At 32.4% G+C, this 61,799-nt stretch overlaps 2 long non-coding RNA genes across 2 annotated transcripts; both read right to left on the bottom strand.

Annotated features, from left to right (window-relative positions):
- Positions 1-16,461: 16,461 nt before the first annotated feature.
- LOC136988458 (uncharacterized) lies at positions 16,462-17,906 on the bottom strand. Its single transcript, XR_010882767.1, has 3 exons — positions 17,804-17,906; positions 17,613-17,717; positions 16,462-16,586 (listed from the first exon to the last, which is right to left on the bottom strand). It is a non-coding gene; the product is annotated as an uncharacterized lncRNA (long non-coding RNA).
- Positions 17,907-18,029: 123 nt separating this feature from the next.
- Positions 18,030-41,144, bottom strand: LOC136988451 (uncharacterized). The gene is made up of 3 exons (XR_010882765.1): positions 41,034-41,144; positions 38,626-38,769; positions 18,030-18,176 (listed from the first exon to the last, which is right to left on the bottom strand). It is a non-coding gene; the product is annotated as an uncharacterized lncRNA (long non-coding RNA).
- Between the last annotated feature and the right edge of the window lie 20,655 nt (positions 41,145-61,799).

Below are 61,799 nucleotides of genomic sequence, written 5' to 3'. Positions count from 1 at the left end.
TATAACGCGTATTTTTTCAGTTATTATTCCATTTTAAATTTATAAAGAAATATTCGATGTTCTTACGAATTCGAACACAATTTACCTGACGAAGGCTCATAAATAAAGCCAAAAACGTTTAGTAAAGAGATTTAAATACCCTACTGGAAAGGAGATTTTTATATTTAGTTAATTCTTTACATAGATCCTCGCCCTCTATCTGTAGTGAGTGCATAAAAACAGCTGTTTTACAGTTACACGCTTAGTGGATCCCTGAGCTACAAACACGCAATACTGCTGTATTTAATTAAAATGCGATCCATCACGTAAACACGTTATGACAATCAAACACGTCAGAAAGTGTTAAACAAAAGCTTTGTTTTCGGCTATTGAAAAATACGGAGCATCTGTTTGTCTGCTGTAGGTTCTATGAGACAGAATGAATAGTTAAAAAATTTTGTATTATACTAATAACTATAAGTGGATAATTTCTCAAATTTAAAAAAACAATCTAAATATATAAAATCACTTGTCCTGACTGACTGACTGAGTGAGTGATTGATTGATTCATCGTCGACCAGAGCAAACCGCTGAACCTAGAGGTGAAATCTGGTACGCAGTTAGGGTACGTCATGAAAATGCACACTAAGAAGGGATTTTTGGAAATTCTCCCGCGGGGGAGAGGAAAAGAATTAAGGCTTGACCTGAAGAACTGTTTCTACTGTACTACTTTAAATGTGATTTTTGTTTTTAACTACGTTTAGTCTTTATTAGGTTTTGTATTTATTGAGTTCTTAGGTGTATTAAATTGATAAAATTTCAGACATTGTTATAAACATTTTCAATATATTGTTTATTTTTTAACTAAAAATGTTCGAAATTTGTGTTTAAATTCGAATTTGTTATTGCATAATGGTTCGAGTTATTAGGACAGATTGTAAACGTGTTCCAGAAAATTGATCAGGTTAAATACGTTCGTTTTAAAGCAGTAAAATGATTTTCAGCAATAAGGTGTATATGTTATATAACAGAGGTGGGCAAGCAAGAGCTCAGTGGAGAGCCGAAATGTAGGTTTTGCAAAATGCATGGGGAGCCGCAGTTCTGTACTGTCGTGGCGGATAGTATTGGTTAGGCATGGGAAGAGATAGCACTTTCAGCAAGAGGCCGGCATGTAACTCAAAAAGAGCAGCATTTGCCCATGCCTGTTATATAACAATTGCTATGGTTGTCGAAGTTTACCGTTGATAGTAATAACTTAATTTTTCAACGTACAATATTTTACCAAATCATCCAAATTGTTGTCCAAGCAACGCCGGGCTCATTTGCTAGTTATAATAAACTAAGACCTAAATCTGAACAAAACACAAGAAAGAAAGAAAATTCTTCTTGATAACTGAGTGACAAATTTTCATTTAAATTGTTTAAAAACATCCACCAGAAATCGTTCTCTCTGAAAACACATCTTTAGAGGAGTTGATAGCCACGGAAAATATTTAAAAATGTACAGATATTTTATATCAGATTATTGGAAAACATATCCTTGAAGAAATTAAAGCTGAAACTGAAATTATATTAAACTTTTTTTATCTAGATTTTTTTTCTTCTAGAAATATTTAAGTACCAATAATTTTTATTCCTCAGTAAACAGTGGTTCGTCTTTCATTTTATATTTGGTAACACTTTATTTAAACTTAAGAGTAGCAGCTGTTTAATAAGACTAAAATGATGCAGGCTTACATGGTCCAATCAGCCGGAATTTTGTTTTATGTCCTAATTTATAACTGACTCTCATAGTAAAACTTAAATACAATTTATGATCGTATTTACTGTTTTAGTTTAAAATTTTATTTTGTGTTTTTTTATCTTTTATTTTTCTCCCTTTAATTAGTTTTAATTTTTAAATGTTCTTAAAAATAATTTTATTAAAAATTATTTCGTGTTTATACAAATGATCGAATGAGTGGCCTAGTAAAAAACCAGGCAATCTTCAAAAAATTCAATTATCCAGATATTAATATCATATTGAACGCTATATAATTATGTTCATCCCGTAAGCATCAAAACAAGACAAATCCAATATGTAGCACTGACATTCGACTTAAAAAACAACACTTAGAATCAAAATAAGTCATGTCCAGGTTGTTTTTTTTCAAGTCAGGCAGTTCCTCTTGACCAATCAGATTTGTTCACATGCTCTTCATGCAACTTTTATGAGTTCATTGCAGTAACTGATACAGTTTCCAGTTGTTTTATGATAATTAATATTTATTTTTGTTTATAACGTATCGAAGAAAATGAAAATCTAACACAAAAAACGCTAAAAAACCAAAATGAGTGGAAAAGGGTCAAGGAAAAGAGAATGAGGTAATCTATACAGATATCTTTCTCGTTTGACTATCAGATTCTTGTTTAATTTAGGTTGATGTTTATATTCATTAACTCTATGAAAGTTCCGAACTATCATACTAAATTTGAAGTGCCAGCAAATCTTTATTATTGTTGAAATCATTCAGTTTGTTTTTTTATGACTTTTACAATGTTATCTATTTTTGAAAGGAATTCCCAGCACAGACTACCAGAAAGGCACAGATGTGGACATAATACGAAAAAATTGACATGCAGTAAACTTACAATGTTTACGACTCCATAAAGCATTTCATTATTTTGTGATAAAATACATAAAGATAATTTACTTTTAAAAACGTAAACGTGGTTACATCAATTTACAGGCAGCCTGCAACTTGCGAAAGGTAACCAAAACAAATACGACCAAATATTTTGTTTGCCTTAAGAATACTAGAGGATTGTTCCTGTATGCAGATTATCATTTTATAACATTTTATGTTTAACAAAACATCGGATCAATGGAGATGCAAACAAACATATTTACACCGGCATAGGAGTATATGAAAGACGGGTAGAGATCGACATTCCATACAGTTTTATAAAAAGCAGATAAAGTGTGTTTATTTGTTATAAAATTAATACCAATTGACTCACGCTTATGGCAGGAAAAAAAAATCAACCAAAAATATTCAGAATCTGACTTAAACGTAACAACTCTGGAAAATGTGCAACAGTAGTGTCGCAATACAGCAAACAATAAAATTTTTAAAAAATTTCTAACACAAAGATTAACATCGAATTTGGCACATCCAGAACAGATGCCTGCTTGCCTTTCCTTCAGTTGTCTAAAAAGTCGAAAAAGAATACACAAAAATAGAAAGATTAAAAACTGAATTAAAAAAAAAACATCAACTGAGGGCAAAGAAACTCTTTTCATTATTGAAAGAAAGAAAAATAAACCACTGAGAAATGTTACGTGAAGTTTTGATCTATATCTGACTATCAAATATTATGCCTCTTCCAAAACTTCCGTGCCAGATAATGTATTATTCACGCCATTTGCATGCTTACAACTTTACAGTAGTTGTTGGGCAGTGGTGATATTCGAAATATTTAACAAAGGGTTCGCTAGCAGAAAATTTTTCCCTGACAATCACCGACAAACGAAACGGAAGTTTTGGCTAGAAATAAATACAATACCTTTAATTACGATATATCGCCATCGGACGAAAATTAACGAAATACAATACCTTTTCTTGCGATATATCTAATAATCAGTGGCGTATTTGGAACGTAACGAGCCCTGGGCGAAGACCAGGTAACAATAGTATATTAGTGCTGTCGACCTTTTTTTGTTTTAGGCAGAGAAATTTTTCATCCTGAGTGTCACTACTCATAGTAGACAGATGTCATCATCTCTCATAACACAATATCCTATTTTATTTCGCTGTCCATAGCCCGACACGTGTTCCACAGCCATCTTGTATTATCTCACGCACGTGGGATTGTGAGATCTCTCTTACGACTGGATCTAGTTTCAAGAACTCTCTTGAATCGATCGCGATTAAACCTCGTTTCGGTCGAGATTGAAACGTTCGAGAGAGATCGCACCAAGACATAGTCCCCGACCTTGCTCACAATCTAGATTGAAATGCTCGGTGCGAACGGGGTATAAGGCTCTAGTTTAGTAGTATTACAGCGTGTAATACGTATATTTTAATATATTTTTAAAAGAAACAAAACCACTGAGAAATGTTACGTGTGTTTAACAAGGTTCGGAAAACTGGAAATTTTAACAACGGGTTCGGCCGAACCTGTGCGAACCCGCTGAATATTACCACAACTTGTGGGGTATACAGTAGTTGAAGAGTCATCAGAATCAAAGCTGAATACTGGGAATATTATTGATATCATATTCAGTTATCTGGACTGAAGAAACATATTTCAAAAGTTTCAATGAAATATCTAATTGCATTGTTCGTTGCTTCTCTACAACAATTAACGTTGAAGGCAGTGGTACTCTGTGCTTGTTAGCAAATGGTTGTGAGGACTAAAACAAGATCACTGTCTCATTAGGAGTGTGGTCTAATTTTCTGCCCTGTAATGCTCTTTCATCAGTAAAATTAATTAAAATAATCTTTCCTGTAACAGGGCATTCCTTCCTGAACATGACGTAGAAAAAAAAAGAAATCATAGTTAATGCTCAAGAGTATTATGTCATTAAAATTGCAATAGTCAACATTGAAATTTTCGATCTGGAAGGCTGTGACTAAATTATTTTTCAGGTTCCTGGACAGTGGCATTTAGAATTTCATCAAACAAAAAGGTATGTTTTGCAACGCTGAAAACAATCAGTTTCTGTTACTGGTGAGTTAGCTTATAATTCTGATATTGCAAAAATTACCTTAAAAAGGGGGAAAGTTAATAGGATTACTCCAAATGTCATGAAATTCTGAGTACAATTAAAACAATTAAAATTACAATATTTAGTAGTGAAGCATTATGGAATGTTTCGGAAGGAGTTTACCGTAAGGAGTTAATATGTAACGTAAGGAACATATTCTTAAGAAGAACCTTTCTTAAAATATTATTGAATATTTAATAATATATCATCTTTGATATTATTAAAGATGATATATTATTGACATATCGTCTTTAAATTTAAACACTTCAAATCACGTGACTGAAGGTTAGTATATATTTAATCGGGGTGCCGGTCCCTAAATTTTTTGTATCTAGTCTTGATTTTATTGCTGTTTCCCCTGTACAACATACTTCTCCTCATAACAATGAAGTCATGCCTGTCATTCATCAAACTCTGCTGTGGAGAAAAATTTGAACTGAAATCACATGACTTCCGGCCCAGACCGGAATTTCATATATAGTTAATCTGAGCCTCCGGCTTATCAGTTTTTCATATGCAGTATTGATTTTAATCACCATTTCGTCCTGCTGCTGTCTGACTGTCTGCCGTTAATCGCGAGAATGGTGTTCTCGAAATTAACGACAGACAAACAAACAGATCCGTCAGATTGTTTGCAAACAAGGAAACTGCAGAAAACAATATTACAAATAAAAATCTTGTGGATACCGCTTCGGAACACAAAACTTATTCGAAACAGAAAGCAAACCAAGGATAACTCCTAAGAGAAAAATTTGACTATCGTTCAATCTGTCATAATTTTTTACATCTCAGATATTTCTGTTTGGATATCAATTGTTTTTTTTTTGGTTAATGACTGTAATATTACACTCATATCTAAGACGATAACATACTGTACAGTTAAATCGGACTGAGAGGTGAGCAGCCGACTGAATGCTTTCAATACGCCGTTAGTAAAATCGTTATAAAAAGTTTTAATTTGCATGAATTTCTGCTTTTGTTATTCTATATGACATTTTGAATGAAAGTCATTTGTTTCTATGCAATGTTATCCTTAAAACCGTAAAATTAAGCGAAAAAAGTAAAATAGTTCTAGGGGAATCCCTCGAACTTTGACCTATCCACCTGGAAGATTCGCCAGCACCTCCTTGAAAACGAGAAAGAGTTAAGTTCACAATTTGAGCTTTCTAGAACCAGTAATTTTTCTCTCTCTATGAGCGTCTGCAGTGCTAGAAGAAGAAAAAGGAGAGTACAACTTTTTTTATGATGCTTGCACTATTCGATGCTTATATTTTGGCAACCTCTTTATGAAATTTTGTACACTACCTAATAAAACAAGTATTTTTCAAACAAGAAACTTAGATCAAACACCAAACTCAGCATTTAAATAGTTAATAAACTATCAATACATCTTCTGTTGCTGAGAAATATTTTTTAAACAAAACACGATCGTTTTCAGCCTAATACAATAGGCCATCTTCAGCTGTGACTGAATTCGAAAGCCTTTTCAAAAATTTGACATTTTAACGACAGAACGTCCGAACATTTTACATTTAAAACGAAAATAAATTGACCAATAAATAATAAAATAATAAAACAAAATATATAAAATAAACTATACTCCCCTTTCTAAATACTCCTTTTCTAAATCATTAAATTATGAGTTCCTCTCTTCAGTGCCGCCATTAAAGTTTGTCATAAATTCGTTCCGGAAGACAAAAATTTTGGAGAATTTTTGTTGATATTTTATTATTTATTTGTTAAATTATTTTCGTTTTAAATTTAAATGTAAAATGTTCGGACGTTCCGTCGTTAAAATGTTAAATTTTTGAAAAGGCGTTTTGAATTCAGCTACATCTGAAGTTTGCCTATGGTATTAGAGTGAAAACGTTTGTTTTGTTTATCTGAGAGACAAAGAAATTCTATTTATATTCGGTTTATGGCGTCTGACTCGCCTTCTGACCACCAGCAACCCTCTACATCTCTCTTTATCCATACACAATTCCTCTTTAATTCCGTATTCACTACATGCTTACTTTACTCCGTACCAAGTTCGCCTGGGTCTTCCTCTCTTTTTCTTTTTTTGTGGAATGCATTCCATTGACATTTTCGGGAGTTTCTCATCACTCATTCTTTCACATGTTCAAACCAAATAAGTTGTTTTCTCTGTAATTCTTCCAAAACCGTCTCATTCAATCCCATTAGGTCTTTGGTCCTCTCATTAATTTTTATTTCTCTTTTCGAGATTCTGCACGATCTTCTCAATGCATCCATTTCAACTGTTCTTACATTTCTCTTTCCTGCTCCAGTCATTCTCCATGCCTCTGCTCCTTATAATAGAATGCTTTTAACAATAGCATTATATATGTAAAGTTTTTTTCCCGTCTTTCGATATCCGACGTTTGCACCTGGTCCTTCCTTCTTGACCTTCTAGAAGCTTCTGTCCTGACCTTTTTTTGTTCAACGTTTGCCCTATTTTTTCAACCATCACCAGTTTTTGAACCGCGCCTCCGACCCTGGAGACCACACCTTTACATCCCCCCGCTTTGTAGATCCAAGAGTGGGTTGTTGTATAAACGTACCTGCATACCTATCTGCTAATATCATTTTTGGTCTTTGTATTTGTGCGACACTGTTTATTAAGTTCACGAAGTCCTTGGCAGTTTGAGTTCTGGAGCTTAATGTCTATAAATACAGAGTGGCGAAGTCGATCGCCAGATGCGAATATTGTTTCTTCGAATTGTTTCTCTTAAATCCTCCCGCTATATCAATTGCAATAACATCAAATGGATCTGTGGCTAGGAGGTGGGACAGCTCTCTGTACTTTCGACAACGGTTTTTTTCGACATATTAGGCCAAGTGTACATATTAAATATTAGTCGTAACATTGTCTTTGGTCCTACGTGTCCGAATTTTCATAGCTCTTTTTCAGCAGTTTGCATCTAAGGAACTTTGGTATCACGATTCTCGTTTTATTTTTTTTTAGTTTTTATTTTAGTTTTTATGATTAAGTCATTTCGTTTATGGTAATTTCCGATAGTTAGTTTTTGTTTTTTTGCTGACGTAATGTCTTCTCTTTCAATTAAATTCACGATTTTGATATTGTCCGATATAAGACCGCTATCTAACACCGGATTTCTGGACAGTAGGTCAGCTTCTATGTTACTAATGCCGGGATTGTATTTAACATCAAAATCATATTGACTAAGACGTAATGATTAATTAAATAATCTGGAGTTTGGTTTTTTAAAAGACTGAAACCATTTTAAGGCGTTATGATCCGTTTTAACTGTAATTTTTTTCCATAAAGATAACGGTGCCAACAGTCGATTGCCTCCACTATAGCTAGGCTTTCTAATTCCGTAATGCCATAATTTTTTTGATAATCTAATAGTTTTTTTGAAAAGTAACCAATTGGATGTTGTTCACCGTTGTCTTGCGTTTGTTTTAGTATTGCCCCCATTCCGTGTTTACTGGCATCTGTGTATAAATTCAATTCTTTGTCTGGATTAAAGATGACAAAACTGAAAAACTGGTTAGGTATGTTTTAATGTTGTCGAAAGCGTTTTGGCACTATGAATCCCAGATACATTTCCTATTTTTCTTTAATAAATAGTGTAACGGATTTAAGTCTTGGGGCGTTGGGTAAGTAAACGATAATTATAGTTTACTTTTCCCAGAAATTTCTGTAAGGTTTTTACATCGTTAGGCTTAGGAAATTCTTTAATTGCTGCGACATTGTCACTTATTGGACAGACTCGATTTTTTGTGATGATATGCCCGAGGTATCGCATTTCTTTCTTTGCAAATTTGCATTTTGATAATTTTAATTTTACACTTTCCCTTTTTAGAGCGTTTAGGACTTAGCTTGATATGTTTTAAGGTGGGCTTCAAAAGAGGTGGAATATACTATGATATCGTCCAGGTAATTACTACAGAAGTTAGTCTATTGGTACCGCTCTAAAACGATCTAAATTATTCTCTGAAATGTAGACGACGCATTTTTGTAACAAAAGAGCATGACGAGCGATTCAAAGTGTCCGTTCATCGTGACAAAAGCTGTTTTGTAAGTGTCACAAGCTTCCATTGGAATGTGTCAATACCCAGAACTAATATCTAAGGTTGTGAAATACACACAATTAAGCAATTTATCAAAAATATCATCAATTCTAGGAAATGGATAGTTATCAGTTATCGTCACTTGGTTAAGTTTTCTGTAATCAATAAACAACCTGGTCCTTTTTCCTTCGTCATTTTTGTCGGCTATCACCACCAGGAAAGCGTACGAGCTCACTGATCTCCGAATGAGTTTGTGTTTCTACAATATTTCTATTTGATCGTTTATTATTTTTTGGTCGCTTAAAGAACAACGATACGGTTTTAAATTTATTGGCACGTTATTAGTTAATTCAATCTTACAATTCTCAACATAGAGCCAATGTCATATTTATCCCTTGAAAATGAGTTTGATCTTGTAGCTAAATATTGTTCTAATTCCGTGCTTTGTTATTTTGTTAATTGAGGTTTCCGTAGTTTCTCTAGTTCTGTCGGTTTTAAATTTTCGATAACATCAGTTAGGTTTAGTTTAAGTTCGTTGGGGCTGTCCTTTAAACAAGTTATGACTAGATTTTCGTTCTGTGAATAATTAGATTGGATTTCTTCTGTTAATTCACCATTTCCGCTTGACTGGAAAATTCTATAACTTTGATCGAGACTTAAGCCGAACCGGTTTATAAGGTCTAAGACTACTAGCAAATCATAATGGCCATTGTTCACTACGATTAAATCTACTTACTTCGTTATCAAACCGATTGTCAGATTAACGGTTACCCGACCCAAATATATTTGTGTTGAATTAATGGTTTTGAACTTTAGACGTTCGTTCTTGTATTTCCAGATTTTTAAATTTAATTCGCGGTTAATTTTACCATTAACACAAGAGATGTTTGCCCTACTATCATAGATCATCTCTGTTATTCTCTCACCATTTATCATGGAGTGGAATATGATAAGTGGGTTATATTTGGGTCGGTCCATTAGTTTAAATTAATATTTTGTAATTCGTTGGTAATATACGTTTCTGTGTCGTCGTTTTCTACTTCAGCGAGATTTATTTTCCTTTTCGTTCAGGCGATTTTCGTCTATTCCGACAGTCTCGAGCGCAATGGAACCTATTTCGGTATCCCAAACTCTCACAAATCTTACAAGCGTTTGGCTTTCTTTTGTATTCGAATTAAATTCTTCCGTCCCGTAACCAAAATCTAGTTATTTCTTCACTCCATCATATTCTATTTAATCTTTTAACTGCTTTATTACCTTGTGCTAATCTTGTATTAATTTTTAATGCATCCTAATGCATCTCTTCCACCTTGATAAATTTTTATCTCAAGATAATTGTAATTTTTTTCTTCCAGTTCCATATCTGTTTTAGCCCCTCCTATGCATAAATATTTTGTTTTACTCATGTTTATATATAAATCTCCTTTAAAATATTTTTTTTAATTTTATTTTTCTCGTAATGTATTCCAGATCATCCTTATCTTCTGCCATTACCACCTGATCATCTGCGAATTGCAATGTGCAGTTCGGCTTATCGTTAATATTTATTCCCATATTACAACATATCTTTTGACATGTTTTCAATACTCCTTATACGTAGATTTTAAATAAAGTTCGTGAGATACAACATCCCTGTGTTAGTCCTTTTGATACCATAAATTCTTCTAATATTTTTTCCAGTTATTATTTTCATTATGGATTTTCTATATAATTCTTTAACTGCTTTAATAATTGTGTTATTAATATTTACCTTTTTAACGTCTCCCATAGTTTTGATGTTGGGATATTATCATATGCCTTTGTTAAGTCTATAAACAACAAATGAGTTTCCTGTTCTTTTGCTATCTTTTTTGCATAATTTGTTTTATACAGAAAGTATTGTCTGTATATTATCTTCCTGTTCTCAATCCACTCTGCTCTTCTTTTTCTTTTGTTTGATATTCTACTTCGATTAGATCGCTTATTATTTGTCCATATAATCTACTAAATGTTGCTGTTACTGTAATTCCTCGATAGTTCTCACATTTTTGGTTGACTTTTTTATAGATAGATGTCAAAAAGCCAATTTTTCATTCTTTTGGAATGTCTTCTCCATTAAGACTCCTTTCCAGTAATTTTGTTGTCATTCTAAATAATTTTTCTGTTCTATTTTCTATCAATTCTGCCGTTATTCCTCCAGGACCACTTGCTTTAGTATTCTTCAGTTTCTTACACGCTTGTTTAATCTGTTTTGTCTCTAAATGAATTGGTAAATCTTTTTCTACGTTTACCTTCTGACATAAATTGAATTTTTATCTCCTGTTAATAAATTTTTATAATATTCTTCCTATTGTTTAACTGAGATAAACTGTCCTTTATTACTATTACTTTCATTTCTAACATATTTTAAGAATTTCTATGTTTCAGTTCATTTTCTTCCTCCTATATATGTTTCTATTTCTTTAAAATTTCTATCCCAACTAAATTTTTTCTTTTCCGAAATTAATTTTTTCTTGATTTTCTGAGTTCTTTATATTTTATTCTATTCTCTTCTTTTTTTCGTATTCATCCATTTTAAGTAAGTTACTTTTTTGTTGTATGATGTTTTCTACCTCTTTGTCCCAAAGAATTTTTTAAAAGTTTTTCCGTTTGTTTGATTTGTCCTAGAACTTCATTTGTTGTTTCATGTAGTGTTGCTTTTAATCTTCGTAAAAATCTATAGTGTTATCATATTCTTTCTCTTCCAATTTTTCATCTAATCTTGTCTGAAACAATCTTCTCGTACTACTTCTACTAAGCTGTCGAGATTAAATTTAAAATCTTTAATTTCTTCCATTTTTATTTTTTCTTCTTTCCGTGTCTGTACTACTCTTTTGTAAGGAATAGTAATTTTTACTCTTACCGGATATTAGTCTGAGCCGCAGGTGACACCTCACTGTGCTCTTACATCCAAAATTTTAATTTGGGTTTTTTGCTTCGTAATTAGATAGTCAATAATTGATTTCCACTGTCTAGTATATTGGGTCCAGGTATATTCATAAATATCATTATGTTTTAAAAACCCATTATTGATTTTAAAGTAATTTGTATTTTAAAAAAGTCTATTAGTCTTCTTCCATTTCATTCGTTACATTTTCTCAAAATTGTCCAATAATTTTGTTGTTTCTCAATGATCCTGTTCTTGAATTGAAACCACTCAGTAACATTATTCGTTTTGTCTCCCTAATTTCATATATCACCTCTTGCATCCTGTTGTAGAACAAATCCTTACTCTCATGGGTTTCATCCTTATTTGGTGCATAAATTTCAATGTAATTCGTTTAATGCAGTAATTCGTTTTCCAAAATATTTAGGTTAACTTTAATTATTCTTTTATCTATTCTTTCAAAATCAGTAATACTTCTCTTAAATTTCTTTTTTATCATCATGGATACGCCACATTTTGTTCTTTCTTCTTTTGGCACGCCAGAGTAAATATGTACTAAGTCTTCCAGTTTTTCCATTCCTGACCTTTTCTTTTTTGTTTCTGTTAAGTTCATAAAGTCACTTTTCATTCTTTTTATTTTTTTTAACTAACTTTTCTCCCTTTGGTCTAATCCCTTATACATTCCATGTGGCCAAATTTATTGTCCGTTTACCTTGCCTTAGTCTTTTACCATATAATTCGTCCGGTGTTTTCCCTGGAGCTTTCTGTTGCGGTGTGATTTTTTTACAGGAGATGACGTGCAGACCTATCTTCCAAACCTCCAAGTTTGAGGACTAGAGTAATTTAAATATATTACCTTTGAAAAGTTTTTAATATCTGAGTGAAGTTTAAAACATAGAATGTGTACCCGATTGGCGACCGACTTGGTGCGCCAATAACATTAGACAAAGTTCCGAATGTTCAATTAGAAGTAACCGCTGGTCAGGTTCGTCGGAAAGACACCTTGCGACGATTTAAATGGTTGATAGCTGGTAGCTATCTTCCGATGCCGAACAAACAGAGCGCTGGGTTCTGTCTCGCTTCGGGCTTTGATGCGTTGACTGACGTCCAAGACGAATTCGATGTATAGTTTGATGCTGCTAACGAACTGTAGGGATAGCATAACGTCCCCGGGCGAACTTCACCTCGACAACCAAGTCTATCGGTTATTTGACATCTCGAGAGCAAACTCGAATTTCCCGCCTCGACATTGACCATTTATAGTCGTCGACGGCGGACCGAACGACCAACCGGTGATCACACGTTCAAAGTCCAATGGTCGCTTCCTCGACCGTTTTCTTGTAACGGCGACTGTTACCAGTCCAAAAAAAGGCGTGTCTCTACTCGATTCCACCCCGACAATCTGAAATTACACTTGCGATACGAAATTCGTTCGGCTAACCCATTCCAGTTTTCAAATTCGAATGGATAAGCCCGGAGAAATTAAACTCCAAAAATTAGATATGATTTCTGTGTAGGAATGTAGTCAGTCAGTGACTTTTTCAGTGACATTAATTATAAAATTATTAATATTTCACTGAATATCGTCAGTTAGCCTGACAAAATAGGTCATGTAATGAATTCTGCTTTCATATAAAGAGTTATTATTTTTTGATAAATTGACGATAATATCACATAAGGTTTATGTAAAATGAATTAATTTTAATGCGACTATACATATTGTTAGATCCGCGGGGTATGGAGATACGAAATTATCTACCATACCACTTACACGACCCTGTTTGTCATAACAGTTCTCTGATTGTCATAAACCCAATTTAGGGGGGATGGTTACTGTAAGGTTCCAAGTGGTAGGAGGGACTTTAAGATAAAAGATCGGAGATCGATGATCGCAAAATCAACGTTCTCCGTAACGTCAGGATTCCTTGACACCAGGTTATCAGTTTTAGGACGCAAATAACCACGCGTGAATAATCGACTCGCGAAATGGCGTGAGCGATAAACAATTTATCTAAGTCTTCTTTTTAAATAATATAAGAATATATTTATTGAGACTCAAACTAGAATAATTACAAGATATACATAGTAAATGAAACAACTGAATTCCAAATAAACATAATAATAAATTGCATGGAAATTAACTAATAATATCGATCGATAAATAACCTATTCCGCGCTATATCTAAACTAACTGCGCGGAGAGAGAGTTTACAATCATCTATCAATTATAATACCTCAGTGGTTGCTTCTTATATGAGAGCGTGATGAATTCAGATCAATCGCATCTTCTATCACGTGGTCAGTTGGTAAGGATAAATCTTCCGACGATCCACCTAACTAAATATGGCTCACTGCCTATCTACACTTAAGAATGGCTTGTATCCTTCCATGGACTGCGCCTAAATTCTGTATGGCTACTCCTATCCTCAGGACTGCGCCTAACTTTCGTATGGCTACTTCAGTCTTCGTAGAACTGCGCATTTTGGCGCTAAAACGGCTCCCTTTTATAGGGCTTAGCGGCCTGCAGCCGGCCAAGACTTGTACTATGATTCATCTTCACTTCAGTCAGAAGAGGAAGTTTGACTTCCGTTGATTTGCTAATACTTTCGATTTTACATTTTATTATTTTAATGATTTTCTAAAATGTCTTAATCTGTCTTGACATTATTTCGACTTAACATTCTATATCGACTGTTGATTATAGTCATATATTTCTTAGATGCTAACAAAAGGGATTTTTATCCGAACAGGACGAGATCGAAAGTTCTTGACGTATTTTGACGTCACCGACCAGGAAGTTCTTCCAACGGAAACTTCTCTTGTAGACAAAAATTTGTTAAAGTTATACAAATTATTATTTCTAAAAACTTTCAATAAAGTTTACGATAAATTAATGAATATACACTTCGCGATCTCACAATATGCATACAATTATTGTAATGTTTTCTAAGTTAAAATATTCCAATTACAAAATGTAATACTGTAAACTAGCTACGGGAAAAATAACTATAAAATAAAATTTTATATAAAACTTTATGTAAACTTAAACTTTACATTATAATAAAAATCTGTTCCTTTATCACTGCCTTTTATTAGGTTTCTTTTTAAGCTATGAAGAGCGAAACACATCATTAAAGTTTACGAAAATTTGGCAACTTTACATTCGGAGTCAAAGCAATATTTTAATAATGAAAATGAAATTTTAATGCTTTTGTTATTACAGATTTTATAAATCAATCATTGGATATTACAAACTGTAAGTATTACTTGCATAATTAAATAATAATAAAACCAAAAGTTTCTAATTTAAAATTTATAAAAATATAATAGATAAAATTCGTTTAAAAAATAATATAAAAGAAACAGGAATACCAAATAATCGAAGTTGTTAGTCTCTAATGTTTCTTTTTTACAATATTATAGGTCTTTAAAATATTGTCAAATTTTATTATTATCTGAATAAATTACGATATTAGAAAAGTATTAATTTACTTTTCAACATCATGCCAAATAATTTTATTAAAAATTTATGTTTTGCAAAAATGAATTCATTATTTAACAAGCAGAAAATTGTGATTTAGTAAAGAGTTCAAATATGCATGTTCTTGAGAATATTTATATGTTTAGTAGATAAGTAAGAACACTTACAACAACAGTAATTTTAAAATTATTAACGCTATAATTATTATAATGCATTTTAAAGTATAACAGCAATTATTTATTTTGACATCTTCACAATGCCGGGCTGCAATTTTTAATTATATTTTTAATTTATTTAATTTAAAGTATGTTTTTCACTTCAAATTAGTAGTGTCTTGCCCCTGTACATAATACTTTTCCTGTTAGCAATAGACTCTTGCCGATCATCTATCTAACTCCTTCAGGGGGAAACTTGAATTTAAATGGAGTCATTTTCAGTCCAAAACGGGTGTTCTTATATAGTTAATCGGGCTTCCCGCCGGTAAGCTCGCCATATCTGGTCTTGGCTTTCGTGTATCTATATCCGTTCTCGGGATTAATGAAGAGAATGACACAGACAGTGGAAATTTATGTTTACATTTTTTTTCAAATTGCAGCACAATAACTTTCAGAGTGAAGGTTTTCTGGAGTTCTGCGTTTTTATTTTCAACTGTATAAAGAAAATAAAACGTGGCAAGTTTCTTTTAATAAAATATTTTGATTTTGAAATCTACAGGTTATTATAATACTTCAAAAATTATATAGTAATAATGGTTGAATCCGGGGGTAACAGAATAAATGTACCTTAATGATGCCTTTTGTTTGATTTACATGGTGCGCCACAAATAAAACCAATTTCCTATCGATGTTTTGAATATAAATAACTATCAATATTAATTCGGTTTTCAATGTCAAAACTTTACAAAAATTTTGATAGTGAGTTCTATTATAGGATAAACAACATGCATATTTGAAAACACTTAAACATGACCATAACAAGAATTTAATTATAATCTACATACCGCAAGTTTTTTTATCTGAATTCATTGTAAACCCTTCGTAACAACTGCATTTCTGTGTTTCATTCTTTATACTACATATTTGTTGACACGACGTATCTCCCATTTTGCAATAATTTCCTTTAATTTCTGAAAATATATCAAAATTTACAGTAATCATTTAAACAATTTATTAAATAAAATTTACAATTAATTTATTTTAGTCGATACTATATATATGAAGATTCACCAATTAAATCTTAGTTTAATTACTTTTTATTTTTAAAACAAAAAAAAAATTAAATAAATTCCTCACCGACACATTTTTCTTCCGAACTCGGATCAAAATAGTAACCTGTATCACAATCAAAACTATATACAGGCCTACCGAATGAATCCGCTTTTACATTGCATATGGCGTATTTCCCATAACGATTTTTACAAATTTTTTCATCCACTGTAAAATTTTTACAAAATAAGATAAAACACTGAATTTGTATCAGTATACAGTGTTATTTTATAATAATATAAAATTCTTATCTAGTTTTATAAAACTTTGAAAATTTAAAATAGATTTTGAATTTTAGTAAACATATACAGTATAAAGATTTTGATTTCGTATTTTCTTTAGTTAAAATTATAGCATAGTTTCCATTGCATAACAAATATTTATATATTACTGTTAAATTCTATAAATAGAAACATATTATTATATACTTTTACTTTAAAATAAATTTAAAACAAATTTATTAAAAATGTCTCTTCACCCATTATCCTAAACGAAAATACTAAAATTATTATCAGTAAAAAAAATAAAAGAATTTTTAATAATTATTAAAAATATTTTTACGATAATATATACTACTGTTTAAACAACGTAATGAATATAATTACATTAAAAATGTATGAAATAGAATTTTGTACGTCATAATATGTAGCTGTTTTACAGATAAATTTTGCTTTAAGAATATGAACTTTATACTGGAGATAAGTTTATATATACTGTTAACCCTCAACATAACGGAGTAATAACATAAAGTGATCTGATAATGCCGATGGTTCGTTGCATCCAAACATGTTGTTATTGCCAACTACAGTACGACCTTTATATGAGATATGATAAAAGAGACAACCTGTATTGTGATAAAAACGAAAGTGACGTCTTCTCAAGCTGAGACGTAAACAATTGTTGTTGACGCACTGCCTAATGTATATCACACGTCGACTAACAGAAGCAGTCTGATATTCTCGAATGCTATATTTTCATTCTGGCAGATGCTTCGGAACAAACGAATTTGGAATGTTCTTTCCGAATACATTAATTCGAAATATATTCGGAATGTTGTTTTCATAATGAACATCAGAGTAAACTCGAAAATGTACAGTATATATAAATATCTGATAAATATAATATTTTACAGAATTTTACTAATAGTATTCAGAATACAGTATGCTAAGTAATTCAAAACAAAGGATCACTTACAAACACAGTTTTTGTCACTTTCTTTTAATCCCATCATACACTTGCATTCACCTTTTTGACATTCTTTCAATGCATCACATGCTTTACCTAAACATTTATCAATACCTACACAAAAATAAATTGAAAGTTTATAAACGTTTATATCTCGACCTCTTATGAGCATTTAAGATATTTTAATACGAAAAATTTACTTAAACACTGATTTTTTGAATAATCAAAATATTGTTCCTCAGCGCAATTGCATTCGAATGCGTAAGTATCTTCAATATGTATACACTCAGCATCAGCACCACATTGGCCTTCTTTCTTATTACATACATCTTTAACTGAAAAAGTTTACGTATTAATTTAAACTTTTGAAATTTTACTAACCAAATTGAATTCAATGTAAACAGAAAAACAGAAACAAACTTCGACATTTTCTTTCTTTGCTGTCAAAATAATGATCCTCATTTTCACATTCACATGTGATATTTTTTGATTTTACTTTGCATTTTGCGTTAATTTTCTTGCAAAATTCATTCCATGTCGATTTTTCTTTATCTTCAATTGTTTCACAAAGATCTGGAAGAAAAAAGTTTATGACTTATTTATAATATTTATTTCAATAATGTAATGTCCATAAATATACTTGTTTATTATTTATAATTAAATTATTTTCAAAAAAATTGCTATTTTCTTTTCTTAGTACTTTGGTATTTACGAGTGTTATCAATATATAATTTTTAAAATATTCACTGTTTTAATTACGTACTATTAAATTGCATTTTACTTTCACGGCTGTCATGTATAACAGAAAAAAAGTATAGCAAAGTATAGAAAGTATAAAAAAAAAATCATTCCAAAGATTTTTACACTTTTTGACTTAGGGCACCTTGAAACGTCGAGAAATCCAAAAAATTTCGGGGTTTTTCTGTATGTATAGATTTTACAGTGTTTGTGTGTATGCGTGTGCGTATGAAAGTGTGTGGGAGGAAACGATTTCATTCACCCTGCTTGAAGCATAATAACTCCTGTTCTTTTTTGCAAAATTTCAGAAATTTTTCACGAGAGGTTTGTGTGTTAGAGGGGTTAAGGCTTTTAAATTTTGAGATAAAAGGTCGAGATGAGAGATAAAGGAGTGTCGTATCTTATATCTCGAGTAGGGTCGGTCATATTGACCATTTTCTTCGTTCTTAGCATTTACAATTTTTTCTATAAAACCCATCCTTATCCGCAAGATTAAAAATATAATAAAATATGAAAACAGATGGGTCATGCACAGTTTCAGAACTGTGTGCTTGACCCATCACCTTGCTGGGGAAATTAAGTAACTCGTTGCCGGATTGTTTTATGTTCATCTCAGATAAATTCACACAAGAAGTCATGGTAAATAAATGTATTATATATATATACAAAGAATTCAAAAGTAAGTATACACTTGATGTCATAAAATTTGCAAGTGAGTAAAACATAGAAGAAAAACATTCGCTTTTATGCATAAATTAAATCACAAGAAATAAGAAATAAAATAATAATAATAAACATCAAATATGTATTTCTCAAAAGTATGCCTATTTATGCACCCTCTTTATATAAAGGCTTTTGAAAAAGTTTCAATGACCAAACTATTATTCTACAGCAATTGCTTAAGCAAATTAGTTTGGGATAGTCGCTTTAGGTGAAGAGAACGTTACTGTTTTAGATTTGAAAGGAAAACAGTTTGAGTAATAATGTCCTTAAAACTTCAGCAAAAAATCTGCACTGTGGATCTATTTTTGATGCATGGGAAAGTCGTCACCACGATGTATTTAGCTTTATAACTGAATTGGGTCAAGAGATGCGTAAAAAGTTGAATCCACAACTATACGAACGAGTTTGTGGCTGGCATAACAAGTATCAGACGAGGACTGTCGATATCAAACCCCAGTGAACAAGGGAAAAGGTCCAGCAACATCAAGTGAAACCAACCTTCGAAAGGTCAAATAGGCAGTCTTGAAGTCTTCGAGGAGTTCTATCAGTAAAATTAACCAGAAAACTAGAAAATCGGAAGCAGAATCTATCGAATTTTTGCATTGGAAAGCTGTAGAAACGTATCCATGTGTTCCAAGCGATTCTTTCTGGAACCGAACAAAATAGAGCTGATATGGCAAAGATAATTCTCAATATGATCGAAGAGGAAGTTATGGATAGTCGATTTGTGTTGTTTACAGATGAATTGCAAATAATAAACAAATATTAAAAACAATGGGATCGATTATTACTATAATGTTAAAAAACAATAATTCCAAAAAATTATATAAAATTTTTTAAAAATAAACGAGTTAAAATCACTCTTCTTTATCCGATTTCGAATGAATTAAACCAAACATGGACACTTATTTAGAAAATTACCAAAGTACAGTATTTTAATGTTGTTTCTATCTATAATACAATGTTCTACACCGCAATGTTGATGCCACGGAAATTCAGTTGTATTTAGCCGGATTGCTGCCTCGTGTTCTTTCAGCCGCTTCTCAGGTTGTCTTCCTGTTTCACCGATATAATATTTACTTGTTGCATATGTGCACATCAGTCTGTAGACAACGCCTACCACCTCCAAAGATTTGTCGGATGTTTAATATTTCCTTTATTCACCAAATAAATACTTTTACTCAATCTATTTCTTTGTTCACCTACTAAGTTGACAAAATAAGTTTTAAAATTATTTTTATATTTTTCAAAAAATTTTTTAATATATGGAATTTTAATATATAAATTAATAACTTTTTCTTTTTTACATTATATCTATTAATGGTATAACAATTATACCACCTACGTATTAGTTGTGGTGGGTAATCATTAAATAAATATTTTTTAAAAAGGCTTGCAGTTTCCATTTCTATATGTTTCTGTAATGTTGTTCTACTAAAGATCTTTCTTAATTCCATTAAAAAAGAAAAGAAAAAAACGTTCCTCTTTATGCCTATTGAACAGTACGATTTATAATTAATCACCTTATTATTATTGCAATTTTTCTCGTACTTACGAAATAATAACGTTTCTTCTTGTCTTGTAATTGTAACGTCAAGAAGAGTGATTTTAACTCGTTTAATTTTAAAAAATTTTTATAATTTTTTGGAATTATTGTTTTTTAACATTATAATAATAACCGATCCCATTGTTTGTAATATTTATTTATTATTTGATAAGTTTAATAAAGGAAAGATGGGAATAGAGGAGTTGAAGCAACAGATGGACAGATTGAAGATTGATAGAAATTATTTCAAGTGTTTCTTGCGTGAACAGCACACACCTATAACATTAGAATTACCGAAGTCTTATCAGGACCAGTATTCGATATGGTGATATAATTAAAATAGAAAGATCAATTATTAAATCTGTTATAAAGAAAAAAGGTAAACAAATGTACTTACTATCTAAAAAACTTAAATTAATGAAGAGAAATAATAATAATACAAATATTAATAATACTAGGAATATTATTAATAATAATGATCAGTATAATATGAAAAAAAAAATCAAATGAACTAAAAAATTCGATTACCCTTCAACAGCAGATAAAGAAGAATGGTTAAATAAATTAATTATAAACTAAACAGATGTTGATGTCCCGAAAGATTATCTACGCTTATTGTGTGTGGAGATATAAACATGTGTATTTTTTCAAATTCAATTGAAGTTTTGGTCGGAATAGAAAGTGCTATTCAAAGAATTCCAGGGGAAAAGGAAGATAAAAAGCAGTTGAGAATAAATTTAAGTAAAGATCTTCAAAAGTTTAAAGGAAAAGTTGCGTATAAAGAATATATAATAGACAAAAAAGCAATTAATATAATTAGTAAGATGAATAGATTAATAAAAATTTTTAAATATAAGCAAATATCTATTATTAAAGCAGATAAATCTCACGCACTTATAATTATCGCGGATTCAGATTTACAATTAAAGAAAAAAGAAATAGTATCTACTGATGAATATACGCTTTTACATAATAATCCAATAGATGACATTAAAAAAGGATTAACGAAGTTAATGAAAACATATAAAAAAGATATTTACGAGCCAAGAGTATAAGAAGATAATGAACTTTAATAATGTGCGTATTCCGTAACTTAATATTAGACTTAAAACTCATAAAGTAGGAAATGTTTATAGACCTTTAGTGGATTTTAAATATTCTATATTGTATAATTTGGAAAATTACTTTAAAAATATTTACAGTGTATACCAGATTCTAGGTATAGCATAAAAAATACAGATCAGTTGATCTCGCACCTATTATATAGTCAAAGTAAGAAATCCTTTAGACTTGTAAGCCTGGATGTAAAATCAATGTACCCATCAATAAAGTGGAACTATTTCGGAATGTCTAAGTAATTATAATTTACCTACCTATATCATAGAATTTATAGAATTTGCTTTTAAAAATAATTTTTTAGTTTCTACAGAGTTTTACCGACAAAAAGATGGGATATCAATGGGGTACGTAATAGGCCCGAAGATTGCGGATATTTGTATGACAACATTAGATCAAAAGATTTTCCAGTCCCAGGGCATTTCTTTTTATGCTAGGTACGTAGATGATATATTGATTTTGTACGATTCAAATATCACTACGGCTAAAGACATTGAGATTTATGTTAATAGTTTAAACGTAAATATTAAATTCACCTATGAAGAAGAAAGAAATAATGAAATTAATTATCTTGACGTTACAATTACAAGACAGAAAGAAACGTTATTATTTCGTAAGTACGAAAAAAATTGCAATAATAATAATGTGATTAATTATAAATCGTTCTGTCCAATAACATAAAGAGGAACGTTTTTTTTAAAATGGTATTAAGAAAGATCTTTAGTAGAACAACATTACAGAAATATATAGAAATGGAAACTGCAACTCTTTTTTTTAAAATATTTATTTAATGATTACCCACAACAATTAATACGTAGGTGGTATAATTGTTATACCATTAATAGATATAATGTAAAAAAAGGAAAAGTTATTAAATAATTTTTTGAAAAATATAAAAATAATTTTAAAACTTATTTTGTCAACTTAGTAGGTGAACAAAGAACCAGATTGAGTAAAAGTATTTATTTGGTGAATAAAGGAAATATTAAACATCCGACAAATTCTTTGGAGGCGGCAGGCGTTGCCTACAGACTGATGTGCACATATGCAACAAGTAAATATCATATCGGTGAAACAGGAAGACAACTTGAGAAGCGGCTGAAAGAACACGAGGCAGCAATCCGGCTAAATAAAACTGAATCTCTGTGGCATCAACATTGCAGTGTAGAACGTTATACTATAGATAGAAACAACATTAAAATACTGTATAAAATAGAGAATCTGGTAATGAGACGCATTGTTGAGCATTATTGTATCAAGAGTTATGTAAATGTTATTAATTTAAATACCGGCGTATGTGTCGATGAATGCTAGGATAACTTGATAGAGTGTAGATGTACTGGTCGTGTGTAACATGATATCCACTGAGGAGGCACAACGTGTGAAATGCATTTGGATAATATGGTTAATAAAGTAAGAAGTATTTGGTAATTTTCTAAATAAATGTTCATCTTTGGTTTAATTCATTCGAAATCGGATAAAAAAGAATGATCTTAATTCGTTTATTTAAAAAAAAATTATAATTTTTTGGAATTATTGTTTTTTAAGATGAATTGCACTTTAATCTAAACCGGATATATCAATCGACTAAATTATCAATTTTCGGAAACTGAACCCCCCCCAAAAATTCGTAAATATGCTTCTACATCCAGAAAAAACTGTCTGGGTAGCAACGAATTACCTAGGCGTAATTGCACTGATATTTATCCACCAAACCATTAATAGATTGCTGTTTATTTCAGCATCCTCGAGAATAGAGTTTTATCATTTTTCATCAAGTTGGAAAATTTGAACAAGACATGGTATATGCAGGACACCATGGATTAGGTTTGACCACATACAGCTAGGATTAATACGGGACTTTTTTTGGAGTTTTTGATGAACACTTTGATATTCAACAAGATGTTTCAGTTGTTCCAGAAGGATGTGAAATGGATTCCCTTTTTACCAGATCTGAATCGTTGTGACTATTTCCTGGGGTTACGTGAAGGACAGATATATAGGATAATCCCGAGAACGATCAGCTATTTGGAGAAGCCATTGTGAGTAGTTTTGACGAGATTAAAAACTACACTCTCAAAATAACGATTAAAAATTTTAAAACAAGACTACAATTAGCGATTGACACCGAAGATGGACACTTTCCAGAATTTTATTAAGCCTGAAAAATTAAAAGACATGTCTTCACATTGAGAGAAAAATGTATGTTTATTAAATAACATGATGAGTTTAAAACATTAACCGAAACATGACACATTTCTTGCTAGATACTCTACATCCAGGCAGTCGTGTTCATATATATTGATATGCAAATTACAGTGATATTAGTAACGTCACTTTTCAGATGATGGTATAGTTATAGTGTCATAGAGCTGCCATTTCATTTAGCAATGATAGGTGGTCAACCGAACAACACGCTTTTACAGGAAAGGCTTATTTTTAAAATAACTATTCTGTCGTTGCTACACAGCGTATATGCATGCGACACTTCAACTTGGATCAGCGTGGTAACCCGCCAGATAGTCGCATAATTAGGGTTGCGTCCGTTTCTGTAGATCTATTGCATCAGCCTGTATTCATAAACCAGGACAGAGTAAAAGAACAGTGCAGACATCAACGGCGATTGAAACTATCAAAAATGGTACTCACTTCACTAATATTTTTTGATTTGTCTGTTAAATATATAATTTGATAAAAAGCCTTTTAAATTTTTTAAATTATATTGAAGAATTTATCTAAATAATCTAATATTCTTACTGATGTACTATATTTTAACTTTAATATTAATATAATTGTTTCCGCATATTATACAAGAAAAGGAAAAAAACTTTCATACATTTGAAGGAACGCCCTTGTGTGTACTAGAGTGCTTTCAGCAGATATATTCTCGTTACATTTAGCAAGGATTTTAAATGTAATGTGAATAATTATTTATTGTGACATCGGCGCAATGCATTGTTACAACTTTCAGTCGTATTTCTAACTTATTTAATTTAAATATATGCTCTCAACTTCAAATTTGTAGTGTCTTGTCCCCCTATACACCATACTTTTCCTTTAACAATAGAGTAATACTAGTCATCTATCTAACTGCTTACAGGGGAAAATGTTTGAATTAAAATCACGAGATTTTTGATCCGGCTGGGAGGTATGTGTATAGTTAATCGGAACCTACTGCCACTAAGCTTTCCATATCTGATCTCGTTTTTCATCTATCTTACTACGTTCTCGAGATTAAGAACAGAGATAGGGAGACAGACACCGACAGAATTTACTTTTTTTAAAATTGCAACCCAATAAATATGAATATTTAATTTGTATGTAGTGTTATTGAAATGAATTCCAGACTACTCTATTTTTCATACTCTGGTAAAGCAGTTGCGGTTCTGCTTTTCTTAATATCTGCGGCTTCTTCAGTGTTTAAAAAAATTAATTCAAAGATGCAACACTCACAAATGACACATGCAAAAAATGTCACATCATGCCAGAAACTATACAACACATCACCTCTGGTTGCAAGCTCTTGGCACAGACAGATTATTTACACAGACATAATCAAGTAGCAAATATAATACACCAAGAGCTTGCAAAGAAACACAAATTAGTAGACATCCACGAACCATACTACAAATACATTCCACAGACACTATTGGAAAACGACACCCACAAAATGTACTATGACAGAGCCATAATCACAGATAAAACAATTTACCACAACAGACCAGACATCATACTCATTTACAAACACAATAAAATCACATACATTATAAACATATCCATTCCAAAACACTCACAATATACAAAACGCATGCACTGAAAAAATTAGCAAGTACACAGAACTCGCCCAGGAAATAAGGCATCTGTGGAGGATGGATAGGGTGCTTATTGTACCTGTTGTTCTCTCCTCTACAGGTGTCATACCACACACACTACACAAAAGCCTGGGCACATTACAATTGAATAGAAACACATACATCATACTACAGAAGGCCACTATATTGTGAAGAAAAATTCCTGAATACAGACACACAACTGATACACTTCTTTAATTTCTGTTTTGGTTACTATGCCTTGACTTTGGTCCGGCATAGTACATAGCCACCGGTATTAACCGAGTATATCTCACGTGTTAACCGAGTATATCTCATTTAACCCAACATAATAATAAACATCAAATATGTATTTCTCAACTGTACGTCTATTTATGCACCCTCGTTATATAAAGGCCTTTGAAAAAAGTTTCATAGACTAAACTATTATTCCACAGCAATTGCTTAAGCAAATTACTTGGGGATGGTCGCGTTAGGTGAAAAGAACGTTAGTGTTTTAGATTTGACGAAAAAACAGTTTTGAGTAATAGAGCCTTTAAAACTTGAGCAAAAAATCTGGACTGTGGATCATTTTTTGATGCATGGGAAAAGTCGTCATCACGATGTATTTAGCTTTATAACTGAACTGGGTCAAGAAATGCGTAAAAAATTGAATCCACAACTAGACGATCGAGTCTGTAGCTGCCGTAACAAGTATCAGACGAGGACTCTCGACATCAAACTCCAGTGAACAAGAGAAAATGTCAAGCAACATCACGTAAAACCAACCTTCGAAAGGTTAAATAGGCAGTCTTGAAGTCTTTGAGGAGTTCTATAAGTAAACTTCGAGGAGTTCTATCAGGAGTTCACAGCTTACAAGGGAAAATGTTTGAATTAAAATCACGTGATTTTTGATCCGGCTCGGAGGTTTGTATATAGTTAACCGGAACCTACTGCCACTAAGCTTTCCATATCTGATCTCGTTTTTTATCTATCCTATTACCTTCTCGAGATCAAGGACAGAGACAGGCAGACGACAGCGGGAATTTACAGGTCTACGATATTTTTTATCAAATTGCAGCCCAATTAACATGAATATTTAATAATTATATAGAGATATTGAACTAAATTCTACACTACTGTATTTTCTCATACTCCTGTAAAGCAGTTGCGGTTCTGCTTCCCTTAATATCTGCGGCTTCTGCAATATTTTAATACAAACTAGTTCGCATTTTAATTCCGAACGAGAAGCGGAGATATGAATATAGTGCGTGCACACACATACACGAACAAATGCCAAACAAGTCTGAAATGTAGGCGCCGGTGCGTTACATAGAGGCAGTGGCGTGCCGTCATTGGAAGCGATGGAAGCGCCGATTCCACCTTCCAATGACTTTCCCTTGAATTTTATAAAATATAAATTTTCATATTTTAACGTACTTTGCATTAATTAAAATTAATATTTTATTATAACTGCATTATGTATCTTTTACAAATTTCTTTACTACATGTGAAAAAAACCGATAAGATTGCTATTGTATATTCGAATAATTCGGTGGCGGAAGGAATGTCGAAACCGGGTCAGTCTCCAATCAGCCAGATTATATAGGCATTAGCACATGCGGTTTACAGTGCACCAACCTCACCCGGTTTAGCTCACCCGGCTAAACAGGGTAAGCGACACACTCGTAAAGAGTACAGCTTTATATCCCGGAGCGGTTGTGGGCTGTTAGCCACCTGCCTGTCAACTTCCAAGCAGCCAGATTATAGGCATTGGCGCATGCGCTTTACAGAGCACCGACGTCACCCGGTTTAGCTGGTGGATGCTTCACACATAAAGCTTCTAACTTTATATCCCGGACCGGTTGTGGGCTGTTTAGCCGCCTGCCTGCTAGATATTCGGCCGCTCTCGCCCGATTACGTGAATCACGAGTAGACTAGATCAACGGCGGGCAACCCCGGCCCGCGGGCCAGCTACGGCTCGCGAAAAGTTTCTATCCGGCCCGCGAGATCTTTAATAGATTATTAAATTGGAAAAATAACTAATTAATAGTTAATTTTCCAATTCTTTGTAATTTTCGAAAACGATAAGAGAAATAAATGTAGTATAAACTTTTTATTTATTTATTTCATATTTGCAGACTAAAAAAATTACGAGTCACAAAAAGGCGTCAATTAACTACTACGGCCCGCGGAAAAACGTAAAATTTGTTCTGGCCCGTGTTATAAAAAAGGTTGCCCACCCTAGACTAGATTTATAACTTAACCCAACCGATAGGAGTTTACTGGCATGTTTTTATGATAGTTCTGTATAGTTGACAGGAGTTTAAAAAAATCCATTAAAATATTTGATATATTTATTCCGCTCTCCCATCTTATATTACTTACGGGTTTCAATGCTAAACCGGTGATATTACGATTATAGTATGTCCCATCTGTATGGGAATGCAGAAAAAACGCGTACAATTCTTGTATAATGTTAAAAAATTAACTGTTACTTTGGCATCATTATTTACAACCAAATTTAATGAATGAGACGTACAATGGTACAAAAAAAGCTCTAGAATTTATTTTCCTTGAATGTACGATTTATGTATCCGTTGTCATAAAAATTTCTTTCCACTTTTTTCCCACGACTACAGATATTCGAGTACAAAGTAACTGGTTTCGAGTTATTTCTACTAAGAAGTAGTTAAATAATTAAGAGATTAGGGAATGGTGACATAAGTAAAACCCTGCTGACTTAAACAAAAGCTTAACCGAAGCAATTACTAGCTCAGTACAGTGGGGAACTGATTTCCGTGTACACCTGGTACTAAAACGAATTGCAGTAGTTAGAAAACAAATGACTATTAAGTTTAACATATTTACATCTATGGTGAGAAACGTTTAAAATTTACAACGGCCCTGTCGCGTTCTTTGAGATATACTAGTGATGCGACAAAAGAGGCATTTGACATTGACCGGTATCGGCACCCTCGGGATTTGTCATGCATGCATTCACTGTACACCTACCAAAATCGTCTCTGTTTCCATTCGTGAGCCACTCGCAGGGAGCAATTTTAACTCAGTGGATTGTTTAAATATTTAAAAATAAACAATATTTTATGTTATTTTTATATACGTTTCTTCGCAAAAGTATATTCATACAATTGAATATTTTGTACCAGGTATGTATAATTGTATATCCATCACAAATTTTATTTTACTAAGTAAGTTTTAATAATTTTATTTTTAATTTTAGCCCTTATATCATGGCTAGCGATTTAAACTGTAATTGTGATATTGAAAATTTACTTAAAAAAAGTTTTGGCTCAAGACAATATAATGAAAAAGAAGCCATTATTAAAAGAGAAAGACCAACGCCTAAATTAAATATAAGTACTTCGACAAAAAAATTTGTTCGACATTTTCACGATAAAATTTATCAAGACGTAAAATGGCTTTGTGGATGCATAAAAATGCAAAAATTGTTTTGTTGGCCTTGCCTATTATTTTCAAATGAAATTAGTGTGTGGAATAAGAATGGCTTTGACGATTTAAATAATTTGAGTAAAGCTAGAAAAAGACACGAAAATCGTAAATGTCACATCGATTCTTTCGTAAAATTGAAGCAATTTGGAAATCAAAATAGAATAGAATTTAACATTAGTAAACAATATAAAATTAATATTGAAAATTATAACAAGATAGTTACGGCTAATAGATATATTGTATCTAAATTAATAGATATTACATGCTTTTTAGCAAAGCAAGAATTGGCATTTAGAGGGCATAGGGAATGTATTGAATCTAATAACAGAGGTAATTATATTGAACTCGTTTCTTTATTAAGTACGTCAGATAATCAATTAAAAATGCATTTAGAGAAGTCTACAGTTTTTACTGGCTTATCGAACAAAATTCAAAATGAGCTCGTTAATTCGTTAGGAAACGTTTTATTGCAAGAAATTAAAAAAGAAATTGAAAACGCAAAATTTGTTGCTATAATTGTAGATGAAACAACGGACATTAGCCACAGAGCCCAGATGTCGACTGTATTTCGTTACGTGAAAGAAAACGGTAACGTCGAAGAAAGATTTGTGGGCTTTACTGATGTGAGTGAGAACAGAGACGCAAATTCGTTATTCACTCACATTAAGAGTTACTTAGACGAATTTCAATGCACTAAAAAATTAGTGGCACAAACATACGACGGTGCTGCCGTAATGGCCGGACAACATAATGGTGTCCGAGCTAAAATTAAAGAAATATCCAAACATGCTATTTTCGTACACTGTTATGCTCACAGATTGAACCTAGTTTTCTCTCAATCTGTTGGATATATAAAAGAATGTAAAATATTTTTTCAAACTATGACAGGATTTTCTTCATTTTTTTCTAAATCTTCTAAAAGATCTCACGCCTTAGACCTAGAAGTCAATAAGCGTTTTCCTTCAGCCACACCTATTAGATGGAATTACAATAGCAGGATTGTAAACTGCGTTATGGAGTATAAAGAAGAATTAAAACTTTTGTTGTTGAATATGGTTGAAAGTCCAGAACAATGGGATTCTGATACTACAATTGCCGCAAGAGGATTATACCATTATTTAATAGATTTTGATTTTCACTTTTTATTACTAGTTTTTCATCAAATATTTGCACATTCAGATATCCTTTTTGATATATTACAAAAAAAAATTTTAATATAGCATATTGTATTACTAGAATAAATCACTTTATTGATTTTTTACGACAGAAAAGAAATGATTTTGATTTGATTTGGGACGCTTTGAAAAAAGATGAAACTTTTTTAGAAATTCAACCAAAAAGAGGAATGAGACATACTGATATTGAGTCTAAAAAGGATTTATATAGACGTCTGTTTTATGAAATAATGGATACATTGATACAAAATTGTATTGACAGATTTGCCGACATAAAATCTCTAGAATTTTTATCACTTTTAGATTTTAATAATTTTAAATATTATGAAAAACAATTTCCCGAAGAGAGTTTTAATGCTTTACGTAAATTTTATGGAGAATTTTTTAATTTATGTAAATTACGTAGTGAATTGCAATATTTATATTCGTGTCCGGACTATATTGGCAAGTCACTCTTAGACATAAAAAATATTATAATTAATGATGACCTAAACAAAGACGTACTAATAGAATTATATGGTTTAATATCATTAATTTTTACAATACCATCTACCAGTGCGTCTGTTGAGCGTAGTTTTTCAACAATGAAGCGAATTCATACATTCGCCAGGAACACTCAGTCGGAGGAAAGATTGTCGTCACTAGCGTTGCTTTCTATAGAAAAAGAACTTTTAAATACGTTGATGGAATCAACGACGAGTGACTTTTATGATAAAGTAATTAACGACTTTGCGGGAAAACATCGCCGAATAGAGTTAATTTATAGAAAATAAAAAAAAGAAACAAGTTTTTCTATAATTGTATTATGTATGTATTATTTGTATTTTAGAATTAAAGTACATAAATTGTTTATTTTTGTCATTCGCACGTACGAATGGACCCTAGACCATCACTGACGCGCAATTAACTGATTGCCCCTGAAAGTCGGCTTCTTACAGAAACACAGCTTCCCTATCATCAAATGTCACGGCACGCCACTGCATAGAGGAGAGCGCTGTCTATACTGATACAGTATGAACCCAAATCAAATATGTGCATCACATAATGACTTATTTCTCCAGGAAATTCAGATAACATGTCAAACATCACTAACGTTTTAAAAACATTTTAGTTACATATTGTACATACATTAAGCTGTTTTGTATCTTGAACTCTAGATCGAAATATATTGTCCAGTCTTTCACTTTATTTCTAAACGGACTTTCAATCGGAAACCAGACTAACAAATTATCAACCGCGAAGTTTTCAAAGCATCTCGCACAAACCATATTGATTTTCCAGAAGGTCTGTGCAAGATTCTTTGAGAACAAACCTTTAGATTAGTGGCGGTCTTAAAGAGTGGCGAGCAGAGCAATCGCCCGGGGCCTCGCTCTTGCAGGGGCCTGGTGCAACAACCCGAGTAGAAAAAAGTTGATACTTAAGTTTTTATTTTATCCTTAGCTATTCGTTATAACAATAAAATAAATTTGATTAATTCATAGTACAGTATAAATTAATATTAATAAGTGCCTAAATAAAATTTTCTCATTTAGATTTATTTAATCTCACATTCGTATAAAAAGTAAGATTAACGATATCAAAATTAATTAATTTATCACTGAATAATAATAGTTTTATTTGTAATTTGACTGTAAAACATATTTGAAAAATTCATTAGTATTTGAATCTCGCGCCTCGCGCATTAGGAAACCCACTTGAACGCGCGGTTTTGTTACTTTCGTGATTCATCGTTTTTACGATTTACGCTCGGGGGAATCCCCGTGTTTCATTTCGTTCGTCAACTCTTGTCACCTGGCGCTTATTTTTCTAGCAGCTGTATGCGTTACATAATCGTTTGTACATATCTTTCAGTAGGTAAATAAATATTAGATTTTATTAAGTTTTAGTGAATCTTACATTATTAACAGTACTTATAGTAAAGAGTGAATTGTTAAAAATCTGTGTAAAACTGCTTGTAAATTATTTCTGAATTAGCTTCATGTGCGAAACAAGATTTATGAAATGAGTTCGCATGATCGTGATGCCGGTAAAAAAATTGAGTCGGGTGGTTCAAAAAGGAAACGAGCTATCAAAGGAAAGCAGGTAGAAGAAAATCTACGTGAGTTTTATATAAATATATAAAAAGTGATGGTCAAGAAACTTCTAAAAACCCTTCATTGACTGAAAGTGACACATTGCACTGTAACCCTAACCCAGCTAAAATTATTCCTTCAACATCGTCATGGGTGCCGCTGCCACCCAGTAACAATAGCGATGATAATGAGTCGACAACATCATTCTTTCTTACACAACGTTCGCCGCCGCCGCCGTCAACACTATCCAGCCAAGAATACGTATCTGAGTCTATGCCTACATCCGTGACTGGCGGAATTGAAAATCTGAATCCTCAAAATGATCCAGGTTTGTGGTCATTAACAATTACTGTTGTAGACCGAACTAAGATTGTATTAAAAGGTCCAATCCGAGTTAAAGTTGACTTTTTTCCCCCTTAAATGATAATGGACGGCGATTCAGCGAATATCATTACAGTAAAATATTAGCTAATGGTGAAAAACTTGACATGCGCAGGATGATTTGTTCACAAACAAAGGATGCTGTTTACTTCTTTCTGTGTCAAATGTTCGGACGAAAAAATACAAGAATTGGATCCAGTGAAGGAGTGTGTGATTGGAAACATTTGGGTGATTACCTAAATTCTCATGAATCTAGCCAACTGCACAAAGATTGTATGTTGAAATGGTTAAATTTAGAGAACGGGTTAAAAAGCTGTACCACTATTGATTCTAGCCCAGACTCAAATTGAACAAGAAAGGCAGCGTTGGAGATATATTTTAAAAAGACTACTTGCAACTGTAAATTTTTAGCATCTCACAATGTGGTCTTCAGAGGTCATAGAGACAAATTAATGTCTGACTCAGATTCAAGTGAGGCTAGTGGCAAATTTATAGATTTAGTAAAATTAATAGCCCGATTTTATCCAATGTCGCGACTTCACCAAAAACAAGTAACAGACAAAACAATTAATGACAACTATCTCGGAAAATATATTCAAAATGATTTTATACAATTAATGGCAAGTCACATGAAGACTCAAATTGTTGACAAAATAATATAAGAATAAATATTACTCGATTATTCTTGAGTGTACTCGTGATGTTTCTCATGTCGAGCAACTGTCAATTATTATAAGATTTTTTAATACAAATACAGCTAACATTGAAGAACATTTTATTGGCTTCTTAGCTGTCAAAAATCCACAGCTGAGATTTTCACTAATTATATAATCACAGAGCTAGAACAGATGGATATATCATCGCGAAACTGCAGAGGCCAAGGATATGATGATGGAGCCGATATGCGTGGAGAAAAAAGTGGTGTCCAGCAACGTATACTTGAAATTAATCCATTTGCTTATTTTTTTTTCCTTGTGGGAGTCACAGCTGAAATCTCAATCCTAGGAGATGCAGCATCGTTCTTGTGTCAAGCAAAATTTTTTTTTTTTTTTTTTTGCTACTTAGGCTGTACACTCTGTTTGCCGGCTCGAGTCAGAGGTGGGCTATTTTAAAAGCACATGGTAAAATCCTTATCAGCTGAAACCATTTTCCGAAACTACACGGGAATGCAGGGTAGAATCGGTGAAGGCTGTTAAATACCAACTAAGCGATATATGTGATGCTTTGAAGGATTTAGCAGAAAATACAACAGATTGTCAGTTGGTTAGTGAATGCCATTCTATAGAAAAGGAAATAACTGCCTACGAATTTGTAGTTGCTCTCGTAGTATGATATGACATTCTTACAAAGATAAATGTTATAAGTAAAATGTGGCAGAGTGAAAAAATGCACCTAGATGCGGCTATACAACACCTAAACGATTTTACACATTGGCTTGATAATTATCGAGAAAACGGTTTCCAATTATCCTTGGTAACAGTGAGAGAAATAGCTGAGGTAAATGATATTGACAGAAAGTTCGAAATCGTAAAAGAACGATTTTTCTTCCCAATTCTGATTATGACGGGAAAAGATGAAGCTCTTGAATTGCCTGCGGAAGAGATTTTCAAAATAAACTATTTTTACCCTTCTATTATCGCCCGGCTTCTGTGAGAAGCCCTCTTGTGTTTTGTTGGCATTTTTTCTGAAATTTTTCAAAAAATTTTTAAAAAATTTAAGTACTCCAATCTTTTCGAACTGCGAAAAATGCAATAAATAACGTTTTTATTGGGCGCCGAGTTTACTCAGAAAAAAAAATCCAAAACGTGCAGGCTTCTAACAAGCTTCCACGCGACTATGCGCATTAGCAAAAAATCGGGAAAAAAACGAGTTCGCGATAATCGCTTATCGTCGAATCGCGACCATCGCGAGTATCTTTTTCGCACTATCAATTCTTTTTCTCTCAACAATTTTATTTTTTTCAAGAAAAAGATTGATTCTAGCCTGATTTTGAACCAAGATATTGAGATTTATTTATTAAACTCAGCGATGTCTCATTATATTCTGCGAGAAATCGCGTTTGTCCGCGCGAGAAATAACAGCAAAAAACTTTCTGAAAATTAATATCTTTAATACAAATTGCGACTAATTGTATAATTTTTTTTCTTGCGTAAGAATTTCATTTAGCTATTGTTGCAAAATGCAGTTTTTTGATGAAATTTCGAGAATATTTTTAGTTATAAATAGATGAATTTACGCATTCGATAATCGTTGTGGTAAATTGCCGAATTTTCGATGGTCCACGCATTATTTTTTTGATTGCTTCATTTCATGCACAGAAAACATATCTATACTATCAACAAAGAATTTTGATGGATTCAATAATATTTTTAGCGATGTCAAGTTTTATATTGGGTGATCGAGTTAAGCCTAACACACAACTATGTCATATTAAAAATTAAAAATTAAATTAATGTGTAAAAATATATAGAAAATATCTATTAAATCTTAAATCTTAAACACAACATTCATATGAGTAAAACAAAATGAAAGCTTTGTGAATTGGTCGATTTTACAAGTCAGAAAGAAGCATTTGAAAATAGGCTCATAAAACAAATAATGTTTATCGATTTCGCGTAGGGGGTAAAGCGGGGTATATTAACAAATTTTTTCGCAGTAGTACGAAATTTCTATTGACTTCACTTGAAAGTGTCATATTTCTCCCCCATTTACAAACAAACCCGATAGCGATCGGTGAAAAATAAGATAAATTACTGCGAGTTGAAATTTTATATGTTTATTTTTTGCTTTTTACGTATCAAATTACATTAAATTCGACACAAATAAAGTATTTGTGTCAATAAGAAAATATTTTTACACTGTTTAAAAGTAGAAAAAATAAAGAAAACAAAGATGTAATAATAATTTTTGAAGCGAAGCCAAAAATTTTACAATTTAAAGATAAAAAATGGAATTCTGCTAGATGCGCGCGAATAACGGCGATATAAGGGGGAATCACGTGACATTTAGAAGGGATAATTATGTGAGATTCGCCAGAGTGATAGACACGTTAAGTAAAACCTGTTCACCGCTTATGGACCCTGTTGCTAAACAGTTACTCGGAAGTACAGGATGGCTTCCTTGAGTTATTATATTTTTTTCCAGTGTTCGCAAAAACCCCTGGATGACGTTTATTCCTGACACCAGTTAACCTTAATATTTAGCGGGTTAAACGCGCTTTAAATCCTCGCGGAATAACGAGGGGGAGGGGCGATGGTAAGTTTGGAAAAGACCTACTAAAAATTTGAGTCAGAGAACAACCTTTTAAACAATAACAATAATAATAATTAATTTAACAAATAATAATGAATACAAAGGATAAATGTAACATATTCGATCGGTCTATATCTATCTTATTCTATTTCCTATCACCGTGAGAGAGAGTTTACAACAATAATCTGGGATCATAATACCTCATTAATTGATGATTCTAGATGGTTTCTATTGGCACATAAATTTAAGCCTCTGATCTTCCACTTAACGACTGGCAATATTTATGATGGGCACTTATTTCATATTTTTACTCTATGTGGAGTCCAATCGCTGACTCCTAACTATTTATTGGAGAACCTTAGTTCACTTCTTCATTGGGATGAAGCTTCTAAGCGGACTCGATCCATTGGAGAACCCAAATGACTTCTCTCACGATGAGAGGTTTCAGAGAACTCCTCGATTTCGGTGTGAATTTCGATAATATTCTATTGCCTTATCCAATCAAAATCTTTCAATATTACATCATAATAGGGGTAGAACAAGGGGTAAGACGATTGACGTCAAACCGTTTTTTGTCAACGATGCGATCTTAAAAACGGAACTCTATTTCCTTTGTTATAAAAGGGGGGTGAAATCCTCTCCTTTCTATCTTTGCAATTTTAATATATCTATGGTCTTCTTACCTCCAAATAAATATAACAGTTATATTAGATATTTATCTATCAACGTTCTATAATAAACAAAAGGGTTTTCTTAAGGTAAACAATCGGTAATAATTAAATTTGACAATAAGGAGGGGGATGAACTGGTGTTAAATGGTGGTAATAAAAATCATAAAAACGACAGCACTTATCCTAAAGCTTAAAAAATCATTTAAAAAAATAACCTTAAAAGTATCCAACTTATAAATCAAGAGTCACGGCAGCGAGTTTCCGCCAAGTAAAAAAGTCACTAACAGACTATACACATAGGAATAATATTTGCCGATTTTCAGAGGTCGATTTCTTCGCCCCCAAACACCTGAAGTAATTCCGAATATCTCGTTCGAAAGAAAATTCCTTTCTTAGGTACAATACAAAATTTTAAGATTTTCTATAAATGGCTGCTGAAATATAAGCAATTAAAATTGTAATGAAATACAGAGATAAAATGAAGAAATACAGAGTTTTGACGAATTTACAATTCGTCAAAACTCTGTATTTCTTCATTTTCTTTATCCGGGCACTGCAGACGCTTGTAGAGAAAAAACTGCTGAGTCTAGAAAGCCCACATTTTAAACTTGAGCCTTTCTCGTTATATGGTTAATTTTACCTCCTATAAAAAACCTTACATCGCAGAAATAGAATTACTTTTTAATGTTTCGAATTAAATAATTCGCAAAATATTCTAACAGCTGCATCGAGATTTGTCAGTTTGGAATTGCAGCTCTGTTCCGTGTACGTTGTAAAAATACTTTCAGCATGAATTGCAGCAGCGCTGAATTTAACAAGCCGTATATACGCTAAAATAAAACTAACGATCAATCTGTTTGTCAGCTGGACATCTTGCCATGTAAGGAGAAAACGCCTGAACATATTTCATACAGCTTCATATATTGAATCTGTTGATTCGGGGGTAGATTTAAATGTACGTATGATCTCAAAATGTACATTATATAAATTAAACTATAATGGAATTCTGTCTGTCTCTTTGTGTTTCTGTTCGCTAGACGGCGACACATATCAATAAGCAGCCGCTCCGTCAAACGATTATCTATAAGCAGGTTTTAATAGTGAATTATAGTATCATGTTTGAAGAACTAATATTAAAAAGTAATTAGTGAGAAATTAGCAAAACATGCGAGTACTTGGAATAAGTACTGTGCTAGATAACACTATATATATGTATAGCGGATATTTTGAAGAGTTTCGTGTACTCGGTTACTATATTGGTATAAGTTTCATATATATCTACATATATAAAAGTCAAAATATGTATTCATGTTACTTAAGTAAAGGTTTCTATACCGTTTATTGTATCTGCACCAAATTTGTCATTAATAATCTTCGATAACTATGCGTATTTCCAAATCAACTATTCCTAAAGCATACCTCCTCTAATCTTAGATCCGAGTAATATTTTTGTGTTTGCCGTTTTATTATTCTAAATACTCAACTCAATAAATGTACAGTATATTTTAGTTACTAAAATAACCATTGTTTATATCACTGTTCACCGCCCAAGTTTACCGATCCCCACCCTCTCAAAACCCGGAGCAACGCTAAACATACACAGCTAGTAATTAATAATAATTGGCTGTTAACATGACAATTTACTAATTATTAATAACTAATGATTAATGATGAAATATTTATAAAGTTTTTATTTCTAAATGTTCACAAAGCAGTTTTCATCTTCCACACAACTTAGGCCTACTCTTCATATGTCAAACCCACATTTTCAGCCACAAATGAAAACTATTAGCTATCATATAATGACGCATTCTACCATTTTCAGTTTCATTAACATAAAAATTATTTGCAAAAGTTTGGCCTGCTTTCTCTTTAATTTTTTATTTGAATGAAATTGTCCAGCTCTATTCGTTGTAATTCGTGCATATATATAGTCATACTAACCCTGCCATTAAATAAACATATGGCATGATAGCTAGAAATCCGCGCTCTATTAATAACAAGTAAATTAATTTCACTGATTTTAAAATGTTCCGTTATTAAGATTAAAAATATAATTACTTACGAATACATTTTGATTTATCGTCTGGAGCAACATATTCGTCTAAACAACTGCCACAGTTATAAAAGTTTCCTTTTTTAGTAATTTCGCATTTCCTGCTTTGATTTTTGCAATCTACGAATCCTGTTTGATTTTCTTCACAAATACCTGAGAAAAAATAAATTGTCAAAAAGATGTATTATTGAAATAAGTAATTCGGTTTAATATTTTTTACAATCAATATTTTATAAACATGTGTTAACAAACAATACATTATCGGAAAATTAATTAATTTTGTAAGCGTATTTTAAAGAAAACGTAAAGTTATTTTAAATTACAATTAATAAATGAAAATAAATATACAATGAACAGTACACATCTTCGTTATAAACAGCAACTTAAGCAACTTAATATTAATTAAGTATAATTTGTGTTTTACTTACGATAAATATTGTCTTCTAACTTTTAAATAGTCCTACAAATTTTATTTTCAAAAAAGCAACGAAATTTATGTTTGTTATGTTTATAATTAAACAAAAATCTTTTTCCATTTAAATTCTTTTTTTTACATAAAAGCAAATTTTTTATTCGTGTTCCTGGAACTAAAAATGCACTAAAAAAATGTCCATAACTTTCAAGAAGTTGAGAAACACTTTAAAGAGATTTTAACAAAAATCTACGGCCGTATACTGTGCTTAGCAGGCGGAAAGAAGGGAGAGAGAAAAGAGAATAGATTGACACGAGAGAAAGAAAGTATCCTCTCTGAACGGCTTACGTTTGATTACTACTTCATTTGCGTTTAAAGCGAAGGAAAGTTTTGCATTGTAAAAAACGTCATAAAACAAGAACGCACTACCGACATTCGAAATACGGCGAAGCTCTTGCCAAATATTTTCTGAATATCGATCGTCTTATTCCATTTCTGTCAAAAATTTGACCATATACAGTTTACATTAATAGGTATCCCTCGTAGAACATAACATTTCTATAATACGAGTTTGCTCTAACACGGTTCGAGAATTTGAAAAACCCTCATAATTTCACAAGTTTTAAATGTAAACTCTGTTATTTGATTTTTATTTTTTTTTATTCAAGTAAGCATGGTTTTCTTCTCAAATTTGCCAACGGATTTTCAAATACTGAAGTTTTCAATTTGTTTTTTGCCTTTCGTTAGGGTTACTTTAATAACAAACTGGTAATAGTTTTTTTCTTCCTTGTCCTAGCTTTCTTGTCAACCGGATGTCGTTGTCATTGCTCTTAGACTCTAGTATTTAACACAGTCACTATTTTGTTTTTATACATTAATCTTCGTGTTTAGTAAAGTTTACTTAAACATTTTAAAATAAATGTCATTAGCCTATGTGTAACAGTAGGTAAGTAATCATTTGTAAAAGTGATAAATGAAATACGTCGGTAAATTGTACTCAAACTGTTTCCAACTCGAACAATTCGGTATTCGAACACAAATTCTGGAAAAACAATTGCTCGGTACTGAACAACGCGACCCGCTAGAACAAATTTTCGATTAATAACATATTTTCATTTCGTCATTCATAAAAAATTATATGGTAATAATAATAAAAATGAAGACGTTTGCTGATATATCTCGCCAAGTTCAAAAAAAGGTTCAGATAATATTTTGTAAAAAGAAAACGCCGTAATTTAACAAGAATTAATATTAACGCGTAATACAGTACTTTTAATTCTGATCGTTAATTAAGTATTGATTGAAAATTAATTGTTGATTTCTTTAATAAATATATTTCTCTTAATAACAAAAAAATAATATATATTTGTTAATTATTGGAACTTACTCCTATGTTATGCATTAGCCATTTGTTTAGTATGGCACGAATTTCCGTAACACAGCACGTTTTAGGAACGAATCTACCGTGTTATACAAGGGATAATTGTAATTTAATGTATTATTCCTTGCATAAAATCCATGCAAGATATAACAAGTTAACGTATTATATTATGCAGAATGTTTTGTTAAGTAAGATAAGCAAGTTTTCGAACAGAGGCGAAAACGGACTGCTTATGCAGAGTGAAAAGTCGCTTTAATTTAGCGTCCCCCAAATGACCTAACGCGAATTCGCAAGCAGTCAGGAACGAAGTTCACCTAGTACATCGACAGTGAGGTCCGACAGACATCACTGTCGATGATCACCGCGTGATTGGGAACAGAACAGACGCATACAGAAATAATGCTTGCTACATGCCATCAATACTCAACCAAGTTCAACCTCTACATTTTTGCATTGATAATGAATACTCTTGGAATGCTGGAAAGACCTCTTTTTGCCCGTGAAGAGATGTTTAAGTGTACAAGTATATATTTTCACATACACTATGTATACTTGTATGTAAGAAAGTATATACTTAAAATTACTTTTGAGAATGATTTTTAAAACTGAAAAAAATCTACTTACTGACACAATTATCATCATAATCTAGTTCAAACCCATTCAAACATGTTGTGCAATGGAAAAATGGATCTTCTTCGGAAAGTTCGCATGATTTATTGATTATAGTGCAGTTATTATATCCTATTTCATTTTCTTTACAATAACCTAATAGGAAATAATCGAGAATTGTAAAAAATAGTAATAATACAGTATTAATAAATGTAAGAATATGTGTAAAATTTAAAATGTCAGAAAGTTAATTCACTTCATAATCGTTTATTTGCCGATTGCCTAATCATTATTATGTATTAATTAGAATAAAGAAACATTTTTTATAAATTTCTTTATGGTTAATTATAATGAAAATCAAAAAATAATCACTGCATTTACAAAAAACAGTTCTTTCTATAGCTATATTATAATAATCAGTTACTACTGAATATTATTTATCATAATGTAATAATATTGTAATATCATCGTTATTTCTAATTTGATATTTAAAATGTTTTTCAGTTAGTTTTCAAACGTAGATTATGTTTCTTACTTATGCAACGGATGTCATCATCTTCAATTTCGTTAAATCCTGGCAAGCACCCCTCACATTTATAATATGGAGATTTTGAGGAATCTATGCATTTTTTACCTTCATTTCTGCACATATCGTTTACGGTCTGATTTCTTTCGCAGGGACCTAAAAACAATAATGAGAACTTAAAGTATAAAAAGAACTCAGTTCACCTCCAATTATAGATAAATTCACCATCAATAAAAAAATTAAATATTTCGTAAAATTTATTATCTATTTTTTGATGAATTCATACATGAATGTTTTTCAAAATAACTACTTTTCAAATGCGAACGTCATTACTTGCTGTTAAAAACATTTAAAGATTTTTATGAAAACTTAATAAAAAATTTGACCAATGAAATTAAAATCGTCATTTTAACAGTTTCATTTCGTTTGTTATTCACATTGTTTGAAATTACAAATTTCATTAATTAATTAAAGACATACAGCAAGAATACATTTATTTGTCATGTTGTAAATGACTGAATTAAAATGTAATATCGAATTAAAACGAAAACTTTCCGTCATAAAGTGTTATATATGACGATATATAACGATATAGCAGCGCACATTGCCGATCAAAAAATTTCGGATCGTCACCTTTCGAGGAATAAGAACTTTTCCCACTTTTGTTTTGGTTTTCGCGTTTTAGACAAATCTGAGAAGTTAGCGCGTTGACGTCAGTCAGTATGTACATACTTGGTGATTTTTTCATTTTAACTATGATTAGAATTATAGTTTTCTTATAACATACAACTGCAATTGGAAAAAACAACATCTTGTTTTAATCAATTTGTAAAACAAGTCGGTAATTCCAGTATTATTACCAATATTTAAGATCCATGTTTTAATAGTTATAACTATTGAATGAAAGTACATATCAGGAAATTCTTAATAATTCTTTTTATACGAAAGTATCTTATATTTTTCATAGAGATATTTATGTTGATATTCTATTCGGTTTTTATTTCAATGAACTACAATAATTGTTATATGGAATTACATTTCGTGTAAATTGATTAGTGCAAAATCTTGGGTCTACAAAACTCTATAGTAGTCAAATAATGCAATGTCAAATTAAATACTTTGCAAACAGATTATCAAATGGTATACCAATTTTTTATTTTTATTTTTATTTTTGTAAAAAAGAGCTGGCAGAAATTACAATTTAATAAAGTAAAAATTGCATTACAAATACTAGTCGTATCTTGCTTGCTCGCCATGTCCAGAGTTGTAGCCTACAAGAAAGGTCATCACTGCAGTGAAGAATGGTTGTTCTAGGTGATTGGACATGGCGAGCAAGCAAGATACGACTAGTATTTGTAATGCAATTTTTACTTTATTAAATGGTACACCAATTTATTTCAAAACATTGATATATTAAAGTTTTACGTCTATGAAGCTTTCAATTTTGTTTTTCTCTTTTTTTTCAAAGTAATTTATGCTATTTATTTGTCCATCCTTCAAAAAAAATTATAGCCCCTCAAAATTTTAGGGAGTTTTACGTAACATCACTTTAATTTTTTTTTTTTCAAAATAATTTATGACATTCATTTGGTTCACTGTTTTAACGTGTTTGCTCAACGGAAAGTTTCGTTTGTCCACCCTTGAAACAAAATTAAACCCATTCAAATTTTTGGCCGTTTTACATAACATTACACCTATACTTTTACTCTGTATTTCGTTTCATGCAGCAATTTTGGTTATGCAAATAAAGCATTTTTAACTTATTACTTTTAAGAGCATTAAACACAAGATCGTGTTATTAATCAATCGTGTGGCTTCTTTTCCATCTTTATTTAATTATTACTTTTGGTTTAACATGTTTTCTTCTTCTGCTGTTGTTCTTACTACAACATTCTCCTTGTAATTTTATTTTTTTTATTTGTTTAAAACACAGTATGTTCTGATATATACAGTACGTACCGGTACATATACTGTATATATAGCCTATAACTTAGTTGATTTATTATTTTACACAGCCGTCGGTAAATTGAATTTTTGTGAATGTTTCTATTTTAATTTTTAGCTTCTTTAAAAGTTTAAATCATAATTTTAATGATTTAAGTTAACTTTCTGTTTGGGGTTTAGAAATTTTGTTGTCAATCCCTTGAATAATGTAAAGTCGAGAGACTATGTAAAAATTATGTTCTTAATTTCTTTTTTAAAAAATTTATAATAGGATGAGAGACTTTTATACGCAAAGTAGGCAAATAATAACGGCGGCAAATTATGAAACTGCGAGATACGTTTTATATTTAAAAAATACTTTTTTGATGGTTTTGAGAATGCACCATATTTGAACTGAACCGAAAAAATCTACTTTATAACGAAAATTCTGAAGGTGAAGTATAAAATAAATGGTAGACAATTTTCGTTTCAACACGTTTCTCGTTATTGTTGACAGATTATTTGAATTGCAAAAGAGATGAGAAGCATACGTTCAAATGAATCGAAAATTTTTACGCTTAAATTAACACAAATTAAAAGATTGTTCTTAAATGATTAACTAAAGCAAATGATGAATTCAATTTACTAAGCCTAAATTTTGGCTGTTATTAGTAACTTCAATCACATAGGAATACATTAATTGAATATGTGATTGACGCTTTGCAAGCATAATATCTAATAATTTAGAGAATTTATTCAAAAATGAGATATTACATGTTAAAAGTCATCTTTAAATACTCAATATGGAAATTAAGCCTAAAGGGATGATTTCGCTCTGTCAATGGATAAAAAATGAAAATTTACACATTATCTATCCTAGTATTGATAAAACTCTGAGAATGTTTTTGTGTACCTGTTTCAAACAAGTGCACAAAAACAGCTGAACATTCTTTATTATGTTTAAAAAAAATTTTTTTAAATTACCTACGCTCTAATATGACGAAAAATCATTATCCATATTATGCATAGAAGCTTAAACTGTGGAAAAATTAAATATCCAGTTAATCGTTGATGATTTTTTTTCAAGGAAAGAGACGAAGAAAGCGAATCAATACTTAATGAGTAAACTGAATTTCTTCAAAATTTAAATTATTAAATTTATGTTTAAAAATTTTTTAAATGCTAGTAGAATTTTATTGCAGATGAACAGTATGTTTCTTCATACTATATGTTGTATTTATCGTACAATAAATTCATGAAATGAAATTAGCTGATTTTAACTATGAAAAATTATACGTAATTTTATATCCTATTTCCCCCATCCCCCATCTATTTATATAAATATGAGATACGTTAAATTGGTTTGAAATAAAAATATTAATTGAAAATTAATATATAGAAGTTAGTATAATACATTTAATATAAGGAAAAGGCGATACTGAGCAGTAAACATATATATATTATTAAAAAATGGATGGACTGATGTCATTGCAAAAGCGTGTTTCACGAAAACTAAATTGTAGCATATTTATATATTTAGAAATACTAAAATTTTTTAATTCAGAAAAAAGTAGTTTTAAAAATTAAAGGCTCTTGTAAAAAATGTAAAGCTGATTTAAATACTGGTTACCTTATATAACGCCCTTCTGATAGTGACATTACTATAAATAATGACAACAGTAGGATACCACGTGTATCTACTGGAAAAGGAATTGTTATATAAAACCCCGAAGCAGTAGAGCGATGAAGCAGCCGAAGATCTTGCATTTCGCGACAACGAACCACCTTATATTCTGCTACTAACTATTCTCAAAAAAAATTAAAGAATAAGCTATAAACTTTGATTTATATATTTATAAGATATATCGATTGTATAAAATCTCTTTATCGTATAAAGTATACAGGCAAATATACTGCATACATTAAAAAATTATGTAAAAATCATTTTTATTGTACAGTCAAACCTGTTTTTATGCGGGGGATAGGGACCGCATTAAAAAAAAACGCATAAAAAAAAATCTCACGAAACTTCACGAATGGCTGTAAATAATAGTTTTCGCAACACAATTAAAAAATATTTTTTTTTATGCGGTCAACAGGGACCGCATAAAAACAGTCTCACATAGAAAATAACTCAAAACCGTACGAAATAGAATTTATTGACAACAGATGTCAGCACTTCACTGCATCGTCTGGTCTATCGTCTGTTTTACATATTTTTGTCCAGTTGGTGTTTTGTTGACTTAAAAAGTAAATTATTTCATTTTTCGCATATTCATGCAATAATATTACTATAATAAGTGCATTTATGCTATAATAAGTTTATTTAGCTATAATAAGTCAACGTAAGACATGACGAATCGCACGAGACTAGTCGCCAACTATACCGCACAAATTAAAAATTCGCATTAAAAAAATCGCACAAATAAAAATCGCACATAAAAAGAGCGCATAAAAACAGGTTTGACTGTATTTATTAGTCGATAATGCAAATGTACATGTACAAAACTATAATTACAAGACACAGGAAAACCAAAACCGATGCTACTGGCCAATTAATGAAAAGAATTATTAACCCAACTGAGGAACTCGAACATATTTTTCTTCACCAAATGATAATGCAGTGAGAAGACGGTATTAAACCGGTATTAAACCAGTATTAAACCAGTTCAAAAAATACAATATCAATTTAATATACTGGCTCAAAAAATTCCTTACATAACACATATACAGTAGAGAGTCGTTAATCTGAACCCCGGTAATCGGAACGATTTTCAGTCGGACTGTGTCGTGCCGAATCAAACGTTTTTGATACTAGATTTACTTCTAAAGTATAATTTTCATGTTTTTATATTCTTCAATATATTTATTTTGTTTGTACAAAATGAAGAAATAATTTTTAACGATACGATAGCCTCGATTATTATTATAAAAATTTTCGTTAGGCTTAAAATCGACGAAAATTCAACACGAAGCGACACGCAACAAAGAAAAATTTCAACATCGGATAGGTTAAAATATTTTTTCGTACATAATCGGTAATCCGAACAAGTCACTAATCTGAACAACCCCAGTCCCCAATTGATTCCGACTAACGACTCTCTACTGTATTCTCAAAGAAGCCGTTTCAGATTACTCGCTAGCTCTTTTAAATGCAATAAGTTTATGTTTAAGTTCAATTAAAGTAGTATAAAAAAAAACTACTTTAATTAACTTACATTTCAACTGTTTTCGTTTGATTCGTAGTAAAAATGTGCAAAGTCCCATTCGATGCTGCGTAAGATCAGATGTTGCTCATGTTATAAATATTAAATGTTGTAAAAACCTTTTGATGGCTTTCACCCAAAAATGAATGAAACGGACAAATATCCAGATCGGATTAAGTCCCAATGAGTCATCGACGAAAAAGAATAGCTACTGCTTGTGGGATCAAAACCAAGATGATAAAAAAGTGCATTAAAACGGGTAGGAAAAACAAAAGTCTTCACGTGGTACTCGTAAATCAACTAGAACGAAGCAGGGACAAAAGATTTCTAAACCGGAGAACAGAACGAAACTTAGGTTACCAACTGACGAGTGACGACAAAGACGACAGCTTTAGATCTTTGAACGTTAATACACCTGTTAGACATAACAATAAAAGATTCTTATGTCACATGCATATGGTTAAAGTTAACTTGAAATAGAATAAATTAATTTAAAGAATTGTTAATTTCCTTATTAACTGAAGCCTATAGTGAACATGATGATAAAGATAATGATGATAATGATAACATATGCACGATTAAACAAACATTTTGATTTAATAAAATAAAAAGAAAATGTTTCTAATTTCTGAAGAAGATATGATTGAGAAGGACCAAAGTTGCAATTTTGGCAGTTTTTAGGAAAATGAAACTATCGGCATTTTCGTCGATAATATCAATCAATAAGTCAAACAAGATGTCAGCTTAGTTCTAATACAAGTATAAGCAGAAAAAATACGTATTATCCACCTCAATTTGCAAAAATATTATTAAAAGTTGCTAAACAATTTCCTTTGTGGACTAAGGTTATGAAAACACATTTTTGTTCGCTAGCAAACGTACCATCTTCTGCAACAAGCGAATTTTAAAAAGCGAATGTTAAAAATTTTAAACATTCAAATTTAAGGAAAATAATTCAACCATTGCGTGCCGATAAATCATAATGAAACATATCTGATAAATTGACAACATCAGTGAATTAGAACCCGCCACTAAAAAATATTTCAGTGTCTGCATTTAAACGATCTGATCTTATTTCACGAAAAAAAATAAACAAAAAAATAAAAAAATGAATTGAATTCATTTATAAACAAAAGAAAAGTTTAATTGTATAAATATAAAAATTGCAACGTTTTAACAAAGATACTTGTTTACGTTCTTCATCCGTTCTTTTGTTAAAACGTTGCAATTTTATATTTATACAATTAAATCGTAATACCGTCGGCCATGTTTTATATTTATTTTTACTTGAAAGTGTATTTTATGTGAAAATGGCGATAGCACCAGAGACGTTTTTACCATATTTACATTTTATTGCAGAGGCAGTAGCCTCTAAAAAAGGTCGCCTCTGTGTTTGTGAAATTGTGGACTGTCAACTGGAGCGAACGACGGATGAAGAACGTAAACAAGTAATTTTGTTAAAACGTTGCAATTTTTATATTTATGCAATTAAATGTAATACCGTCGGCCATGTTTTATATTTATTTTTACTTGAAAAGAAAAGTTTAATGAAGAATAGCAATTTGATAAAATTGATAAAGTATACAATATCAATGAAAGTGGTTTAATGGTAGAAGAAAACTGATGCAATATAAATAAAAAAGTCACCTGTAAAAACTAAAATCACACATTAAAACAAAATTATTTTCACCGTTTCAAGTAATAGTGACAAACAAAATTTCGCGAAGAAAATAAAAATTTGACTGATGAAATTATCTTAAATATCGACTTAGTGTCTTTTTTAAATAAGTAATCAAGATCTTGTACAGATATTAAAAATAACAGAAGGTAAGATGGAAACTTCGCCGAAAAGCTAATTTCATTTTTGAGACAATTGATTTAAATAATAAAAACGTATTGAATATAAAAAGTATAAAACAAATTAAAAGCGAACAAATTTTAAACCGAAAACAAGAGATGAAGTAAAGAACGAAAATATTTGAAAGCATTTAATGATATTGAAATGATTTGTGAATAAACTCGAAAAAGACAAAAAAACGCAATATTATAAAATGGAATTATTTATTCCCCTGTTTCTGTAAATGGTGTATTTATTCAGTTTTAAAATACATGTACTGTACCTTCGATTCGATAGTGGAAATATTTACAAACGTATATTGTAAAAATTATATTTTCAAAACAGTACTGTACACAAATTTCAAGAACTTCTAATGTCATTTATTAAAAAAATACACTAAAGAAAACACAGAAAAAAATTCTATTACGAATGTGCTATTATTTTAAGTACATTGAGAAAGATGGCAATTTATTACGTTGTACAGTACATGCGATGTAAATAACTTAATTAATCAAATGTTAGCAGATTATCCAAATCTACAACGAAATATAATGTCCTAACTGTGATGTAAATATGAAAATCTTAGTAGTAATAGATATCGCATGAATACGAAATAATAGAAAATGGTTTTAAAGCTGGTTTTCCTGATCTCTTTTACTCCAATTTTGGAAATAATACAATAAAATATAAATCAAGCAAGTCCATCGCCTAAGTCATTAATAAATACGGTCCTTACATGATATTTGATATTGACTTAATTGGAGAAAGTCAAATATATAAATTAAAAAACCGTCGTTTGCCAGATGAGATATTTTTAAAGGAATCCGACGAAATTCAATATGGAAAACAATGAATTTATTTTAAGCGGAATTATACGACATATTTCAAGCTGTACAGAGATGACATCAGCTACTATACAGCATTTTATTGTTACATAACAGGAATATAAGCAAAACACGATGACATAGATGAAAAATTTTATTCTGGTAAAAATCCTGCAAAAACTAAACTTAAAGGATCAATTTAATATACAGTAGTGCCTCATATAACGTACTTAATCCGTTCCAGGTGCACGTCCGTTAAGTGAAACGTCCGTTATACGAAACGCATTTTCCCATAGAAATACATGTTAAAACATCTAATTCGTTCCGCAGCATAAAATAACCGTACTGTATCATAAAAAAATGAACATGGGGTGCGTTCTTTTATTCCTCCGCGTAACTCTGCGCGAGCGACATCCGTTTAAAAATTCCTGCGGAACGCGTTCCTAAATTCTGGTGGGAGTGAGCGCCGTCGAACGGCAAAAACGGCCGCTTGTAGCAGTAGTTTACGGTAAAAAGCAACATGGCGTCTTCCATGGCTCAGATAGTTTCGTTTCCGGGTTCATTATGTGGTTTTATAAATGAAAATTTAAAAATTGTGAAAGCGCAAGTTAGCGCACGCGGTGATGTAAGTGTCTTTACGAATTTTTTTCGAATGGTAACCGGCATTCTAGATTTTCGTGGCTATTTTGAATGCTCTTTCAACAAATAATCCATTTTATGGGTAAATTTTACAATTGGGTCTCATCTTTTGCCTTTAAAAGCTCATATTTTAGAATTATAGATTCCTCCATCACGATACTATCGATAGTGCGGGCGCTGCCATCTTTCTTTTACCGTCGTTCCTAAATGCCTACAAACAGCAACGCACTCCCGTAGTAGCGGAGACGCAGAGCGACCGCTATTAAAGAACGCACCCATGGAGCAGTCGCCAATTACGCCAGAAAGTCCGTTGTTCGCAGCCAGTCCGTTGCTCGAGTCATGTAACGGCCAAACAGAAAGTCCGTTGTTCGCAGCGTCCGTTATTCGAGGCGTACGTTATACGAGGCACCACTGTACATCGGAATTTGATTCATTATAGCGTCATTTAATTGAGAATTCATATGCCACCGCATACCATATTGTTCAGAATATTCGATATCAAATTATTTTTATTTATAGAAATAATTATTAGTATTTTGATATAAAAGTCTTCCTAAAAAGGAAGGCTTGAAGACGGCTAATGTACAGGGTGATTCAAACGACACAGAAATTTTAAAAAATTAATAACTCGCAAACTATTTACAGTAAGATGATGTGGTTTTCACAGAAATGCTTAGAAGGAAATGGGATTTTTTCGGTGTAATAAAAATTTTAGTACCAAAATAGTTACATTTCTTGCCATAGATGGCACTTGATAAGAACACATATAGTAGAACCTCGATTATCAGGACCTATATTATCCAGATTTTCGATTATCCGAATTGTTCAAAATAAACAAAAATTGTACGAATTTGCTGATTTGCACTTGGCGAATTGCGACTCTGTTTAGGTTCGTACGCGATGGAATGCATGGAACAAAATTTTGAAAAGACAATTAGTAAATTCCAGTAACAGTAGAAAGTGGTATAGGAGACATTGCGGAAGCAATAGCACAAATTTCAATATGTGCTGAATGTAACGAAAAAGATGTAACCGAGGGGTTAAATTGCGATGCGAACGATCCTGGATTCCAAATTTTGAATGATGAGGAAATAATTAAAGAAATATCTGTCTCAGATGAACAAGATCGAGAAGACGAAGAGATTTGCGAAGTAAGAGATATTGGTCCTACATATTCTGAAGCTTTTCAGTGCTTAGATGTCACCATGAAGTGGTTTGAGAGCTAAGAAGAGTGTAACTCAGGACAACTTATATGTCTTAAAAGTATTCACGATTTAGCAGCTTAAAAAATAATAGCTAGCTTTAAACAAAAATTGTTAATTGAATTTCTTAATAACAATTAATTTAATATTGAAGCTATACGTAAATGTAGACAAATAAAAATTATTCATACTACAGTAGAGCGTCGTTATTTGAACGTCGGTAATTGAAATGGCCGGAAATTGGAACGATTTTCAGTCGGACTGTGTCGTGCTGAATCGAACGTTTTTGATACTAGATTTACTTCTAAAGTATAATTTTCATGTTTTTATATTCTTCAATATATTTATTTTGTTTGTACAAAATGCAGAAATAATTTTTAACGATACGATAGCCTCGATTATTATTATAAAAATTTTCGTTAGGCTTAAAATCGACGAAAATTCAACGCGAAGCGACACGCAACGGAGAAAAATTTGAACATCGGACAGGTTAATATATTTTTTCGTACAAAGTCGGAAATTGGAACAAATGACTAATTGGAACAACCCCAGTCCCCAATTGACGCCAATTTCCGACGCTCTACTGTATATGTGCTGTCAATTATTATTTTTTTCGATTATCCGGATTTTTCCTTATCCGGACTACCTTCATCCCCAATTAGTCCGGATGATAGCGGTTCTACTGTAATTTGTGTAGTTGTTACTAGAGCTTACACTAAGAACATTTTTATTTTTTATTATACTTTAACAAATTTACAAATGATTTCAGTTTCTTACAGCGCTATCTATAGCAAGAAATGTAACTATTTTGATACTAAAACTTTTATTACACCTAAAAATATCTCGCTTTTTTCTAAGCATTTCTGTGAAAACCGCATCATCTTACTGTAAATAGTTTGTGAGTTATTAATTTTTTTAAATTTTTGTGACTTTTGAATTATCTTGTATATTTCACCAAAATTGAATGACAATATATATAATAATTTTTCTTAGAAACAACTGCACTTATTACAATTACGAAATTAAGCAAGATTGATATTGTCATACAAAAAACATATTTGATTATCAAGAACTTGGGGATAATATATATTTCTATAAATACTCAAGCATTGTACAAGGGAGTTTTTTCAACTTCTGATGGTCTATAAAGCAAAGACAAGTGTAAATAACAAAATGAGTTTATTTCCAAAAGTTAGGTACAAACATGATTACTTTTCAACATAATCACCGTGAAGATTGAGGCATTTGCCATATCTGTGTACGAGCATTGCAAGCCCTTTTCATAGAATGTTGCCGACAGTGACTTGAGATGGGAAAACGAGAAGACTGAGAGAACTGAAAACGCGGTTAGGAGAGCAGAGGTTCGAGACTATTGAGGATCTTCAAAACGACGTTAAGGCCCATCTCAAGCAACTGTCAGTAACATTCAATGAAAAGGGGTTGCAATGCTCGTCCACATGGGCCTTAACGTTGTTTTGAAGATCGTCATTAGTCTCGAACCTCTGCCCTCTTATCCACGTTTACAGTTCAGGAAAGAGATATAAGTCTTCAACAAAATGAGTTTATTTCCAAAAGTTAGGTACAAACATGATTACTTTTCAACATAATCACCGTGAAGATTGAGGCATTTGTCATATCTGTGTACGAGCATTGCAAGCCCTTTTCATAGAATGTTGCCGACAGTGACTTGAGATGGGAAAACGAGAAGACTGAGAGAACTGAAAACGCGGTTAGGAGAGCAGAGGTTCGAGACTATTGAGGATCTTCAAAACGACGTTAAGGCCCATCTCAAGCAACTGTCAGTAACATTCAATGAAAAGGGGTTGCAATGCTCGTCCACAGATATGGCAAATGCCTCAATATTCATGGTGATTATGTTGAAAAGTAATCATGTTTGTACCTAACTTTTAGTAATAAATTCTTTATGTTATTTACATATGTCTTTGTTTTATGAATTATCGGAGGTTAAAGAAACAGCGTACGTAATCGATTAGATTTGTGGTAAATTGTACAAACTTGTAATCCTGTTTATAATCTGTGTATTTTATAAATACTGAGTTTATTTCAAACATTTTGAACATTATTATTTTATAATATTATAAAAAGCATTACTTCTTGTCAATATATTAAACAATAAAATGCAATAATTTTAATTAAACACGTTTATTTGTTTGTTTGGTTAACTTGGAAATTTTTTAGTTTTAAGTTATTTTATTATGTATGAGAATCGTATGTAACTTTCGACCCACAGACCAAAATTGAGACATAAACATATTATGTGGAATGCGATATTAGAATAAAGTAGTAATGAAATCTGCAATTAAATAAATAAAAAATCTGATAGTATAACCAAAGTATGTTCATTTTAAACTATTTTATCCTATGTCATTACGTCAGTTGTTCACTTTTAATGTATATTATAAGTTTTGTCGACTTACAGAGTAGTTTTTATGATAGAAGAACATTTTAAGTTTATTAGATGCAAAACTTTTTAGTATTAATTAATCATGAATGTGCAAGTTTGCAAAGTTTTTAAAAAATAAAAATTTACTATTGTGACATTCTGGGGGATAAGTTAATTTAATTAGTTAGCAATAATTTATAATTAACCAAAAAGAAGGTCAGAGAGGAAAAGGTCAATGGAAAAAACCCACACACATCTTATTTCTCCCGATTTCTTAGCAGATAAGACAAATTAAATGCCTTTCCGATTTAAACAATTATTTCTAAGGTTGTAATACAAAACCTGATTTTAGTCACTACCGGCAATTAATTTAGTAAGTTTGACAGTTGTTATCGCGATTATGAAGTAAAAAGAGTAACAATCCGGATAGAAAGTGTCAATAATTCATCGAAACGTTCGATTCCTGACACTTAATATAAACAATACCCGGACCTAAATCGAACTTAGACCACGTTGCATCAGAATTCCTCACAATAGTTCCCCTGCAAAACGCATATAAAAAGGGGTCACACCCGCACCTCGGGGCGATCATCCAAAGGAAACCTTTAGGCAGGCGACTCCGTTCGGATCCTCCTTCGATCACCTTACCGAAAGGACTAATCGAGACTTGATCGCCGCGGGTAAAGAGGTATTTGCCTAGATTATAATAGAAACTCTCTCTCTCTGCCCGAATAGTTCATAAGTTAGACTAATATTATAAACTCCCGATATGGGAATCTAATCCGGTCAGACCGCGGAATCCGCAAAGAAGTGTCAACGCGACCTCTTGCGGTAAAAGAGTTATTAATCGTTTAATCTACATTGTATCTTCCATTTTTGTACTCTCTTTGTATAATTTTATTTTTTTATTAAATATGTTGTTTTATGTTCAATGCACAACATCCTTTAGTACGGCCGACATCTTATCTCGACCTCACTAACCCTCCCATTCGATTTATCGCCATCCATTGACACAGTGACAGAACTCACCGTCTCGTTGCCGGTAAGTAAGTAGGGTCGAGCTCTCAGCTCTACATCCCTCGGTTCTCATACTATCGTTTTATCCAATACTAGTAGACAAGGACGCCCTTAGTGGGCGTTCTTTACAAATTCCATAATAATTAAAAATAATTATGTAGTGTTATTAAACATTCTGTAAATACTTTAAAATAGTTTAATTTGTTTATTTACCTTCCCTGGTAACATTCGCTAGGGCGTCCCTAGTGGGCGTTTTAGGCATACCGTTACACGTTACAGATTACAGACGATCAACAGCTTATATATATAGATACTCTATTTGTTCTCGCATTGTTATTGTTAGTTAATTGGGCTACAGTTTTGAAATTGCGGACCTATAAATTTCATTAGAGTCAGTGCGCATGTCTCTATTTGAACTTCCTTGATCTCGAGAACGAAGTTAGACAGATAAAAGTTTATACCAGATATGAAAAGCATAGGGACAAGAAGATCCAATTAACTGTATTCGAACTTCTGGTTTGTACTGGAAGTCATGTTATATCAATTTAATTATTTTCTTCAGAATGGAATTAGATAGATGACGGCACGACTCTAATTGTTATCAGGAGAAGTATGATGTACAGGAGAATGACTGTAATTAATAGAAAGCATATATTTTAAATCCTGATTTTAGTCACTACTGCTAATTAATTTAGTAAGTTTGACAGTTGTTAATAAAAAATACGGGTTCAATTAAAAATTGATTCTCAGCATTGTCACGATGTCACAACAAGTCATTTATATATACAGTAGTATAGAATAAGAATTATTTTTCTTTACAATGTGCAAGAGGAAGTAGTATTCTAAAGAAAAACATCTGAGATGTAAAAAGCAGGTTTTCTTTGATGTACAATTCTGTTATATATTACAGATCCGGGAAAGTATAACAAAGGAGAAAATATGGCGATTTATGAAAAAATGGCACTTAAAGATTTATACATTTCTGGACTTCGAAGACCTTAGAACGTCGGGAAATGCAAAAAAAGAAAAAAAATCGGGTTTTTTAATGTGTGTGGGATGTAAAGATTTTAGCATTGCATTTAGCAGTTTTTCTTTGATAAAGATAAGCTGGGCGTATGGAGACAAAATGTAGAAAAGAATAATACCGGCAAAATCTTGTGTGTATCGCTTTCAAACGCCAAGCTTATCTTTACCAAAAGAAAACTGCTAATAAAATGTTTACTGTCATCTAAATTGACATAAGTTTTTTACATATTAAATGCTTTTGCTTGGATATACAAATGTTTTTACTTAATAATTGTATTATTACGTCAAGGCATAAGACGATGACGTACAATTCGGTCGACGGTCGGCGACCACCGAGCGCGACCAAACGCGCAGTGAATCGACACTTTCAACACGTTGTTTAGAAAACATCTTTATAAAAAGTTTGAATTGGCATAAAGTTGAGCTTTTGTAATTCTCAGTAACATTTTGAACAAAAATTCATTTCTTTCCATGCAATTTTATTTTTATGGGTATAAACTTAAACCGTAAAACGAGAATTAGCTTTATGGTAAATCCCCGTGAACTTTGACCTATCTAGCTGAAAGTTTCGCAAGCACCTCACTGATACCAAAAAAGGCTTAAGTTTAAAATTCGAGTTTTCTAGATCCAGTAGATGTTTCTCTACGAGCGTCTGCAGTCACGGATGAAAAAAGGAGGAGGAGAAAAAGAAGGTGAACAAGAAAATACAGCTTTTTTGGTGATTTTTGCACTTTTCAATTGCTTATATTTTGGCAATCGCATTATATAAAACCTTGAAATATTGCTCACTGCCTAAAAAATAATTTTTTTTCGAAGATACTCGGAATTTTACTTCAGGTGTTTGAAGGCAAAGAAATCGACTTCCCAAAAATCGGCAACTCTGATTCCTGTATATATAATCATTCAGTGACATTTTTATTTTGCGGGAAGTCACTGCTTTGACTCTTCATACAAATCTTTATACATTAAAAATAAATAAGTAATGTACTGTACATATGAAACTTTGACCATTTAATCTTAATTTCTCCTTAAGTTACTTTTTCACTGTTTCATAAGATTTTATAAATTTATTGTAGTGATATCTAACCTCCTTGTCCTTCCTAACTTGCGGTTTTTCGTCGGAACAGGTGCAATCCACCTACACGCGATAATAAAGGGTTGTTAAAAGTGAATAATAAATATAGACAAAGAGCCGTAAAACCGAAGGCGGAAGAGAAAGGCGGAAAGAGGGACAGGAAGGGGAGTTCGGGACATGGGAGAGAGAGGAAGGGCAAAGTGGTAGTCCATGAGAGTGAAATAAAGTTTTTTTGTGTGGAAGTATCTGACTGTTTTAGTTTTGTGTGATGAACCGGCAGGGGCGGAGTCCGCTGTTTCAGATCGGGTTCCCTACATTGGCGCAGCCGACAGGATAGTGAAGCCAGATCGACAACATTCGCTCTGTGAAAAGAGTGATTACGATCCAGAATAGGAAGAGTTGATCGATAACTGGGCACGGCACAAAGGTTTGAGGAATACACAAGGTTTCCACTGGAGAAGAGATAGGAAAATTTTGTACTTTGTCAAGAATCGAAATTCACAGCGAGATGCTAAGCGTAGAGGGAGTCACAAAGGAAAATCTACGGATTGTGGCAGAAGAGCTTTGTGGCACAATAGACGATAATCTGAAGGTATCGGAGTTAAGGGAACTTATTATAAAAAGTGACTATTTTGCTAGTGACCCAGATTTTGTATTGGAAATTTTAACCTCGACTGTGGCTGAAAGGAAACAGAAGGAAGAGCAAGTAGCAGAAAGAAAATGGATAGAAGCTGAAAGGGAACAAATAGAAGTTGAAAGGAAATCCCAGCATGAGTTGGAGCTGGCACGGATTAATGCTAGTATTCAAAGCAGAACGAGTAACGATAATCCTAGCCTTGCAGACGGCCACCCGGTGATGAGCCCGTAGTAAGTATCAAGAAATTGATTAAAAGCCTGAAAACCCTAACGGTGCCAATCCCAACTAGGTCTGAGAATTGAAACCTATTTTTCTTATCCATAGAGCGAGCATTCCAATCAAAGAATGTGCCAGAAGAGATAAAAGCGGAGATACTGATCAATATTCTATATTCTGGGGGAAAAAGCCGCAAACATTTTAATTTCTATAACCGGAGACAAATTAAGGGATTATTTGAACGTTAAAAAATTAGTATCACGAGAATACGAACCGTCAGCCAAATGTTGCCTAGAGAATTTCCAAAGTGCTAGACGTAGGCCCAACGAGACTCATATGCAATTTACCTCGAGGCTCATATGCAATTTACTTCGAGGCTAGCCTCCGCTTCGGTATATTATTGTGAATTGAAGAGACTGAAGGACCTGGAAGCTTTAAAACAACTGATTGTGTCAGATTGATTATTCCAGATTTGGAAGCCGACACAGCGGCTCACATAAGCGTTCGTCAAGGTGAGGGCTGGTTTAACCCTATCGACATATCAAGGGAGTGCGATCTGTATTTCGAAAGTAAATGAAGACTACTAACCGAGACATATGATGATTCGCAAGGATCGCGGCACCTTTCAGGAGGTCAGGATGCTGATCCAAAGTATGTTTCCCCACCACTGAGAGATGAGAGACTGAAAGACATAACCAACTATCGTCAGGAAATAAAACGGAGGGAGTGCTTCATCTGTGGATTAACCCAAAATATTTCTAGATCCTGCCCGCAGGAGATAAGGGATACGCCCATAAACGATAGTCGCACTCAACCCTCGACAGGTTGGAGACAGAACGACGTCGCGATAGTGGCGATTGTAAGGTCAGAACGCTTTGAGGAAAAAATGAGTAGCCATTTGAAGTCAGCTCCCAGTGATCAATCTTTACAATACGTAACGGTCAACATAGCTAAGCAAGATACCGAAGATATCGTAGATTCAGGCACCGAAGTTCCAGTCTTGCGCCTCAAAGATGTTACGAACTCGAACGACAGGGACTGGGGAACGATAGTTTAGAGCTCAGCGTTTGGAAAAGAGATTAAGGCACGGACAGTAAAGGTCCCTATGACTATTAAAGACCATTGCAACCAAACTTTATTATCCCCCATAGAAATCACGGTGGCACTGAACGAGAAACTGAAAGGCCCTCGTTTCATGCCTCCAGGTATTCTGAAAATATTGGAAGGACAAGTTGGAATGTATAGACCTCCTCACTTTTGTAATCGTGTAAGTGGAACAAATAGTCATGATCCAACTGATTGAGACCGAAACCGGTACTCAGATACAAGTGATCGATACATAAATCTTCGCAATAAAGCATCGTTTGAGAGAACCGATAGTTATAATAGAAGCTATCCGAGCCAAAGTGATTCCGGTAGCCGGAATTACAGTGACCATGAAAATTTTAAAAGTGTAAATAATTGGGAAGGCAGTCACAAACGAGGCAGTCACATTCTCTAATTTTAGAAAAAGAAATCTAAAAGTTGGCCCTGATTCCTACATGTCATACATGAGAGATAGTCAATGTGATCGTAACTGGAAAGATCCCGATACTCCAAAAGATGTTCCACGGAATCACGTAAATAAAAGTGTTTGGAATCGCCGAAAAGGTAGTAGGCGTTCCGAGTACGATGACAATCAGAATAGGCAAGTTAGACAAAAGACCAATAATCGAAGAGAATATTTAGACGGTGGAAGTAGGAGGTATGGCTCCAACAGCCTCCATCTCGTAATTCTCGTGCGTTCGACCGTGATCGACACAACACAAATCGCATTGCATTGTCAAATAAATATTCATCTTCTGCTGTTGGTTACGGAAGAAACAACTATGATCTTCAATACAAAGGCGACTATGGTAAAAATTATGGTCCTGCCAACGACTGGTAGGGTAACTGAGAACTTTCATAACACGTTGACAATGAAAGCAGCAGTGAACTTTTTGGTGAAATTCACGATACTTCCGGTTCAACAACGTGTTGGTGACATTAAAAGTGACGTTTGTTTCAACGTGTAGTGATGAGAACTATGAACATAATTCGTGTAAAAAGAAAACTGTGATGTGCTGTGTATTGTCTATATCAACCTTTGTATTCTCGAGAAGCTAAATATTATTGTAACCTTATTTTTTGAAGTTAGTTCAGATTCCGTGTTCGGGTTAACACCCTAACACTTATCTTGAGACAGGGGTGTAGTGATATCGGACCTTCTTGTCCTGCCTCACTTGCGGTTTTGTCAGAAAGGTGGTTGCAATCCACCTACACGGTGTTAATAAAGGGTTGTTAAAAGAGGATAATAAATATAAACAAAGAGCAGTAAAACCAAAAGAAAAGAAAGGCAGGAAGAGGGACAGGGAATGGAGTTCAGGACACGGGAGAGAGAGCAAGGGCGAAGTGTGGTCCCTCAAAGTGAAATAAAGTTTTTTTGTGTGGAAGTATTTGACTGTTTTAGTCTTATGGACGAACTGACTTGGGGCAGAATCCGTTGTTTCAGATCAGGTTCCCTACACTTATTCTATATATATAATCGAGAAGAGTTGATAATAATAATAATCAGCGCAGAGCCCAAACGGTTAGAAGTTGAAAGTTCAAATTCGGTACACAGTTTGGATACATCACGAGAACATACAGTAAGAAGGGATTTTTCGAAATTCCTCCCGACGGGGGAGAGAACTTTTAAAAGGGATGATACTTATGTAAAATCCAGAATTTTATTTATTTTTCTAAATTATCTCCCGTAATGACTCATAGAAAACGGAACACGGAGTTTGTGAGAATTTTATAACCCTTCCTGTTTAAAAAGAAAAATTCTCACGCGGTAACGACGTAAATTTTTCACTTACTGTCCAATTCTATCAATTGTTTTATTCCTGACGACAACTTTAACCCCCAACAAACGGTCTTGTGATACATCTTCCTACCACGAAGTTATAAAAGCCACTTCTCACCTCAGGGGAGTTTCTTGTCTTCTTCATAACGAGTGTGTCCATCACCGAACTTCCAAGCCGATATTTTCCTAGTGTGACTTTGTGGATACTCAAACCTCCAACTCGTACCAGCCAGAGAGCCTGGTGCCAACTTTATCTGACCTAATACCAATTTTATTTGCATATTCCGTTTTCAGCAGAACTTTCTGAGAAGTATGCCACTTGGTATTGTAAACTCTCTCTCGGTCTCCCTTCCCGCGTATTGGCTGGGTTTTTGTACATATCCACTTGTTTAATTCCAATAAATTTTCATTTTATTGTTAAATGGTGTCCCCCTTTACTCATATCTTGCCTTCGCCTTGTTGTCAACCCCTAATACTCTCCCAACACTTGCCTGACAGAAAAAGTACTGACCCTCGGAACCCAAAATCGTAAACTAGCCATCCTTGAAGGGTGAATAGGTCAGTGACCGGTTGCCGGAAGAGGAGGTACAGGTACAACTTTCTCTGACCTCCGTGGCAGTTCAAATATTGGTTTTTCAGGAGTGGGGTCCAACTTTCTCGAAAAATCGATAAGGAGAAAAAGGCCAGTCAAGTAAGAGGTCGATTTGAGTCAAATTAAAACTCTTCTTAGATATAGGCAACTAGATAGCATCGATAGGAGGTACACCTGATCAAATACACCTAATGAAGAAAGATCCCAGTGAAGTGGCTGGGGTAGGCAACCTAAATCCAAACCCAGCACCGAATCCCCTTACGTTGGAAAATATGGACAGAATAATATCCCTATTACCTGTATTCCCTGGAGACGCAAAAGGCACCAGAGTAACAAATTTTTTTGACTCATTCGCGGATGTTACAAAAGTAGCAACCTGGTCAAAGGTGCAAATGCTAATAGTGGCCAAGCTCAAACTTATGGGTATAGCTCAGGAATTTGTTAGAAAAAACCGGCAAATCAAAAAAGTTGATGAATTCAACAAATTTAAGCGTATTATGATTAAGCGTTTTGTACGTAAACCATTTTCATTTAGATTAAGTAAATTTTATGCATGTGTACAAAAAAAACAAGGATTTAAAAAAACATATATATTTCTTACTAGACTATACAATATTTTTGATGTAAAAGACGAAAATGTTCAGCCATATGCCGCCTGAATTCAGGCCCTAGAAACGGAAATATAAATCGAGAAGTGTTCACAGTCGATAAGTGCAGAAACGTGCAAAAAAAGTTAGCGAAAAAAGCGACGCGACTTCCGATAATCGGCCGCGATATACTGTATGTATAAA

Source organism: Centruroides vittatus, unplaced genomic scaffold (assembly GCF_030686945.1).
Source record: "Centruroides vittatus isolate TY-2023 unplaced genomic scaffold, ASM3068694v2 contig_1253, whole genome shotgun sequence".
Taxonomy (NCBI): domain Eukaryota; kingdom Metazoa; phylum Arthropoda; class Arachnida; order Scorpiones; family Buthidae; genus Centruroides; species Centruroides vittatus.
This window is presented reverse-complemented; position numbering and strand designations above follow the sequence as displayed.